Genomic DNA, 72,089 nt, shown 5'->3' on the forward strand with positions numbered 1-72,089 from the left:
AGACTGCAAGGTACCCATAGAAAAAGATTTATCAACCTTTTTATCAACCTTCTTTATGCGTTTAGAGCATGCTGATATAACATGAGCTGGATCTCCACAATAGAAGCACAACCCATTTTTGCGCCTGTAATTCTGTCGTTCGCCTCTAGACAATACACTATCGCATTGCATATGCTCTGGTGCCTTTTCAGAGGTCACCGCCAAATGATGCACAGGTTTTTGCTCAGAAGATACCGCCATATGGTGCACAGGTTTTTGCTCAGAAGATACCGCCATATGGTGCACAGGTTTTTGCTCAGAAGATACCGCCATATGGTGCACAGGTTTTTGCTCAGAAGACACTGCCATATGGTGCACAGCTTTGCGCTCCCGTAAACGCCGATCAATCTGGATAGCCAATTTCATGGCATCATTCAGACCTGTAGGCACAGGGAACCCAACCATGACATCCTTCACGGCATCAGAGAGACCTTCTCTGAAATTAGCTGCTAGTGCGCACTCATTCCATTTAGTAAGCACCGACCATTTACGAAATTTTTGGCAGTATATCTCAGCTTCATCTTGCCCTTGGGAAAGAGCTATCAAGGCTTTCTCAGCCAAAATCTCTAAATTAGGTTCTTCATAAAGCAACCCCAGAGCCAGAAAAAACGCATCTACATTTAATAACGCAGGATCCCCTGGCGACAATGCAAATGCCCAACTTTGTGGGTCACCCCGTAATAGAGAAATAACAATTTTAACCTGTTGTGCAGGATCACCAGCAGAGTGAGATCTCAGAGACAAAAACAATTTACAATTCTCTCTGAAATTCAAAAAACGGGATCTGTCTCCGGTAAAAAATTCAGGCATAGGGATCTTAGGTTCAGACATTGGAGCACATATAACAAAATCTTGTAAGTTCTGGACCTTTGTAGCCAGGTTATTCAAACCTGCAACCAAACTCTGTGGATCCATGATTCAAACAGGTGTAACCAAAGCCATTCAGAGATTAAGAGGAGAGGAAAAAAAAAAGGCTGAAGACAGCAGTTTAAGCAAGGAGTACAAATGAGCACATTCCAAACACAGAAGGAAAAAAAAACCCTTTTCACATCCTTTCCTGCTTTAGTGCATAGTTTTAACACATTGGGCCGGCCAAACTGTCATGATTTCCCCAATGGCAGGGAAATCAAAAATAACGAATGGACTAGCTCTCAGGTGATGGGAACTAAAGTGACCGTGACCTGAACCTGACACAACACTGGAAGTAGCCGGGGAGTGTTTCCTACGATGCCCTAGACACCACGCGCCAGCCGGAGATCTAACTACCCCTATCAGAGGAATATACAGGCCTGCCTTACCTCCAGAGATGAACCCCAAAAGGAGATAGCAGCCCCCCACAAATATTGACGGTGAGTCAAGAGGAAAAGACATACGTAGGATGAACAGCAGATTTAGCACAGTGAGGTCCGCTTTCTAGATAGCAGAAGTACAGGAAAGAGTTACTTCACGGTCAACTTCAAAACACTACTCAAAAACACCATCCTGAAATTACTTTAAAACTCCAGTGACAACTCATGCCACTGGAGTGGCAATTCCAGTCCACGAGAGCTTCCAGCTACAGAGAGTCACATTGCAGATAGCTGGACAAAAATAGCATAAACAAGAAACAGAATTCAACTTAGCTGAACAGGAGCTTGAGGCAGGAGAATGCAACAGAATGCTACTGATACATTGTTGGCCGGCATAGGACCAGCAGCCAAGCAGCCTTAAATAGGAAACTCCCCTAATGGGTGGCAACAGGTGATCAAGGATAGAAGAAGGCAAATAAGTGGCACTACCATAAAACACCACCGGGGTTGCCCACAAACAGAATTCACAACAAACACCTGGTCTTCTAATGGTTAGACAGAGACTTGGAGAGGCACACAAGCCAGTGTCTTGCACCCACTGAGAAATTTGGTGGAGGATCGGTGATCCTAAAAAATAATGTGGGGTTCTCCCATATTTAATATCCAGGTAAGGCTATACAGACAGGCTTATATTAATAGTCTAGGAAGGGGCCATCAATATTGGCCCCCGGCTAAAAACATCAGCACTCAGCCACCCCAGAAAAGGCACATCTGTAAGATGCGCCAATTCTGTCACTTTGCCTCGCTCTTACCACTTGCCCTGTAGTGGTGGCAAGTGGGGTAATAGTTGTGGGTTAATGTCACCTTTGCATTGAAAGGTGACATCATGCCCGACGTAGTAATGGAGAGGTGTCAATAAGACTCTTATACATTACTAATCCTATAGTTGATAAAGGGTTAAATAAAGACACAGCCAGAATAAAGTATTTTAATGAAATAAAACACCACACAGTTTGACCATTTTATTTTTTCTGCTAATCCATACAATATCCTCGATCTCCTGTAGCAAAAGTAAAATAATAAACCAACAATATACCCATACCTGTCCAATGATCAGCCCCATGCCGTAATCCGTATCTAGGGGATATACAGTTTATGACCGGGAGCGGTGCTAATGCGACCGCTCCGGCTGTAAACCACTGATGAATGAATGAGAAGCAGCAGTATCAGTCATTCACAGTGACGTAATTGCGCTTCCTCACAACTTGACCTATGGTGACCTCTTGTGCGTGGGAAAATGAACTGGCATTTTCCCATGCTTCAGCGTTCACCGCAGGTTAGCGCTAGTCACTGATGCTGCCACCGATAGCTTCTCATTCATTCATGTGCCTTTTCTGCGGTGGCTGGGGGCAGATGTTTTTAGCCAGGGGAAGGCCCATAACCGTGGTCACTTCCTAGGCTATTAATTTCTGCCCCAAGTCACCGGCTTTCCCTCTCTGGCGCAGAAAATTGCAGGGAGCCCACACCATTTTTTTCCCCGAAAATAATCTTTTATTAAATACATACTGTGTATATCTACTATATAATTGTCTAAGGGGTACTTCCGTCTTTCTGTCTGTCTGTCTGTCCTTTCTGTCTCGGTTATTCGTTTGCTGATTGGTCTCGGCAGCTGCCTGTCATGGCTGCCGCGACCAATCAGCGACGCGCACAGTCCGGAAGAAAATGGCCGCTCCTTACTCCCCGCACTCACTGCCCGGCGCCCGCATACACCCCTCCGCTCACCGCTCACACAGGGTTAATGCCGGCGGTAGTGGACCACATAATGCCGCGGGTTACACACTCCGTTACCGCTGCTATTAACCCTGTGTGACCACCTTTTTACTATTCATGCTGCCTATGCGGCATGAATAGTAAAACAATCTAATGTTAAAAATAATATTTAAAAAAAAAAATCGTTAGATACTCACAGTCCGTTGGCCCCCGGATCGACAACAGGCCTTACCTGCTCCTCCCGACGCTCCATGCTGCGATCTCGCGAGATGATGATGTAGCAGTCTCGCACAAACGCTACGTCATCATCTCACGAGACCGCAATGCACTCTGGGGACCGGAGCGGGCGAGGAGCATCGCTTGGATCCGGGTGCTCCGGAAGGTGAGTATATCACAATTTTTTATTTTATTTCTTTTTTTTAACAGGAATATGATGCCCACATTGCTATATACTGCGTGGACTGGGCAATATACTACATGGACTGTGCTATATATGTGGCTGGGCAATATACTACGTGGCTGGGCAATATACTAAATGGGCTGTGCTATATATGTGGCTGGGCAATATACTACATGGGCTGTGCTATATACTACGTGGCTGGGCAATATACTACATGGCCTGTGCTATATATGTGGCTGGGCAATATACTACATGGGCTGTGCTATATACTACGTGGCTGGGCAATATACTACATGGCCTGTGCTATATACGTGGCTGGGCAATATACTACATGGGCTGTGCTATATACTACGTGGCTGGGCAATATACTACATGGGCTGTGCTGTATAGGTGGCTGGGCAATATACTACATGGGCTGTGCTATATACTACGTGGCTGGGCAATATACTATGTGGCTGTGCTATATACAATGTGGCCTGCGCAATATACTACGTGGGCTGTGCGATATACTACGTGGGCTGTGCAATCGACAACGTGGGCTGAGCAATGTACTGCGTGGGCTGCGCAATATACAACATGGGCTGCGCAATATACAACGTGGGCTGCTGTTGTGGATTCTGTTTGTGGGCTCCCTCTGGTGGTTACTGCTGGTACTGGGTGACTTTGGTGGGTTGCGGCCTTTGGTTTCCACCTGTCCATCAGAGGCTGGGTGTTTCCTATTTTACCTGGCCTTTCTGTCATTTCCTTGCCGGCTATCAATGTATTCAGATGTGCTCTGTTTGGTTCCTGCCTACCTGCTCCCAGATCTTTCAGGATAAGCTAAGTGCTGATTTTCAGTTGTTTGGTTTTTTTGTCCAGCTTGCTTATTATGTCTCTATGCTAGCTGGTAGCTCTAGTGGACTGAGGTTCTCCCCATGTGCCATGAGTTGGCACATGGGTTCTTGTAATCTCAGGATGGTTTTTTTGATTAGGGTTTTTTGCTGACCGCTCAGCCCCCTTTTGTATCGTTCTGCTTTCTAGTTTACAGCGGGCCTCAATTTGCTAAATCTATATATATCATCTCTATGTGTGTGCCTTCCTCTCATTTCACCGTCAATACATGTGAGGGGGCAACTATATCTTTTGGGGTTCATTCCTCTGGAGGCAAGTGAGGTCTTTATTTTCTCTGCAGTACTAGTTAGCTCTTAGGCTGGTGTGTGGCGTCTAGAACCAATGTAGGCACGCTCCCTGGCTATCTCTAGTTGCGTTTGTCAGGCGTAGGGCAGCGGTCAGCCCAGGTTCCATCACCCTAGAGCTCGTCCGTTATTTATTTGTACTTTGCTTGTCCTGTGCTATCCCTAGCCATTGGGGATTCATGACAGTATAGCCGGCCCACAAAGTGTTAATTGTTTGGGCTGAAGCAGGAGAAAAAGAAGTGTTTAAGGGAATTTTTTTTTTTTTTTTTTTCCCTTCAGAGTTTTGCTGCCTAGCCCTTAATTGCTGTCTAGCTGCTTCTTATCTCCTCTTAACCCTTGAATGGCTCTGATCTTAGCTGTTTAACATGGATGTCCAGAGTTTGGCTTCCAGCCTGAGTAATCTCGCGGCAAAAGTTCAAAACATACAGGATTTTGTTGTTCACACTCCCATGTCTGAACCTAGAATTCCTATTCCAGAGTTCTTCTCTGGAGATAGATCTACCTTCCTGAATTTCAGGAACAATTGTAAATTGTTTCTTTCTTTAAAATCTCGCTCCTCTGGAGACCCTGCTCAACAGGTCAGGATTGTAATATCTTTCCTGCGGGGCGACCCTCAGAATTGGGCATTTGCATTGGCACCAGGGGATCCTGCATTGCTCAGTGTGGATGCGTTTTTTCTGGCATTGGGATTGCTCTATGAGGAACCCAACCTGGAGATTCAGGCTGAAAAGGCTTTATTAGCCCTCTCTCAGGGGCATGATGAAGCGGAAATATATTGTCAAAAATTTCGGAAATGGTCGGTGCTTACTCAGTGGAATGAGTGCGCCCTGGCTGCAAACTTTAGAAATGGTCTTTCTGGGGCCATTAAGAATATTATGGTGGGGTTCCCTACGCCTACAGGTCTGAATGAGTCTATGGCTATGGCCATTCAGATTGATCGGCATTTGCGGGAGCGCAAACCCGTGCACCAGTTGGCGGTGTCTTCTGAACAGGCACCTGAGACTATGCAATGTGATAGAATTCAGTCCAGAAGTGAACGGCAAAATTATAGGCGGAAAAATGGATTGTGTTTTTATTGTGGTGATTCAGCTCATGTTATATCAGCATGCTCTAAACGCACAAAAAGGGTTGATAAATCTTTTGCCATTGGTACTCTGCAGCCTAAGTTCATTTTGTCTGTGACTCTGATTTTTTCACTGTCTTCCATTTCCGTTGATGCCTATGTGGATTCGGGCGCTGCCCTGAGTCTTATGGATTGGTCATTTGCTAAACGCTGCGGTTTTAGTCTGGAGCCTCTGGAAGTCCCTATTCCTCTGAAGGGAATTGACTCTACACCATTGGCTATGAATAAACCGCAGTATTGGACACAAGTGACCATGCGCATGACTCCCGTTCATCAGGAGGTGATTCGCTTCCTTGTACTGTATAATTTACATGATGTACTAGTGCTGGGTCTGCCATGGTTATAAACTCATAATCCTGTCCTGGACTGGAAAACAATGTCTGTGTTAAGCTGGGGATGTCAGGGGGTTCATGATGATGCACCTCCGATTTCTATCGCTTCATCTACTCCTTCTGAGATCCCTGAGTTTTTGTCTGACTATAGGGATGTTTTTGAGGAGCCTAAGCTCAATTCGCTCCCTCCTCATAGAGATTGTGACTGTGCTATAGAATTGATTCCTGGCAGTAAGTTCCCTAAGGGTCGTTTATTTAATCTGTCACTGCCAGAGCATACTGCTATGCGGAATTATATTAAGGAGTCCTTGGAAAAGGGACATATTCGTCCATCTTCGTCCCCTCTGGGAGCAGGTTTTTTTTTTGTGGCAAAAAAAGATGGTTCCCTGAGGCCTTGTATAGATTATCGCCTTCTGAATAAGATTACAGTCAAATATCAGTATCCATTGCCATTATTGACTGACTTGTTTGCTCGCATTAAGGGGGCTAGGTGGTTCACTAAGATAGATCTTCACGGTGCGTATAATCTGGTGCGGATAAAACAAGGTGATGAGTGGAAAACCGCATTTAATACGCCTGAGGGCCATTTTGAGTATTTGGTAATGCCTTTTGGACTCTCCAATGCTCCGTCAGTTTTTCAGTCCTTTATGCACAATATTTTCCGTGAATATCTGGATAAGTTTATGATTGTGTATTTGGATGATATTTTGGTGTTTTCTGATGACTGGGAGTCTCATGTTCTACAGGTCAGGAAGGTGTTTCAGGTTCTGCGGGCCAATTCTCTGTTTGTGAAGGGCTCAAAGTGTCTCTTCGGAGTCCAGAAGATTTCTTTTTTGGGGTACATTTTTTCTCCTTCTACTATTGAGATGGATCCCGTTAAGGTTCAGGCAATTTGTGACTGGACACAACCTACATCTGTTAAGAGCCTACAGAAGTTCTTGGGGTTTGCTAATTTTTATCGTCGGTTCATTGCAAATTTTTCCAGTATTGTTAAACCTTTGACTGATTTAACTAAAAAGGGTGCTGATGTTGCTAATTGGTCTCCTGCGGCTATGGGGGCCTTTCAGGAACTTAAGCGCCGGTTTTCTTCTGCTCCTGTGTTGTGTCAACCAGATGTTTCGCTTCCTTTTCAGGTTGAGGTTGATGCTTCCGAGATTGGAGCGGGGGCGGTTTTGTCACAGAGAAGTTCTGATGGCTCGGTGATGAAGCCATGTGCATTCTTCTCTAGAAAATTCTCGCCCGCCGAGCGCAATTATGATGTGGGTAATCGGGAGCTTTTGGCCATGAAGTGGGCATTTGAGGAGTGGCGTCATTGGCTTGAGGGTGCTAAACATCGTGTGGTGGTCTTGACTGATCACAAGAATCTCATTTACCTTGAGTCTGCCAGGCGTTTGAATCCTAGACAGGCTCGTTGGTCGTTGTTTTTTTCTCGTTTCAATTTCGTGGTTTCATACCTGCCAGGTTCAAAGAATGTGAAGGCAGATGCTCTTTCCAGGAGTTTTGTGCCTGACTCTTCTGGAGACTCTGGGCCTACTGGTATCCTTAGGGATGGGGTAATATTGTCCGCCGTCTCCCCAGACTTGCGACGTGCATTGCAGGAGTTTCAGGTGGATAAACCGGATCGTTGTCCACCAGAAAGACTGTTTGTTCCAGATGATTGGACCAGTAGAGTCATCTCCGAGGTCCATTCTTCTGTGTTGGCTGGTCATCCTGGAATATTTGGTACAAGAGACTTGGTGGCCAGGTCTTTTTGGTGGCCTTCCTTGTCTAGGGATGTGCGTACCTTTGTGCAGTCTTGTGAAGTGTGTGCTCGAGCTAAGCCTTGCTGTTCTCGGGCCAGTGGGTTGTTGTTATCCTTGCCCATCCCGAAGAGGCCTTGGACGCACATTTCCATGGATTTTATTTCTGATCTCCCGGTTTCACAGAAAATGTCCGTTATCTGGGTTGTGTGTGACCGCTTTTCTAAGATGGTTCATTTGGTGCCCTTGCCTAAGTTGCCTTCCTCCTCTGAGTTGGTCCCTTTATTTTTTCAGAACGTGGTTCGTTTGCATGGGATTCCGGAGAATATCGTTTCTGACAGGGGATCCCAGTTTGTGTCTAGATTTTGGCGGACGTTTTGTGCCAAGATGGGCATTGATTTGTCTTTCTCGTCTGCATTCCATCCTCAGACGAATGGCCAGACGGAGCGAACTAATCAGACCTTGGAAACTTATTTGAGGTGTTTTGTTTCTGCTGACCAAGATGACTGGGTTGCTTTTTTGCCACTGGCCGAATTTGCTCTTAATAATCGGGCTAGTTCTGCCACGTTGGTCTCTCCTTTTTTTTGTAATTCGGGGTTTCATCCTCGTTTTTCCTCTGGTCAGGTGGAGTCTTCGGATTGTCCTGGAGTGGACATGGTGGTGGACAGGCTACATCAGATTTGGAATCAGGTGGTGGACAATTTGAAGTTATCTCAGGAGAAGACTCAGCAGTTTGCTAATCGCCGTCGCCGCGTGGGTCCCCGACTTCTTGTTGGGGATTTGGTGTGGTTGTCTTCTCGTTTTGTCCCTATGAAGGTCTCTTCTCCTAAGTTCAAGCCTCGGTTCATCGGTCCTTATAGGATCTCAGAGATTCTTAACCCTGTATCTTTTCGTTTGGATCTCCCAGCATCGTTTGCTATTCATAATGTGTTCCATCGGTCGTTGTTGCGGAGGTATGAGGTGCCCGTTGTTCCTTCGGTTGAGCCTCCTGCTCCGGTGCTGGTGGAGGGAGAATTGGAGTATGTTGTTGAGAAGATCTTGGATTCTCGTGTTTCCAGACGCAAACTCCAGTATTTGGTTAAGTGGAAGGGTTATGGTCAGGAGGATAATTCCTGGGTGATCGCCTCCGATGTTCATGCGACTGATTTGGTTCGCGCCTTCCATAGAGCTCACCCTGATCGCCCTGGGGGTTCTCGTGAGGGTTCGGTGACCCCTCCTCAAGGGGGGGGTACTGTTGTGGATTCTGTTTGTGGGCTCCCTCTGGTGGTTACTGCTGGTACTGGGTGACTTTGGTGGGTTGCGGCCTTTGGTTTCCACCTGTCCATCAGAGGCTGGGTGTTTCCTATTTTACCTGGCCTTTCTGTCATTTCCTTGCCGGCTATCAATGTATTCAGATGTGCTCTGTTTGGTTCCTGCCTACCTGCTCCCAGATCTTTCAGGATAAGCTAAGTGCTGATTTTCAGTTGTTTGGTTTTTTTGTCCAGCTTGCTTATTATGTCTCTATGCTAGCTGGTAGCTCTAGTGGACTGAGGTTCTCCCCATGTGCCATGAGTTGGCACATGGGTTCTTGTAATCTCAGGATGGTTTTTTTGATTAAGGTTTTTTGCTGACCGCTCAGCCTCCTTTTGTATCGTTCTGCTTTCTAGTTTACAGCGGGCCTCAATTTGCTAAATCTATATACAGTGGGGCAAAAAAGTATTTAGTCAGTCAGCAATAGTGCAAGTTCCACCACTTAAAAAGATGAGAGGCGTCTGTAATTTACATCATAGGTAGACCTCAACTATGGGAGACAAACTGAGAAAAAAAAATCCAGAAAATCACATTGTCTGTTTTTTTATCATTTTATTTGCATATTATGGTGGAAAATAAGTATTTGGTCAGAAACAAACAATCAAGATTTCTGGCTCACAGACCTGTAACTTCTTCTTTAAGAGTCTCCTCTTTCCTCCACTCATTACCTGTAGTAATGACACCTGTTTAAACTTGTTATCAGTATAAAAAGACACCTGTGCACACCCTCAAACAGTCTGACTCCAAACTCCACTATGGTGAAGACCAAAGAGCTCTCAAAGGACACCAGAAACAAAATTGTAGCCCTGCACCAGGCTGGTAAGACTGAATCTGCAATAGCCAACCAGCTTGGAGTGAAGAAATCAACAGTGGGAGCAATAATTAGAAAATGGAAGACATACAAGACCACTGATAATCTCCCTTGATCTGGGGCTCCACGCAAAATCCCACCCCGTGGGGTCAGAATGATCACAAGAACGGTGAGCAAAAATCCCAGAACCACGCGGGGGGACCTAGTGAATGAACTGCAGAGAGCTGGGACCAATGTAACAAGGCCTACCATAAGTAACACACTACGCCACCATGGACTCAGATCCTGCAGTGCCAGACGTGTCCCACTGCTTAAGCCAGTACATGTCCGGGCCCATCTGAAGTTTGCTAGAGAGCATTTGGATGATCCAGAGGAGTTTTGGGAGAATGTCCTATGGTCTGATGAAACCAAACTGGAACTGTTTGGTAGAAACACAACTTGTCGTGTTTGGAGGAAAAAGAATACTGAGTTGCATCCATCAAACACCATACCTACTGTAAAGCATGGTGGTGGAAACATCATGCTTTGGGGCTGTTTCTCTGCAAAGGGGCCAGGACGACTGATCCGGGTACATGAAAGAATGAATGGGGCCATGTATCATGAGATTTTGAGTGCAAACCTCCTTCCATCAGCAAGGGCATTGAAGTTGAAACGTGGCTGTGTCTTTCAACATGACAATGATCTAAAGCACACCGCCAGGGCAACAAAGGAGTGGCTTTGTAAGAAGCATTTCAAGGTCCTGGAGTGGCCTAGCCAGTCTCCAGATCTCAACCCTATAGAAAACCTTTGGAGGGAGTTGAAAGTCCATGTTGCCAAGCGAAAAGCCAAAAACATCACTGCTCTAGAGGAGATCTGCATGGAGGAATGGGCCAAAATACCAACAACAGTGTGTGGCAACCTTGTGAAGACTTACAGAAAACGTTTGACCTCTGTCATTGCCAACAAAGGATTTATTACAAAGTATTGAGATGAAATTTTGTTTCTGACCAAATACTTATTTTCCACCATAAAATGCAAATAAAATGATAAAAAAACAGACAATGTGATTTTCTGGATTTTTTTTTCTCAGTTTGTCTCCCATAGTTGAGGTCTACCTATGATGTAAATTACAGACGCCTCTCATCTTTTTAAGTGGTGGAACTTGCACTATTGCTGACTGACTAAATACTTTTTTGCCCCACTGTATATCATCTCTATGTGTGTGCCTTCCTCTCATTTCACCGTCAATACATGTGAGGGGGCAACTATATCTTTTGGGGTTCATTCCTCTGGAGGCAAGTGAGGTCTTTATTTTCTCTGCAGTACTAGTTAGCTCTTAGGCTGGTGCGTGGCGTCTAGAACCAACGTAGGCACGCTCCCTGGCTATCTCTAGTTGCGTTTGTCAGGCGTAGGGCAGCGGTCAGCCCAGGTTCCATCACCCTAGAGCTCGTCCGTTATTTATTTGTACTTTGCTTGTCCTGTGCTATCCCCAGCCATTGGGGATTCATGACAGGCTGCGCAATGTACTGCGTGGGCTGCGCAATGTACTCCATGGGCTGCGCAATGTACTGCGTGGACTGCGCAATGTACTGTGGGGGCTGCGCAATGTACTGCATGGGCTGCGCAATATACTACGCATACATATTCTAGAATACCCGATGCGTTAGAATTGGGCCACCATCTAGTATATATATATATATATATATATATATATATATATATATATATATATATTGAAGAATATTTGGTTTTAAAAGGATATGTACAGTTATGGATTACAATTCGATTTCAACATGAGCTTTTACATACAGAGAATTGCTGTATGTAAAAGCTCATGTTAAAATCGCATTGCAATCGGATAGCAATCGCAATGCACTCAGATGTAAATCAGATGCTAGATGTGAAAATCGCGTTGTACTTGCATGACACTCGCAAGGCACTCGCATAGCACTCGACCGTTTTTTCAGTCCGGAAATCTGACTTTTTTTCTTACATTTGGTTATGAGCCCTTTGCTAGGGCTGTCGGAAAGCACCAAGTAAATATAGAGATAATATTGGTGCGTTCGCAGCCTGGGGTCCACTGTGCAGGAGTGGAACCTGCTGCTAGTAAATGGTGGCACTATATGGTGGTAATACGCCTGAAGAGACACGGGTTCCATCACCCGGTCTGTATACTGTAGGAGCAAACTCTGTTGCTTCACAGAGTCGCCGGGATAAAAGATAATGCTGTGCCCTGTTAACCTCACAGAGGGTCACAGCTCTCTAATGGAGCAGGTAGCATATAGTGGTCACACGGTCAGCAACAGCACTCAAACCACTCCTCTCTGGAGATGCTGGAATTCTAGTGGCTATACGCCAGCCCTGAATTCATACACACAAACTACTCTTTGGAGGTGCTGGATTTCTAGAGGCTATATGCCAGCACTGAATTCATTCACACAAACTCCTCTCTGGAGGTGCTGGAATTCTAGTGGCTATACAGCTGACCCTGAGCACATGCTGACAGCGACCACAAAAGAAGCTAAGCTCATACACACATGCACTTAAGTTGATACTAGCGCATGGCCGTGTGGCTATGCGAACCTTTCATAGAGGAAGCTCTCCAGGATCTTCCTAGTGGTCCAATAGGAACTGCTTCAGGACCTGAGCATGTGACCCCCAGCCTCCAATGAGAGGTCATCCCTTGGGCATGCCCAGTAGAGATAAAGCAGGACTTAGAACCAGGAGCATTGGCTCGCCAGAGAACAGTGCTGGTTACAATGGCTGAATCTGGAAGATCAGCAGTTACCAAGCGCACAGTATCTGCCTGAGCCAGACGCTGGGACTGACGTCTCCGCTGAGCAGACTTCACTGCGGCTGGAGAAGAATGGGAGACTGCAGCGGAGGTGGTTCGAGATTCCCCCTGTGCAGCAGCGGGAACTCCACACCTAACATCCTTATGCCAAGAATTCAAGTCAGGATATTTAGTGCTTTGAAAAAGTATTCATACCCAGTGAGCTTTTCCATAGTTGTTCATGCTAAACCTTTTGTATTATATTGGTATTTTATGTGATAAACCAACACAAAGTAATAAAGAGACAAATGGTGGAACGGATGAAAAGCGCAAATAGGATCTTGTCTGTGTTAAACAGTAATAAAACGACAAGCACATTGGTGTTCACCTGGTGCGATAGTGTGCACACAACCACTGATAGAGTTAAAGTCTGTTGCAGACCCACGGTGAAAAAAGGAAGAAACAAAACTGGAAGTAAGAGGTTAATCTGCACTGCCGTGGAGAAAGGATCATGGTTCGCTCTGATGCAGAAGATGTAAAACTTTGAAACAGATTGACGATTAAATGGCCTAAACTTGGATCTGCATCCCTTAGGCTATGTGAACATGTTGAGTATTTGTTTGCCGAAATTTCTGCAAGGTTTCTGCATCTCTTGGCAGGAGAAATGCTGAAGCAAAAACTCATTTTGGTGCGTTTTTTCTGCACCTCCCTACAGTGCAGACATGGCTCCCCGCAATCAAGCAGTGTTCAAATTAATATACCTTTGAGATCACAATCACACAGCTATAGAGGACAAATTAGAGTAATGGCTGTCTCCACTGAACATGGAGCCAGGAAATGTTGTGTTTGATAACGGTGCAAACCTCGTGGCGGCCCTACATCGGGGCAACCTCACATATGGGCCTGGAATGGCTCGCATCCTCATCCTGGTGGTACAGCAATTTCTTCAACACTATCCCAGCTTGGATGTGCTGCTACAGAAAGCACAGTCGCTGTGTGCTCACTTCCGCTGATCGCACTCTGCAGGTCATCAACTTGCATCGCTACAGAGGTCTTTGGGCTAAACAGTAAAACCATTTGATTTGTGATGTTCCAACACACGGGAATTCCAATCTGCACATGTTGCAGTGACTGTGGCAGCAGCAACAAGCCTAGTGCAGTATGTCCTTTTGCATAGTCTGGGCCAATGCAGTACGGTGGTGGTGCAAATCACGCTTGTAGGGTGGGATCAGATAAAGGACCCTTCTGCAGGGTTTTGAAATGGCTGCTAAGATGTTAGAACTGACAATGTGACGATGAAATCATCAACATCACTATTCTAGTCTTTTACATGCTGGAGCATACTATGAATAGTCTGCATGAGGAAGTGTTGGTCCCAGAGGTAGACGTGGAAGCAGAGGAGGATGCGGAGAGAATAACAATATCTAAATTTCTGGACTATCACCACACAGGCGGGTGCCATGGAAAGGTGGCTTCCAGAAATCGAGTGGGGGCTCATGATACCAGACAATCTGGTAGTCAAGTTGGAGAAAGCCGATGAACAAATGGAGAAGGACGATGTGATGGATGCGCAACAGTCTGCAGATGAAGAGGATAATGATCCTTTGCTCTGTTGTCCATGGTTGGCGGAGGAGACGTAGGAAGCAATCTTGAGTGTTACCCCACCCGCAACACACCATTGGACCTCATGGAAGCGCCCGCCACAAGAGCACCTTCTTGCTGTACTATCTTAAACATGATGCCCATATTCTTAGGGTAAAAAGTAGTGCTGTCTACGTGGTTGCCACTCTGTTATATCCACAGTGCAAGAGTAAATTAAGCCAAATGCTTTTCCCCCTATAAAGGGATGTGCACATGCTGGAGTACAGAAACATACTTGTAGACAATCTTATGAGTGGTTTTCCCCAAGACAGCAGTGAGACACACAGTATGCATCCCAGTTCTAGACATCCAACCCCGGGAATGTCAAGGCATAATCGCAAAAACATTACCAGCAGCAGCAGCAGTGTAAGTGGCATAAGCAAATTCTGTGAGTGGTTTCCCACATTTTTTAGACCAGTCCGTGTACCAGCAGAACAGAGTACAAGTCTAGCACATTGTTAACAACTGGAGAGGATGGTGCAGGATTATTTAGAGCTCAATATCAATGCCATCAGTGGGGGTTTGGACCCTTTTGCATTTTTGTCTTTAAAAATGGAAGAGTGGCTGGAGCTTGCCTTTCATGCCTCAGAGGTTTTGTCTTGCCTGTCAGCCAGCGTACTCTCAGAACTTGTCTTCAGTGCTGTTGGTGGTGTCTGGAAGGGTAAGCACATTGGGCTGTTCCATGACAGGGTAGACCACCTAACTTTCATCAAAATGAACAAGTCAAGGATTTCCAATGACTTTTGCATCCCAGTCACAAATTGGGCATACTAGGTGATGGTGCAGTTTCTACTGTCATGCATTGATCTCACATTATTGCAGTCTGTGCCACCTATATGGTTTTTCTGTACCTGGTGTTGCTACTGCTGCTGATGTAACAAACAATTTTTGGAAATGTGGAGACTCCAAGTTGGGTCTCCATCTGGTGGGTTGCCTGTAGTAGAAGATGTGTCAGGGGTTTATTATACTGTTTCTACTCTGTGGAAATTGATGCCACTTTAGTGGTGTGTGACAATTATTTTTTGAAATGTGGAGACTGCATGTTGGGTGTCCATCTGGTAGGTTGCCTGTAGTAGACTGTCATGATTCTCAATGGCGAGAGAACATAGCCCAGCATATATGAGAACTAGCTCTTGGAAGATGGAAACTATACTGACCATGAACTAAACCTGCCGCACAACTAGAAGTGGCCGGGTAGCATGCCTACGTTTTTTTATCCCTAGATGCCCAGCGCCAGCCGGAGAACTACCTAATCCTAGCAGAGGAAAAGACAGTCCTGGCTCACCTCTAGAGAAATTTTCCCAAAAGGCAGACAGAGGCCCCCACATATATTGGCGGTGATTTTAGATGAAATGACAAACGTAGTATGAAAATAGGTTTAGCAAAAATCGAGGTCCGCTTACTAGATAGCAAGAAGACAGAAAGGGCACTTTCATGGTCAGCAGAAAACCCTATCAAAACACCATCCAGAAATTACTTTAAGACTCTAGCATTAACTCATAACACCAGAGTGGCAATTTCCGCTCACAAGAGCTTTCCAGACACAGTAACGAAACAGCAGCTGTGAACAGGAACAAAATGCAAAAACACACAAGGACAAAAGTCCAACTTAGCTGGGAGTTGTCTAGTAGCAGGAACATGCACAGAAAGGCTTCTGATTACATTGTTGACCGGCATGAAACTGACAGAGGAGCAAGGTTATATAGCGACTCCCACATCCTGATAGGAGCAGGTGAACAGAGGGGATGATGCACACAAGTACAATTCCACAAGTGGCCACCGGGGGAGCCCAGAATCCAATTTCACAACAGTAGACAGTGTGTTAGAGGCCTATTATACTGTTTCTACTCTGTGGAAATCGATGACCGTTTAGTGGTGTGTGACATTATTTTTTTTAAATGTGGAGACTCCATTTTTTTTTCCATGTCCACTAAAGGGGTTAATTACTGGGACAGTTTTATAGGTTGGGTCGATACGGACGCGGCAATAACAAATATGTGAACTTTTATTGTTTTTTGTTTTGTTTTTTTCATATAAATATTTATTTATGGGTTCAATATATTTTTTTATTATTATTTTGTGATTTTGAAAAAAAATGTGTACAACTTTTTTTCACTTTTTTTTTACTTAGGCTACTTTCTCACATCAGGTTTTTGCCGTCATGCCGATTCCGGCGTCGTGCCCCAGCGACAGATCCGACGTAAAATGTGGAAAACTGATTTAACGGATCTGGTTTTCCTCCGGATCCGACTAGTTTGAACCAGTGACAAACCGGATCTGTTTCATCAGTTTTCCATCCGTTTCTTCCTTTTTTTAATCCGGTTTTTAAAAATTCCCCTCAGAGGCTCCAAAATGTGACTGGCTACTGAAAACCTATTTATACAGTGTTCCTTCAGCCCATCTGTGACAGGTTGTAGAGGAGCATGTTGGAGAGCAAGATGGAAGGCGTTATTGTGAATATTGTGAAGATCAACGTGGATTTTATTGTGGAGGCAAATCGTTTGAAAGCTGCTGTTCTGGAGAAGGTGGCCAGATCCATCTTTTTTCGGATCCGGCGCATTCCGGTACCCATAGACTTGCATTGTAGCAAAAAGCCGGAAGCGCCGGATCCAGTGTTTTCCGGTTTTTCGCTGCAGTCAAAAAACATTTCTGCAGACGTTTTTTCCAGAGGCCGGAATGAAAATTTTCACTCGATCTGGAAAAAAATGGAAGGAATGGTGGGCCATGCGGCCTGTAATAATGCCCTCAGTCCTGATCCCCATCCTGTAATTATGTCCCTCATGCTGGCCCCTTCCTTTAATAATGGAAACAAGTGGAGAAGGGGAAAAGGAGAGTCAGCTCACCGTTGATGCAGCCACAATCCTGCTGAGAAGTGCACGGAAAAGCCTAGGATCCGGCTGAGGCAAATAAAGAGGTAAAATCCAGCATGGGAGCAGGTAAGAAAAATGTCCATTTTTATTGAAGAAATAAATCACATCCATAAAAACAAGGTAAGTGTGGTTCTGGTCACAGTGGATACAACTGATGTGTTTCAGCTCCGATGAGCCTTATTCATGGTTGTTTAGAATAAGGCCCATCGGAGCTTAAACGCGTCGGTTGTATCCATTGTGACCAGAACCACACTTACCATGGTTTTATGGATGTGATTTATTTCTTCAATAAAATCTGACATTTTATTTTCCTGCTTCCACGCTGGATTTTTCCTCTTCCTTTAATAATATCTCTTAACATACTCCTTTTCTTTATTAATGTTCCCTGGCCTGGCATTCTTCACCAACACATTTAAAAAAACAATATTAACAAAAATATTATTATTTTCGCTTGTCCCAGCTCCAAAGACAAGTAGCATCCTCTTCCTCCTCTATAGCTAGTGCAAGAGGGCAAAACTTCCAGTTTTTGTGTATGCAGATTGCATGGCTGTGTGCTTGACTTTTCGGTACGTGTTTACAATGGGTGTAGCTGTACATCAACTCAATAATTAAGAGGGGTGGTCAAATACTTAAGTCACATAATGTATAATACAATTTTTCAATCTCATATTGAAATATAAACTTATATAAAATTATCAAAATCTACAAAACAATTGCAGATTTGACAAATACGAAAATTTTGACTGAAAGCATCAATCAGCTTAATAATATTCATGCTGCTTTTGAATTCAGTAGAAAATATATGCAATGCGGTAACTGAAGCATCACACCAGGGCTTTCTTCTCATGTACATTTGTGATCACAGCAGGTTTAGTCCACTGAACACAAGCAAATTAGAATTATACACTGTGATATTAACAGTTTAGTCTTTTGGGAAGTTAGTTTCCAGTGGTACTTGGAACAAAATGTTTTGAAAATTCTGAATTTAAATATGCACTTGTTATATTAGCTGTGCTGTGGATAAAGAATTCTATTGTGGAAATAGGATTAAGATGCAGTGTTGCCAGATAAGATAACATTATTTAACATATTCTGTTCAGCAAGAAAAAGTATTTAAAATATTCATTTTGAACTGTTTTATTACTTCAGAGATGAAAGTTCTTATAATTACTTTTTATGACATTAATTTGGGTAATTATCAAACTTTAAATGAAGGGAGTAACAAAAAGAAACATCATTGGTGGCTTGAATTTCAAGTGGCTGAGAGACTTATTGACTATGGATGAGCAGATCGGTTTGAAGCAAATCGAAATCATCTTGAATATTACAAACAATTTGAATACTCCTGAACCCAAATTTTCTTGTGATTCATCATTTTGCTGAATTGCAGATGGTTGGGAAAGGAGTTTAAATTGGGAGTTAAGAAAAAATAAATCTAATTTTACCACTTGGTTACTTGATGTCAGAAATCCTGGTTTGGAGTAAAGTTGTCAAAAGAGGACTTTGCACCTCAAAGGGAAGAAGACGACAGACAGTAATTCACAAAGGACAAGACAAGAAGTGGTGACTAGGGTTGAGCGACCTTTAGTTTTTTAGGGTCGAGTCGGGTTTTGTGAAACCCGACTGTCTTAAACGTCGAGTCGAGTGAAATCGGTGGCCGACCACCGTGAAAAGTCGGGTTTCGGCCGAAACACGAAACCCAATGAAGGAATTTAATTTTTTTTCTCTCTCTCTCTCTCTCTCTCTCTCTCTCTCTCTCTCTCTCCTCCGTCCCAGCACAGAAAATTTCGTATTGCACATTCCAAATCCCTACTGCGCACAAGCGATAACATGACGATAGGCGTTCACTCCCCTAAGACCTATGTCATCACTCTGCCCACGCTCATTCATTGGCTGAAAAAATGTCGCTAAACGCGTCATACGAAACGTGACTTTGCCGCCAAGATCGCGTACCGCATGGCCGACCCCGCACAGGGATCGGGTCGGGTTTCATGAGACGCCGACTTTGCCAAAAGTCGGCGACTTATGAAAATGCACGACCCGTTTCGCTCAACCCTAGTGGTGACATCACTTTTGATTGGCATGATGCTGATTCTTTTTTAACACCCTAAATGCATTTTGTTTTTGGACCTGGATAAATCCAAGAGCTTAGTAAGGAACAATTAATTCAAAGCAAATATCTGTAATGCAAATTACATTTTTGAGCAAAATTTGATCAAACTGCCAAGTTTAAATTTCCGAAGATACAGCAGTGTCTAAAATAAGACAAGATCCTTCTGTACATTTTTGTAAAGTTGAGAATCCTTATGTGGGCCATTGTGATTGTACTTACCAAGTTGGTACAATATTTAATAAATATGCGCCAAGTGTACTCAAGTTATAATGTTAGTGTACCTATTGAAAAGGGGTGCACAACCAGCGGCTTGTGGGCCACATGATGCCCACTAACCCCTTCTGTGTGGCCCTCAACCATATGGTCATATAAATGCTTGGCCTATGCTTAGCCGTTTGCTAGCTCTGTGTCCAATACATTTTTGGAGAATGAGATAAACAATGGGAAACGGGGAAGGAAGAAACAGCTCACCACCTGCTGCAGCAAAGTCCTGCTATACACGGACAGAGGAGCCTGAATCTTGCTGGAGGAATACACAAGAAGAAATCCAGCATGTTCACAGGTAAGTAATAAAAGTCCAGTATTTATTGAAAAATCAATTCTTTAAAAACATGTTGACATGCGGCTTTGGCCATGGTGTGAAAATCTGACGCGTTTCAGCTCAATAGAGCCGTAATCATGGTTGTGGTTCAATGTGAATGAAGCTGTATACATACACAAATCCCACTTAACCACAATAACAGGCTGCTCACATGGGCTAATCTAATCATTCAAAGTGAAGTCACCTGTTGAAGTGTTAAGCCATGGATCGTCCTGCGTATATAAATGGGAATACAAAAAAACAAACAGTGTGTGAATAAAAAACAAGTATAATATGTGCAAAGGACAAAGAATAAACACACCCCAAAAAAAACACTGAAACATGGAAATGTAAATGCATTCAATGTTGAATGTATGTAAACTAATGTAGAGATTATGGAACCCCCCAAAAAAACTATACAGCTCCATTCACATTGAACCACAACCATGATTAAGGCTGTATTGAGATGAAATGTGTCGGTTGTTCATATCATTGTCAAAGCTGCAAGTCAACATATTTTTAAAGAATTTATTTTTCAATAAGTTCTGGACTTTCATTACTTACCTGTGAACACGCTGGATTTCTTCTTCTTTTGCATTTTAGGAGAATGGGGTCTCTGTACCCCTTATTTGCTACTCCAGAAACATGTATATGAGTTTTACAAGTGACGTTCTCTACATTGTAATTTATAGAATTTAATTGTAAAATTAAGAGAGCCACATTCATACATGGCTATCCCCTCTCCTAAGTGATAACTGAGGGTAAAGGGGAGTCATATTTTCCCCTCTGTGGAAGAAAAGCAGCAGAAACAAATGCAGCATTTATACACCATGTGAACACAGCCTAAATATCCAAGCAAAGTGAATGTGATTTAATGAAACCTTCCGCCATTGGTGCATCTGAAGACACTGCTTAAATGCTGCAGTTTTGGTTCAGTTTTTCTCCATGGGTTCTATGTGGAGATTGAAAAAACTGCATGGGAAAAAAAACTGATGCATTTTTTAGCATCAGTCAAACCTTTTCTGTACTATTAAAAACGCATTAAAAATGTTCCTTCTCCTCTGCACCAAAAACCCATCAGAAAAAAAGGAACATGCGTAAAAAAGCCAGCAAAAACAAAAATAATCAGAGATGATGATTATTGCATTGTGTGGTGTGGATACCGGCAGAAAACGTGCAGAAAAAAAGCAGTAAAAAAACCCCCGCAACAAGCGAAGTAAACGGCCTGTCAGACAGCCGCGGTTCACACGCTGTCAAATGACAGCGTAAACCTTCAGTTGGGACTGGAGGTAAAAAGTTTACCTCCGGTCACTGGCATCTGTTGATGGGACAACTGCTAATAACAGCGAGAGCAGGCGGCGGTTTATGGGAATGTTCATCAGCCGGCGCCTGTGCTCTAAATAATTAATACAAAACGGCGTGGGTTCACCTGAATTTTTGATAACCAGCCAGGGAAAACTGACAGCTTGGGGCCGCAACCCTCACCTGTCAGCTTTAGCAAAGTTGGTTATCAATAATAGAGCAGTCCCCACGCTGTTTTTTTTAAATTATTTAAGCAAATAATAAAACAACAACCAAGCTAAAGCAGACAACTGGGGGCTGGTATTCTCAGGCTGGTAAGGGGCCATGGATGTTGGGCCCCCAGCCTAAATGTAGCAGCCTGCTACCACCGAGAAAAGGCACATCTATTGGATTCACCAATTTTGGTGCTTTGCTCTGCTCTTCCCATGGTTTCATATCTGTGGTGATGATGTCACTCTTGATTTGTTTGGTGACATCAAGCCCACGGATTAGTAATGAAGAGGCATGTATAAGGCACCTATCCATTACTAATCCTATAGTTGTATGGTAAATAAACACAAAGCAAGTATAAAGTCTTACAGGGATTGTTAAGGACCCATCTCCAGGGACAGTTGAAGGCCGCTCTTCCTTACTGAAGACCGTCACAGTATGATGCCTGGGCATGCAGCCTCTGGGAAACAGGTTCAGAGTACAGAGACAGAAATAGGACAGGTAGTGAACACTAGTGAAAAATGATGCTCAGGCACCTCCCAACAGGTGGAGATGCTTTACGTTCTAAGTGCCTCCCAGCAATTGGCTGAACACACATTAGGAGAAAACACACTGTCTCTTTAAGAACCACGAAGTTCTCATGTGTGCGCCCTAAACATGCTGCCAGGAAACATATGCAGCAAGGAGAGGACAAGGGGCTTACAACACGGCCAGGAATGGTGAGTAAGTCAGTGTCCCTGCATGGTGGAGGGTTGGAAACCATGAAGGGATGCAGACAGTTGTGTTACACAGAGCTCAAAACCTGTTCTTTTGACTCCAAGGGGAGTTCACACTTTTTCAAGGTAATTAAAGTTTTTTTAATTATATACGTCACGCAACTTTATTTGCCACAAATCAGTTACTCTAAGAAATGTAAAGGTGCTTATTATTCCAGTGATCACTTTTGCAATACAGATGAGTGGTGCATAAATTCGTGATGAACTAAATGTTGCAGATTTCATGAATAATTCAAATTTGTAGAATCTGAACCTTTTTGTGATATAATTTGCCAAAATCCAGCAAAAATGGTAGCCAGACAGCCAGCATTTTGCTGGCTTTACTTGAAGGTTAAAAAATAAAATATTATACTTTGAATTTTATGACCTTTAGTCTTGGAATCTTCTGGCTTCCGGACCATTTCTTACGCCCCAGATCATTAATCTGTGGGGTCTAGTTAGTTACGTAAGGCCTAGTCTGCGTTAGAAAACCTGAACACTGAAGACTGGAAGATGCAAAGACCAGATAATCAGGGCAGGGAGTTGTTGCCGTGGAATAAGTGAATAATTTATTATTTTTTAACCCCTTGCATCCCTTCTGATTCATTTCCTATGCCTTATGGTCTGGAGAGACTTCACAGCATAATATTTTTTTTCCAGGGAGTTTGCATGGCAATTCGATTTAATTCAACCTAAGTTAGAAAATAAATTCTGTTTGACATAAAGAGAAAAGAAAACAAATGATTCAATATCTCCTGATAACTCCTGATTCAATATGGATATTCAAAAGCACTTAACCTACTGATGTCTCAATCAATTTTACTTTTATTGGTATCTATTTTTATTTTTGAAATTTGCCAGTAGCTGCTGCATTTCCCACCCTAGGCTTATACTCGAGTCAATAAGTTTTCCCAGTTTTTTGTGGCAAAATTAGGGGTCTTGGCTTATACTCGGGTCGGCTTATACTCGACTATATGCAGTAGATAGGAGAGATGTCAGTAATTTATCATAATTGTCATAGTGTCACTAATATTCCTGAAAGAAAAAAATAATAACTGTGACTTCTACATAAAGTGTGCATGTCACAAGCTACTGAGTTTTACATATCATTTTTTTTTATAATTTGTGGGGTGCAATTTTTAAAATGCAGATTTATTTGGGAATTTTTTGAGACCCCTCATAGTTACTTTAAAATGAAGTGTTCCCCTTAAAAACAGGTTCTGTAAATTTTTCCAAAAAACAGTGCTGTTAAAGTTTTAACTCTTCAAAAATCCTAACCAAAAAAAATAAATCAATAAAATGATGCTGATATAAAATAGACATACTGTATGGTAAATGTTATTTATGAACTATTTTGTGTGGCATGACCATGTTTTTTAAGGACATAAAAATGTATAATTCAAAAACTGCAGTTTTTTGTATATTTTTGCCTAATTTAAGAAATGTTTTTAAATGAATGCAAATCATATCAACCTAAAATTACCACTGTCGGAAGGTTTAATTTGTCGTGAAGAAAAAACTGTCTCACTATCACTGAAATATGTAGTTTTCCATAGTTATTATTACATACAGTGAAACACGTCAAAATTCTAAAATTTGGCCAAGCCAGTAAGGTGTAAGAAGGATTCGGCACGAAGGGGTAAATGTATCAATTCACTAGGAGAAATATTCTTATTCCGAAAATAATTTGCCGGTCTTTGAAAGAGTTACTGTATATGACAGGAACAATACTTAAGCGATAATGCATAAAAATGACACAGTTAACAAACTAAACTATATGGATTTCTGAATGTAGCTTTTGTTTCAGATCAGTTATTTTCATCTTATTTTTGTGACCGCTTTTATCATCCTACATTAGTGTGCAGTAAAATATGATGGGAAGCCAATAAACTCTACAGGCATTTATTGATTGAGCCTATAAAATTTTTTGTAGAGAGGCATAGAAATTTGTAAACCATTAGTGGCATAAACTCTGTAACTGTGACATTGTCATAAACTGAGTGAAACATAGTAACCGTTTCATGGCTGAAAATATGTATAATAGCTTTTCATACAGCTCTCTCAATTATTTGAATACATAATAAAAAGCATAGCAAACTTTACATTTCAAGTGGTTCATTATAAAAAAAATCCAATTTAAAATTAAAATAAGATAATTATTAACTCAAATAAATTAATTCTATACATGCTTTTCTGAAATTGATGCAATGCAAATCAATGAGCACTTTACATTAGGAAGCCATTTAATGTATGTTAATTGCTAAAAAGTGTATAACATCAAGTGTGCATCATATGTGGCTCAATGGTGAGTACAGTTGATTTGCAGTTTTGGGGTCCTGAGTTTAAATCCCATCAAGGACAACATCTGCAAGGAGTTTGTGTGTTCTCACCGCAATGGTTTTGTCTTCATGGCCAACCTCCACTCCTTTCCCTTATGGACACCTACTTTTGCTCCAACTCGGGTCTTAAACCAGCATTCCTCAGAGACATAATCTCCCTAAAAACTTTTAAATATACCGGGGACACACTGCTGTATCTGAGTATTGAGACTGTAATTTGCTCAGTTGGTGTTTGTTTGGAGACTGCCATCTTCCAGTTTATTAGGTTATAATATCCTCAGAATAATGTGATTTTTTCTAATTGCATTTTCTGCTTCTGTGACCTGCTGGTTAACCCAACATTTGTGGTAAGCATCACAAAATATTTAATTCTGCTCTATTAGTGCTGCTTCAAGCCTGTAATTTTCCCCCCTCATCTGCCTTTCTGGTTCTGTGGTTTCTGATGTGTCCTGACTAGCTTGCTTGCCATCCAGCATTGCCAAACAGCATTCAGATGCTTAAAGTTCAATGTACCTTGCAGCGTGCAATGTGCCCCTGTTCCTACCCTCCCCTATGGGTTTATCATTCCACCTCACCAGGGTAGCCTAAAAGAATACTTAGATCTTGGATTCCAAAGGTGCAGTGTACAAGGCAACTCTTAAGATTGGAGTACTACACACTCACTATTTCATAAATTGTTCCAAACTGAAGGTCATAGAGGGAAACTTTAAACCCTGGATCGAGAACGAGGGAAAACCTTAGCGGTAACTCTAACCTCCACTCAAGACAAACTGCTTCTGTCTATTGTAATGATCTGGTGGCCTAAGAGCAGCATGAGACGTACTCTGGAGAAGGTGGTACCTGTACTGACCGCAGACCCTGAACTTAACACCGCAACTAGAAGTAGCCGTGGAATGTACCTATCACTCCCTAGACATCTCGACACAGCCGGAGGACTAATTACCCCTAGAGATAGAGAAGGGAAAACTATCTTGCCTCAGAGTAAATCCCCAAAGGAAAGACAGCCCCCCACAAATATTGACTGTGAGAGGAGAGGGAAAAAACATACACAGACTGAAATCAGAATTTAGCAAAGGAGGCCACTTCTAGCTAAATAGAAAGGATAGGACAGAGTACTATGTGGTCAGTATTAAAACACTAGAAAAATCAAGGCCAGAACTTATCTTTGTTGAAATGAACAGCAAAGCAGGAGAGACCAGGCAGAGATGTGAATCCTCCAGGAACAATGGCCAACTGGCACTGACTAAAGGGTCAAGCAAGACTAAATAGCCCAGTCAAAATTGCAAAAAGTGAACACACCTGATAAATGCTGCGATTCAGAGACAGCAGCGCTACCACTTACAACCACCGGAGGGAGCCCAAGAGCAGAATTCACAACAGTACCCCCCCTTGAGGAGGGGTCACTGAACCCTCACCAGAGCCCCCAGGCCGATCCAGATGAGCCAAATGAAAGGCACGAACCAAATCCTCAGCATGAACATCGAAGGCAACAACCCAAGAATTATCCTCCTGGCCATAACCCTTCCATTTGACAAGATACTGAAGCTTCCACCTCGAAAAACGAGAATCCAAAATCTTCTCAACCACATACTCCAACTCCCCATCAATCAACACCGGGGCAGGAGGATCAACAGAGGGAACAACGGGCACCACATATTTCCGCAACAAAGATCTATGAAAAACATTATGGATGGAAAAAGAGGCTGGAAGGGCCAAATGAAAAGACACTGGATTGATAATCTCAGAAATCCTATAAGGGCCAATAAACCGAGGCTTAAACTTAGGGGAAGAAACCTTCATAGGAACATGACGGGAAGACAACCAGACCAAATCCCCAACCCGAAGCCGGCGACGACGACGACGACGGTTAGCAAAACGCTGAGCCCCCTCCTGAGACAACACCAAATTGTCAACAACATGAGCCCAAATTTGCTGCAACCTGTCAACCACAGAGTCCACCCCAAGACAATCAGAAGGATCAACCTGCCCCGAAGAAAAACGAGGATGAAAACCAGAGTTACAAAAGAAGGGTGAAACCAAGGTAGCAGAACTAGCCCGATTATTAAGGGCAAACTCGGCCAATGGCAAGAAAGCCACCCAATCATCCTGCTCAGCAGACACAAAGCATCTCAAATAAGGTTCCAAAGTCTGATTAGTTCGCTTGGTTGGGCAATTTGTCTGAGGATGAAATGCGGAAGAAAAAGACAAATCAATGCCCAGCCTAGCACAAAAGGCCCGCCAAAACCTGGAAACAAACTGGGAACCTCTATCGGACACAATATTCTCCGGAATGCCATGCAAACGAACCACATGCTGAAAAAACAACGGAACCAAATCAGAAGAGGAAGGCAACTTAAGCAAAGGTACCAAATTAACCATCTTAGAAAACCGGTCACAAACCACCCAGATAACTGACATCCTCTGGGAAACCGGAAGATCCGAAATAAAATCCATAGAAATATGCGTCCAAGGCCTCTCAGGGACCAGCAAAGGCAAAAGCAACCCACTAGCGCGTGAACAGCAAGGCTTGGCCCGCGCACAAGTCCCACAGGACTGCACAAAAGAACGCACATCCCGTGACAAAGAAGGCCACCAAAAGGACCTACCAACCAAATCTCTGGTACCAAAAATCCCAGGATGACCAGCCAACACAGAACAATGAACCTCCGAAATCACTTTACTAGTCCATCTGTCAGGAACAAACAGTTTCCCGACTGGACAGCGGTCAGGTTTATCAGCCTGAAATTCCTGAAGAACCCGTCGTAAATCAGGGGAGATGGCAGAAAGAATCACCCCTTCCTTCAGAATGCCGACCGGCTCAAGGACCCCAGGAGAATCAGGCAAAAAGCTCCTAGAGAGGGCATCAGCCTTAACATTCTTAGAACGCGGAAGATACGAGACCACAAAATCAAAATGGGAGAAAAACAGGGACCATCGGGCCTGTCTAGGATTCAGCCGTTCGGCAGACTCGTGATAAATCAGATTCTTATGATCGGTCAAGACCGCAATACGGTGCTTGGCCCCCTCAAGCCAATGTCGCCACTCCTCAAATGCCCACTTCATAGCCAACAACTCATGATTGCCGACATCATAATTGCGTTCCGCAGGCAAAAACTTTCGAGAAAAGAAGGCACACAGTTTCATCAAGGAACCATAAGAATTCCTCTGAGACAAAACAGCCCCTGCCCCAATCTCAGAAGCGTCAACCTCAACCTGAAAAGGAAGAGAAACATCCGGCTGACGCAACACAGGGGCAGAAGTAAATCGGCGTTTAAGCTCCTGAAAGGCAGAAACAGCCGCAGAGGACCAATTTGTCACATCAGCGCCTTTCTTCGTCAAATCGGTCAGGGGTTTAACCACACTGGAGAAGTTGGCAATGAAACGGCGATAAAAATTAGCAAAGCCCAAAAATTTCTGAAGGCTCTTCACGGATCTGGATCCAATCATGAATGGCCTGAACCTTAACCGGATCCATTTCTATAGATGAGGGAGAAAAAATAAAGCCCAAAAAAGAAATCTTCTGTACTCCAAAGAGGCATTTAGACCCCTTCACAAACAAGGCATTATCACGAAGGATCTGAAATACCATCCTGACTTGTTTCACATGAGACTCCCAATCATCTGAAAAAATCAAAATATCATCCAAATATACAATCATGAATTTATCAAGATAATTCCGAAATATATCATGCATGAAGGACTGAAACACAGATGGAGCATTAGAGAGTCCGAATGGCATCACAAGGTATTCAAAATGGCCTTTGGGCGTATTAAACGCAGTTTTCCATTCGTCACCCTGCTTAATACGAACAAGATTATATGCCCCTCGAAGGTCAATCTTAGTAAACCAACTAGCCCCCTTAATCCTAGCAAACAGATCAGAAAGCAAAGGCAAAGGGTATTGGAATTTGACCGTGATCTTATTCAAGAGGCGATAATCAATACAGGGTCTCAAGGAGCCATCTTTTTTGGCAACAAAAAAAACCTGCTCCCAATGGTGAAGAAGATGGCCGAATATGCCCCTTCTCCAAGGACTCCTTAACATAGCTCTGCATGGCGGTATGTTCTGGCACAGACAGGTTGAAAAGTCGGCCTTTAGGGAACTTACAGCCTGGAATCAAGTCAATAGCACAATCACAGTCCCTATGCGGTGGAAGGGAACTGGACTTGGGCTCATTGAATACATCCTGGAAATCTGACAAAAACTCTGGAATTTCAGAAGAGGGGGAGGAGGCAATTGACATCAAAGGAACATCACCATGAACCCCCTGAAAACACCAACTAGTCACAGACATAGATTTCCAATCTAATACCGGATTATGCACCTGTAATCATGGGAAACCCAGCACAATAGCATCATGCAAATTATGCAACACCAGAAAATGACAATTTTCCTGATGGGCTGGCGCCATGCACATGGTCAGCTGTGTCCAAAACTGAGGTTTATTTTTAGCCAACGGTGTAGCATCAATGCCCCTCAAAGGAATAGGACTCTGCAAAGGCTGCAAGGCGAAACCACAACGTCTAGCAAATTCTAAGTCCATTAAGTTTAGAGTGGCGCCTGAATCCACAAATACCATGACAGAAAATGACGATAATGAGCAGATCAGGCTCACAGATAACAGAAATTTAGGTTGTACAGTACTGATGGTAACATAACTAGCAATTCTCTTGGTACGCTTAGGGCAATCAGAAATAACATGAGCAGAATCGCCGCAGTAAAATACAACCTATTCTGACGTCGGAATCTTTGTCGTTCAGCTCTAGACACAATCCTATCACACTGCATAGGCTCAGGACTCCGCTCGGAAGACAATGCCATAGTGTGCACAACTCTGCGCTCGCGCAAGCGCCGATCAATCTGAATGGCCAGAGACATAGAATCACTCAGACCAGCAGGCGTGGGGAACCCCACCATAACATCTTTAACAGATTCAGAAAGACCCTTTCTGAAAATTGCCGCCAAGGCTGTTATGATGACCAGGTGGTTAGGAGCACTAGAAATGACCTGATGAGCAAACTAGTAATACAGGACAAGCTCTGGGAAGTGGGAGCTCTGCTGACCGCAACCCCTAATCCTATCACAACAACTAGAAATAGCCGTGGAGCGTACCTGACTCTGCCTAGACGCCTCTTCACAGCCTAAGAGCTAACTACCCCTAAAGATAGAAAATACAGCCTACCTTGCCTCAGAGAAATTCCCCAAAGAAAAAGGCAGCCCCCCACACATATTGACTGTGAGTTAAGATGGAAGTCACAAACACAGGACTGAAATAGGTTTCAGCAAAGGAGGCCAGACTTAACTAAACAGACTGAGGATAGAAAAGGTATCTTTGCGGTCAGCATAAAAAACTAACAAAAAACCCACGCAGAGTGTGCAAAAGAGACCCCCACACCGACTCACGGCACGGAGGTGCCACTCTGCATCCCAGAGCTTCCAGCTAGCAAGGCAAAATCATGATTGCAAGCTGGACAAGGAAACAGTGGTAAACAAATAAGCTAGCAGGGACTTAGCTTTTGCTGGAGTATACAGGTCATCTGAAAGATCCAAGAGAACTGAACCAGTACTAGGACATTAACAGCTGGCATCAAGTAACGATCTGAGTGGAGTTAAATAGAGCAGCCAGCCTAGGACTAAACGAGGTCAGCTGAGGAAGAAACCTCAGAACCAGCAGCTCCACTCACAGCCACCAGAGGGAGTCCATGGACAGAACTCGCCGAAGTACCATTCATAACCACAGGAGGGAGTTCGAGAACAGAATTCATAACACAAGGCATATTCATTCCATTTAGTCAGTACAGACCATTTTCTAAATTTCTGGCAATATGATTCTGCCGTTTCTTGACCCTGACACAGGGCCAACAAGGTCTTCTCAGCATGATCCACTGAATTAGGTTCATCATACAATAACACAAGCGCCTGGAAAAAGGTGTCTACATTAAGCAACGCCGGATTCCCAGGTTCCAGGGCAAATGCCCAATCCTGGGGGTCACTACGCAGCAGAGATATAACAATTTTAACCTGCTGGATGGGATCACCAGAGGAACGGGGTTTCAGAGTAAAAAACAGTTTACAGTTATTTTTAAAGCTCAGAAATTTGGACCTGTCCCCAAAAAACAAATCAGGAGTTGGAATTCTAGGCTCTAAAACCGGAGTCTGAACAATATAATCGGATATACCCTGTACTCTAGCAGCAAGTTGATCCACACGAGAAGCCAATCCCTTAACATCCATACCAGCGCCGAACTCTTGAGCCACCCAGAGGTAAAGAGGGAAGAAAAAAAAAAAACACAACAGACTACAGAAAAAAAATGGCTCAGCACTTTCCTTCCCTTCTTCTGAGATGCGGTTAACTCATTGGTGGCCAGTTGTACTGTTATGATCTGGTGGCCTAGGAGCAGCATGAGACGTACTCTGGAGAAGGTGGTACCTGTACTGACGGCAGACCCTGAACTTAACACCGCAACTAGAAGTAGCCGTGGAATGTACCTATCACTCCCTAGACATCTCAACACAGCCGGAGGACTAATTACCCCTAGAGATAGAAAAGGGAAAACTATCTTGCCTCAGAGAAAATCCCCAAAGGAAAGACAGCCCCCCACAAATATTGACTGTGAGAGGAGAGGGAAAAAACATACACAGACTGAAATCAGAATTTAGCAAAGGAGGCCACTTCTAGCTAAATAGAAAGGATAGGACAAAGTACTATGCGGTCAGTATTAAAACACTGGAAAATATCCACCACAGAAAATACAAAATCTCCACAGCTAACTAAAGATATGGAGGGTATATCTGCATCTCCAGAGATACCAGCTTGGCTAAACAAATCCTTATACAGACCAAGCTGGACAAGACAAAAACATGGAAAAGAACTGAACAATAAGGCCCACAGCATGTGGACAGCAAAAATCAAGGCCAGAACTTATCTTTGTTGAAATGAACAGCAAAGCAGGAGAGACCAGGCAGAGATGTGAATCCTCCAGGAACAATGGCCAACTGGCACTGACTAAAGGGTCAAGCAAGACTAAATAGCCCAGTCAAAATTGCAAAAAGTGAACACACCTGATAAATGCTGCGATTCAGAGACAGCAGCACTACCACTTACAACCACCGGAGGGAGCCAAAGAGCAGAATTCACAACAGTCTATGCCCTATGGATATGCATTCATTGATTTAGGAGCTGCAGAAGTTTTATTGACTTCTCTCCAGTTAAAAGGGTGAAAATGCATTTTGTTTGCACCTCTGAAGGTAGTCTCCTTGATTGTCTCTGCAATTCCAGGTGGTTGTATCCAATTCTAGATGGAGTACCAGTATTTTGGGAACTTCAGTGAGACTACATTCGACGGTCATTGTTAAATCAAGGGACATCATCTTATTTTCAAAAATTAAATTCAAAAACCTCAATCACCTGTTTTGAACCTTTGCTATTTCTCCTTTACCTCTAATATGTCTGCCTTTTAGTAGCACTTCCTTCTTATGAAGATCATCTAGAGAAATATTATCTTTAGGCTACACTATTCTTCTTCTGAATCATCTAGAGGAAGTTCATCCTTTATCTCTCCCAGAAACTGAGGCAATGTCCTCTTACCTTAAAAAGAATCTATAAAGAGGTTCATGAAAAATCTTAATGTTGCAGGCTTCGTCTTTGTATTAAAATAAAGATGGGTCTCTGAGACTGCCCATAACATGTTGGGGATTGAATAAAATCATGTTGAAAGATCATTATTTACTGCCCCTTATTTTTCAAATATCATTAAGATCTATTAATTTAAATGTACTTTGTTCATGGGACAGCCTCTTTAATGTACCAATCTTGTTAAAGCATTGTAATTTGAAGCACCCGCTTTCTTCTGGTACTGACCTTTCTGTGAGGTACCCTAAAATGGGGTACTGTTACATGCAGTTAGGTCCAGAAATATTTTAATAGTGGCAGAATCTTGTTTTGTATTTAAAATTAAACTGAGATGCAATTGAAGTGTAGACTTTCAGGTTTAATTAAAGGGGTTGAACGAAAATATCCTGTAAAACATTTAAGTATTGCAACCATTTTTCTACAAAGCCTCCTCATTTCAGGGGCTCAAGGTAATTGAGAGGATTGAATGCAATATGCTAATAACACTCATCTCAAACTCTGCTGCGAGCGTGAGCCGATAGTGTCATGCTACTGTGGTCCGATCCTCTCATATGAGAGAATCGCAGCACATTTGCAGAGGAGAGGGAGAAAGTAATTGAAAGAGTAATACACTAGAGATAAGCGAACCAGTCAAGGTTCTGTTCAGTTCAGATTAGTTGAACCGATCTCCATTTGCCAAATGGTTCGACGAACATACCCGAACTCCATTAGATTCAATGGGAGGCAAAACAAAATGCATAGACAATGCCTTAAAGGGAACCTGTCACCAGGTTCAGCCGATATAAGATGCAGCCACTGCCTTTTGGGGCTTATTTACAGCATTCTGTAATGCTGTAGATAAGCCCCGATCCGACCTGAAAGATAAGAAAAGCAAGTTTTATTATACTCACCTGGGGGGGGCGCTCCGGTCTGATGGGTGTCGCAGGTCCGGGTCCTGTGCCTCCCATCTTCTTGCAATGCCTATCCTACAGCATTGTATGATGCTGTAGATAAGTCCTGAAAGGCAGTGGCTGCATCTTTTATCGGCCAAAACAGCTGACAGGTTGGCTTTAAGGAGTGACAAAAAGCTTGCCAAACAGCTCAAATTAGGGGCAGATACCAGGAAAAGTGGCATCAGTTGACCCAAAATTTGCAAATGGCACAGCAGCAGTTAGCCATGGTCCATGCATGAGGTATCAGGGTCTGGCCCAGCATTTGCAGCTTGGAATTGAAGTTTCAATGAGGACCTGGTGATTAAGGGAGTGGTATAAGCCTTCTTAGCTGGGAGACCTCAGACATCATCATTTTTTTATTCTAGCCACACTCAGATAGCACAAACAACAGTTTTACAGGCTACTATTGTTAGAAAAATGTAAGAATAGTAACACAGGTAGTGGACTGATCAATTGAGTCACATTAAATCCTGCTATAATGGCACACAAGCGGTCAACCATGGGCGATGCATGAGGTATCAAGGTCTGGGACAGCATTTACAGCTTTGAATTGAATTTTCAATTAAGTCAAGTTGGGTGAGGGACAGATGTAAGCCAGCTGTGCTGGGAGCCCTCATACCTCATGCAATGTCTTAAACGTGATTTTTGATCAGCCACACTCAGGTGGCACAAATATCAGCTTGGTATACTACTAATGTTATAAAACTTTAAGGATAGTAACACAGCTAGTTGACTGAGAGTAATTGCAGGCCTGCTGGTCTGGGAACCCTACTGCTACTGGCAACATACATGAACAAGACCCAAATTGGAGTACAATCATTTCCCAAAATTATTGACGCACAACACTAAAGTGTCATCAATTTCACAAAGTAGAAATATTATATTTTTTCAGTTTTTTGAAAACTTCAGTTACTCTATGGTCTATTTGACTCCCTTTGGCAGCCGCACATCGGTATTATTATTATTATTATTTATTGTTATAGCGCCATTTATGTGAAAAGGGTATACAGAATAAAAATAAGTACAATAATCTTAAACAATACAAGTCACTGACTGCTACTGGAGGAGACAGGATCATAGTCTATAAAGGATGGGTGAGGATACAATAGGTGAGGGTAGCGCTGCTTGCGCAGCAATATGGTGAAGCAATGGTTAGTGTAGTTGTAAGTTTGTTGGTAGAGGTATTTCTTCAGGCTCCTTTTCAAGGTTCCAATGGTAGGCAAGAGTATGATATGTTGAGGGACACAGTTGTGATTGTGGAAAGTAGAGATTAAAGGGGAGTAGAGAAGGAGATCTTGTGATGATCGGAGGTTGCGTGCAGGTAAGTACCCTGAGACTAGGTCACAGATGTATGGAGGAGACTGGTTTTGGATCGCTTTGTATGCCAAACTTATGGTTCCAAACCAGTCTCTGGGCAATGGGGAGCCAGTGAAGAAATTTCTAGAGGGGAGAAGCCATGGAATAGCATGATGACAGGTGGATTAGTCGGGAAGCAGAGTCTAAGGGTACTGTCACACAGTGCAATTTTGATCGCTACGACGGCACGATTCGTGACGTTGCAGCATCGTATGATTATCGCTTCAGCGTCGTAGACTGCGGTCACACGTTGCAATCACGGCGCTTGAGCGATGCCGAAGTCCCCGGGTAACCAGGGTAAACATCGGGTTACTAAGCGCAGGGCCGCGCTTAGTAACCCGATGTTTACCGTGGTTACCAGCGTAAAAGTAAAAAAAAAAAACCGTACATACTCACCATCTGATGTCCGTCAGGTCCCTTGCCGTCCGCTTCCTGCTCTGACTGAGATCCGGCCGTACAGTGAGAGCAGATCACAGCGGTGACATCACCCCTGTGATCTGCTCTCACTTTCCGGCCGGCAGACAGTCAGAGCGGGAAGCAGACGGCAAGGGACCTGACGGACATCAGATGGTGAGTATGTACGTTTTTTTTTTTTTTTTACTTTTACGCTGGTAACCACGGTAAACATCGGGTTACTAAGCGCGGCCCTGCGCTTAGTAACCCGATGTTTACCCTGGTTACCAGCGAACGCATCGCTGGATCGCTGTCACACACAATGATCCAGCGATGACAGTGGGAGATCCAGCGACGAAAGAAAGTTTCAAACGATCTGCTACGACGTACGATTCTCAGCAGGGTCCCTGATCGCAGTAGCGTGTCAGACACTGCGAGATCGTAACGATATCGCTAGAACGTCACGAATCGGGCCGTCGTAGCGATCAAAATTGCACTGTGTGACAGTACCCTAAGATAGATTGGATGGGTGTGATAGTGTTAGAAGGGAGGCCACAGACCAGGAGGTTGAAGTAGCCGAGGCGGGAGATGATGAGTAGTGTTGAGCATTCCGATGCTGCAAGTATCGGGTATCGGCCGATACTTGCTGTATCGGAATTCCGATACCGGGATTCCGATACTCTTGTGGTATCGGGTATCGGGTATCGGAACAACATTAATGTTAAAATGTGTAAAATAGAGAATTAAAATAAAAAATATCGCTATACTCACCTGTCCGACGCAGCCGGGACCTCAGCGCAGGAACCGGCAGCGTTGTTTGTTTAAAATTCCCGCTTTTACTTGGTTACGCGAAGTCCCGGCTTGTGATTGGTCAGGGCGGCCATGTTGCCGGGCCGCGGACCAATCACAGCAAGCCGTGACGAAAATACGTCACGGCTTGCTGTGATTGGTCCGCGTCCCGGCAACATGGCCGCCATTAACCAATCACAAGCCGTGACGTCACGGGAGGCTGGAAACGCGCTCATTTTAAAAAGGGCGCGTGTCCAGCCTCCCGTGACGTCACGGCTTGTGATTGGTTGCGTCGCGGTCAACCAATCACAAGCCGGGAGGCTGGACACGCGCCCATTTCAAAATGAGCGCGTCCAGCCTCCCGGCTTGTGATTGGTTGATCGCGGCGCAACCAATCACAAGCCGTGACGTCACGGGAGGCTGGACACGCGCCCATTTCAAAATGAGCGCGTCCAGCCTCCCGGCTTGTGATTGGTTGATCGCGGCGCAACCAATCACAAGCCGTGACGTCACGGGAGGCTGGACACGCGCCCATTTCAAAATGAGCGCGTCCAGCCTCCCGGCTTGTGATTGGTTGATCGCGGCGCAACCAATCACAAGCCGTGACGTCACGGGAGGCTGGACACGCGCCCATTTTAAAATGAGCGCGTGTCCAGCCTCCCGTGACGTCCCGGCTTGTGATTGGTCAGGGCGGCCATATTGCCGGGACGCGGACCAATCACAGCAAGCCGTGACGTAATTTCGTCACGGCTTGCTGTGATTGGTCCGCGTCCCGGCAACATGGCCGACCTGACCAATCACAAGCCGGGAATTCACGTAACCAAGTAATAGCGCGATTTTTAAACAAACAACGCTGCCGGTTCCCTCGCTGAAGTCCCGGCTGCGTCGGACAGGTGAGTATAGCGATATTTTTTATTTTAATTCTTTCTTTTACACATTTATATGGTTCCCAGGGCCTGAAGGAGAGTTTCCTCTCCTTCAGACCCTGGGAACCATCAGGAATACCGTCCGATACATGAGTCCCATTGACTTGTATTGGTATCGGGTATCGGTATCGGATTGGATTCCGATACTGTGACGGTATCGGCCGATACTTTCCGATACCGATACTTTCAAGTATCGGACGGTATCGCTCAACACTAATGATGAGACATACACTAGTGTTATACCATTATACAATTTAATGCTATCCCATCTCTGCTGTCTGTCATCTACTGCGTTGTGATCCTGCAACAATTTAATGGTATAATGTCTCTGCTTTCTGTATCTCTGATAGAAGTTATGTGTCGCATTCTGTTCAATACTCACTGCTGTATGGCCAACCTACCTTCATTGTAGATGTTATGTGGTGAAAAGTCTTATATCATGTAGATGGAGTCAGTTTGATGTTAGGCCTGGCTCTTTCATCACTATCCACCCCTCTGCACAACAAAACGTGTCATAAATGCAAGAAATATTTTCTCTTTCTCTTTTTACTACTACTTATTTCAGGGGACATATCTGCCAACCCCATTCCACCCTCTGTCAACTTCAATCCTTCCCCTACCTCACATCAAAACCTTACTAACCTTATTAACATTAGTTGAGCTCCTTCATTTTTTTCTTTTAATTGTGCACTCTGGAAACCATGATTTATATGCAACATGCTTCCCTTACTGCACAACTATTTTCTGAACAACTCTATTAATCTGTTGGCCTTCATTGAAACCTGGATTCAGGATTCTGATGCTGTCTACTCTGGTGCTATTTCTCATAGCGGCTTACATTTTTCCCATTCCACGAGACCCACAAACAGACATGGTGGTGGAGTCGGCATACTCCTGTCACCACAATGCACTTTCCAGGTCATCCCCCAATTTCATCACTCTTAGTCTCTTCTTTTGAGGTCCCCACCGTCTGGCTCTTCCATCCCCTTTCCCTCAGAATAGCGGTTAAATACCATCCACCAGGCTCACCCACCCACTTTCTCAACCATTTTTCTGACTAGCTGCCGCACTTCATGTACTCAGAATTACTAACCCTTATCCCGGGAAACTTCAGAATCCCCATAAACAGCCCCACCTCCCCATTTGCATCCTGACTTCTACTGTATGTCTAACCACTTCTCTTGGCCTCTCACAGCTTTCAACCTCTGAGACACACAAAGAAGGTAAAACCCTTGATCTGGTCTTTGTCCTGCTCTGTTCAATCTCCTATCTACAGTACAGACCAAAAGTATGCACACACCTTCTCATTTAAAGATTTTTCTGTATTTTCATAACTATGAAAATTGTAAATTCACACTGAAGGTATCAAAACTATGAATTATCACATGCGGAATTATATACTTAACAAAAAAGTGTGAAACAACTGAAAATATGTCTTATATTCTAGGTTCTTCAAAGTAGCCACCTTTTGCTTTGATGACTGCTTTGCACACTCTTGGCATTCTCTTGATGAGCTTTAAGAAGTAGTCACCGGAAATGGTTTTCACTTCACAGGTGTGCCCTGTCAGGTTTAATAAGTGGGATTTCTTGCCTTATAAATGGGGTTGGGACCATCAGTTGTGTTGAGCAGAAGTCTGGTGGAGACACAGCTGATAGACCCACTGAATAGACTGTTAGAATTTGTATTATGGCAAGAAAAAAGCAACTAAGTGAAGAAAAACGAGTGGCCATCATTACTTTAAGAAATGAAGGTCAGTCAGTCTGAAAAATTGGGAAAACTTTGAAAGTGTCCTCAAGTGCAGTGGCAAAAACCATCAAGTGCTACAAAGAAATTGGCTCTCATGAGGACCGCCCCAGGAAAGGAAGACCAAGAGGCACCTCTGCTTCTGAGGATAAGTTTATTCAAGTCACCAGCCTCAGAAATCGCAGGTTAACAGCAGCTCAGATTAGAGACCAGGTCAATGCAACACAGAGTTCTAGCAGCAGACACATCTCTACAACAACTGTTAAAAGGAGACTTTGTGCAGCAGGCCTTCATGGTAAAATAGCTGCTAGGAAACCACTGCTAAGGACAGGCAACAAGCAGAAGAGACTTGTTTGGGCTAAAGAATACAAGGAATGGACATTAGACCAGTGGAAATCTGTGCTTTGGTCTGATGAGTCAAATTTGAGATCTTTGGTTCCAACCACCGTGTCTTTGTGCGACGCAGAAAAGGTGAACGGATGGACTTTACATGCCTGGTTCCCACTGTGAAGCATGGAGGAGGAGGTGTAATGGTGTGGGGGTGCTTTGCTGGTGACACTGTTGGGAATTTATTTAAAATTGAAAGCACAATGAACCAGCATGGCTACCACAGCATCTTGCAGCGGCATGCTATTCCATCCCTTTTGCGTTTAGTTGAACCATCATTTATTTTTCTACAGGACAATGACACCAAATACACCTCCAGGCTGTGTAAGGGCTATTTGACCAAGAAGGAGAGTGATGGGGTGCTACGCCAGATGTCCTGGCCTCCACAGTCACGAGACCTGAACCCAATCGAGATGGTTTAGGGTGAGCAGGACCGCAGAGTGAAGGCAAAAGGGCCAACAAGTGCTAAGCATCTCTGAGAACGCCTTCAAGATTGTTGGAAGACCATTTCCGGTGACTACCTCTTGAAGCTCATCAAGAGAATGCCAAGAGTGTGCAAAGCAGTCATCAAAGCAAAAGGTGGCTACTTTGAAGAACCTAGAATATAAGACATATTTTCAGTTGTTTTACACTTTTTTGTTAAGTGTATAATTCCACATGTGTTACTTCATAGTTTTGATGCCTTCAGTGTGAATTTATAATTTTCATAGTCATGAAAATACAGAACAATTTTTAAATGAGAAGTTGTGTCCAAACTTTTGGTCTGTACAGTAGATAACTCGCCTTTTCCCCTCTCTGAACAGAACATTCTCTCCTTCACATTCACAAATTTTCGCTCACACCAGCACACTCCTACTTATTATACATTAAGAAATCTACAAGCCATTAACCCTCATGCACTTACAGACCCCCTACACTCATCACTGTCCCCAATCTCCTTTTTCCCTGCCCTGTTCTCGCTGTAAATCACTACAATGACACTCTCAAAAGCACCCTGCCCCAAGTAGCGCAACTCACTCAGAACCTACAAACAATAAATTTATATTACAATTTGTTCATATTTGTATATAGTATGCCCATAAGTTGTGGGCTAAACTTTCTTAACAGACTATGAACACACGGTTTGTTCCCAAAACTAGTAGTGAGGAACAAAACAATAGAAGCGAATAATCAATAGAGATGAGCGCATTTCAATGTTCGGTTCTGCTCTTGATCACTGAATTTGCAATATTCGCAGATTTAATAGCCGAATATAGTCGAACATACACAGCACAAAAGCCTGTGTTCCCCGCTGTGTGACAGCATGGCAAACACTGGCATAGTGCTTCTAATCGGTGGTGAAATCATCCCCGCCAGTTAGAGAGCCGTGGTTCCCATGCTGTCAGAAGACAGCGTGAGCGCTCATCTGTGATCGGAGGTATAGAGTTTACCTCTGGACATTGGTGTCAGCTGATGGAACTATAGTTCCCATCATTCGGCACCTGCTGCCACTAATAAATTGAGAGCAGGAGCAGTGGATGGGAGTTTTCATCAGCCACTCCTGCACTGTAAATAAATAATTAAAGAAAAAAAAGGTGTGGGTTTCCCTGTATTTTTAAAAAACAGTTTAGGCAAAACTCACAGCTGGGGGGCTGCAACCGTCAGCTGTCAGCTTCAGCAAGGTTGGTTATCAAGAATAGAGGGGTCTCCACACAATATTTTTTAATTATTTAAATAAATAATTTAAAAAAAACGGCATGGTGTCCCCCCATTTTTGACAACCAGCCTTGCTAAAGCAGACAGCTAGGGGCTGGTATTCTCAGGCTAGTAAAAGGCCATGAATATTGCCCCCCAACCTAAAAATAGCAGCCCTTAGCTGCCCAGAAAATGCACATCTATTAGAGGCACCAATTCTGGTGCTTTGTCCAGCTCCTACCACTTGCTCTGTAGCAGTGGCAAGTGGGATTCATATATAGCATGCTGCAATTGTCACCGAGACTCGGCCGACACTTGCCAATGCAAGCCTATGGGTGCCATAAAAAAATCACACGGCACTCGGACCATGCAAGTGCTGTCAGATTTTTACACACCGGTGTCCTTTCAAAAGCTGGCAATTCATGTGCCGCATACAGTAAAATCACACTGACTGGTTAGAATAGAATAGATAGAATAGATATATAAACAGAATACATGGACGTATAGATGTCAGTGACACACACATGTATATATATGTTTATATATTACATATATAGATAGAAGAAAAGTTGGCAATTCATCTGCTGTGTACTGTAAAATCACAGCCAGAGCTGATGGTATAGAAGAGATGGATTGCATACAGTAAATACAAATAGAAAGGTGAGGAATATTGTTGTTTGTTTTTTTACCTCTTTTGCAGATGACGAGGGCATTGGGAAAATGGGCGAGGTCATAAGTATGGTTTAATTAAGATTTTTAAAGAAGTCTATGTCTTTCTTTCAATGAAAGGACTTTTTCTTATTGACGCCTCTCCATTACTAACCCTGGGGCTTGATATCATCTGGCAATAGAAAGGTGACATCAACCTGCCCAACAATCACCCCACTTGCCACCACTACAGGGCAAGTGGAAAGAGTGAGGCTAAGTGCCAGAATTGGCACATCTCGGAGATGCACCTTTTCTGGGGAATCAGTATCCATGGCCCCTTCCTAGGCTATTAATATCAGCGCACAGCTGTATGCATAGCCTTTGCTAGTTATTAATTATAGGGGGACCCCACATCATTTTTTTGAGGGGTCCCCCATTTTAAGAGCCAGTAAAAGCTAAGTATACAGCTGTGAGCAGATATTAGTAGCCTGGGAAGTTCCATGGGTATTACCACCTTCCCAGGCTATAAACACCAGCCTCCAGCCATCGGCTTTCCCTCTGCTGTTACGAAAATTGCACGGGAGACAGTGCCAGTTTTTTCCAAAAAATATTCTTTTATTAATTAAATACATGTACAGTAATTTTGACACACACTGCACTAATTGTATTTGTCACTGACATTTATACAGCTCTGGTAAAAATTAAGAGACCACTGCAAAATTTTTGTCTGATTTCTCTCTTTATAGGTACAGTATAATTTTTAGTAAAATGTAAATTGTTCATTTATTCTATAAACTTCTGACATGTCTCCGAGTTTCCAAGCAATACATTTTGCTTTTTTTTTCTGAAAAGGAGAAATGGTCAAAATTAAATAAACAGTGCATTCAGACCTCAAATAATGCAAAGAAAACAAGGTCATAATTAGTGTTGAACATTCCGATACCACAAGTATCGGGAATCGGCCGATATTTGCTGTATCGGAATTCCGATACCGAGTTCCGATATTTTTGTGATATCGGAAATCGGAATCGGAAGTTCCCAGTGTATGGTTCCCAGGGTCTGGAGGAGAGGAGACTCTCCTTCAGGCCCTGGAATCCATATTCATGTGTAAAATAAAGAATTAAAATAAAAAATATGGGTATACTCACCCCTCAGGCGGCCCCTGGACCTTACCGATGTAACCGGCAGCCTCCTTTCCTAAGAATGAGGAGTTTAGGACCTGCGATGACGTCGCGGCTTGTGATTGGTCGCGTGAGCGGTCACATGAGCGGTCACGCTCAAGCCGGTTACATCGGTAAGGTCCAGGGGCCGTCGGAGGGGTGAGTATATCCATACTTTTTATTTTAATTCTTTATTTTTTACATGAATATGGATCCCAGGGCCTGAAGGAGAGTTTCCTCTCCTTCAGACCCTGGGAACCATCCAGGATAGCTTCCGATACTTGTGTCCCATTGACTTGCATTGATATCGGGTATCGGTATCGGCGATATCCGATATTTTTTGGATATCGGCTGATCCCATCCGATACGATACCTTTGAGTATCGGAAGGTATCGCTCAACACTAGTCATAATCATTTAGAAACAACACTAATTCCAGAGGTTTTCAATTGGTGTTCAGGTCCGGAGATTGGGCTGCCCATGACAGGGTTTGATGTGGTGGTCTCTTAATTTTTGCCAGAGCTGTATATCTATCTATTCTATAAGTATTTACTGTATCTAATCCATCTCATCTATCCTGTCTGCTCCTGCTGTGATTTTACAGTATACGGCAGATGAATTGACATCTTTTCTTCTATCTATCTATCTATCTATCTATCTATCTATCTATCTATCTATCTTTCTTTCTTGTATATATATATATATATATATATATATATATATATATACATATGTATATGTGCGTGTCACTGACATCTATATATAAATATATATATATATATATATATATATATATATATATATATATATATATATATATATATATATATATATATATACACTCACCGGCCACTTTATTAGGTACACCTGTCCAACTTCTTGTTAACACTTAATTTCTAATCAGCCAATCACATGGCGGCAACTCAGTGCATTTAGGCATGTAGACATGGTCAAGACAATCTCCTGCAGTTCAAACCGAGCATCAGTATGGGGAAGAAAGGTGATTTGAGTGCCTTTGAACGTGGCATGGTTGTTGGTGCCAGAAGGGCTGGTCTGAGTATTTCAGAAACTGCTGATCTACTGGGATTTTCACGCACAACCATCTCTAGGGTTTACAGAGAATGGTCCGAAAAAGAAAAAAAATCCAGTGAGCGGCAGTTCTGTGGGCGGAAATGCCTTGTTGATGCCAGAGGTCAGAGGAGAATGGGCAGACTGGTTCGAGCTGATAGAAAGGCAACAGTGACTCAAATCGCCACCCGTTACAACCAAGGTAGGCCTAAGAGCATCTCTGAACGCACAGTGCGTCGAACTTTGAGGCAGATGGGCTACAGCAGCAGAAGACCACACTGGGTACCACTACTTTCAGCTAAGAACAGGAAACTGAGGCTACAATTTGTACAAGCTCATCGAAATTGGACAGTAGAAGATTGGAAAAACGTTGCTTGGTCTGATGAGTCTCGATTTCTGCTGCGACATTCGGATGGTAGGGTCAGAATTTGGCGTAAACAACATGAAAGCATGGATCCATCCTGCCTTGTATGAAGCATCTTTGGGATGTGCAGGCGACAAATCTGCGGCAACTGTGTGATGCCATCATGTCAATATGGACCAAAATCTCTGAGGAATGCTTCCAGCACCTTGTTGAATCTATGCCACGAAGAATTGAGGCAGTTCTGAAGGCAAAAGGGGGTCCAACCCGTTACTAGCATGGTGTACCTAATAAAGTGGCCGGTGAGTGTATATATATACTAGCTGTTTCCAGCCAGCTAACGCTCGGCATGCTCATTGCTATCTAATTAACGCTGCTAGTGATTAAACTAAAGTAAATAATGACAACATTCAATAGCGCTTACGCAGGTGGTAAATTAACTTAAAATGAAGTTAATAACAATAATAATAATTCAAAATCAGAATAATACTAATACATTTTATTCACAGTGTAAAATCAAAAGCAAACTGGATTCGTGTGGTAATGTGTGGGGACAGAGCCTTGTGTGGTAATGTGTGAGGATGGAGCCTCGTGTGGTAATGTGGGGGGACAGAGCCTCGCTTTTTAATGCGTGGGGACAAAGCCTCGTGTGGTAATGTCGGGGGGCAGGATTATGTGTGGTAATAGGGTGGGGGGTGGGATTATGTGTGGTAATAGGGTGGGGGGTGGGATTATGTGTGGTAATAGGGTGGGGGGTGGGATTATGTGTGGTATTGTGGTGGGGGGCGCGATTATGTGTGGTGGGGGCGGGATTATGTGTGGTAATGTGGTGGGGGGTTGGAATTATGTGTAGTAATGTGGTGGGGGCGGGATTATGTGTGGTAATGTGGTGGGGGTGGGATTATGTGTGGTAATGTGGTGGGGGGGTGGGATTATGTGTGGTAATATTGTGGGGGTGGGATTATGAGTGGTAATGTGGTGGGGGGTGGGATTATGTGTGGTAATGTGGTGGGGGGTGGGATTATGTGTGGTAATGTGGTGGGGGCGGGATTACGTGTGGTAATGTGGTGGGGGGCGGGATTATGTGTGGTAATGTGGTAGGGGGCGGGATTGTGTGTGGTAATGTGGTGTGGGGGCAGGATTGTGTGTGGTAATGTGGTGGGGGGGCAGGATTATGTGTGGTAATGTGGTGGGGAGGCGGGATTATGTGTGGTAATGAGGTGGGGGGCAGGATTATGTGTGGTAATGTGGTGGGGGGCGGGATTATGTTTGGTAATGTGGTGGGGGGCGGGATTGTGTGTGGTAATGTGGTGGGGGGACGGATTGTGTGTGGTAATGTGGTGTGGGGGCAGGATTGTGTGTGGTAATGTGGTGGGGGTTAGGATTATGTGTGGTAATGTGGTGGGGAGGTGGGATTATGTGTGGTAATGTGGTGGGGGGGTGGGATTGTGTGTGGTAATGTGGTGGGGGCGGGATATGTGTGGTAATGTGGTGGGGGTGGTATTATATGTGGTGGGGGCAGGATTATGTGTGGTAATGTGGTGGGGGGTGGGATTATGTGTGGTAATGTGGTGGGGGGCTGGATTATGTGTGGTAATGTGGAGGGGGCAGGATTATGTGTGGTAATGTGTGGGGTGGAATTATGTGTGGTAATGTGGTGGGGGGGTGGGATTGTGTGTGGTAATGTGGTGGGGGAGGGATTATGTGTGGTAATGTGGTGGGGGGCGGTATTATATGTGGTGGGGGGCAGGATTATGTGTGGTAATGTGGTGGGGGGCGGGATTATGTGTGGTAATGTGGTGGGGGGCTGGATTATGTGTGGTAATGTGGAGGGGGCGGGATTGTGTGTGGTAATGTGTTGGGGGGGTGGGATTGTGTGTGGTAATGTGGTGGGGGGCGGGATTATGTGTGGTAATGTGGTGGGGGGCGGGATTGTGTGTGGTAATGTGGTGGGAGGGCGGGATTGTGTGTGGTAATGTGGTGGGGGCAGGATTGTGTGTGGTAATGTGGTGGGGGTGGGACTGTGTGTGGTAATGTGGTGGGGGGCAGGATTGTGTGTAATAATGGGGTGGGGGGCGGGATTATGTGTGGTGATGTGTGGGGGGTGGAGCTACTGTGCAGGGGTGGGATTAGCGAGTAATCACGATGCCTCTTATATATATAGATATATGTGTGCATTCTACTGTATGTGTATATATCTATTCTATTTTAGCCTTTCACACTGTGATTATATTGTATGGAGCACATGAATTGGTGTCTTTTCTTCTATCTGTCTGTGCAATATAAATACAAATACATATATATATATATATATATATATATATATACACATATATATAATATGAAAAGCTGAATGTGTGTGTGTGTGTGTGTGTGTGTGTGTGTGTGTGTGTGTGTGTGTGTATGTATGTGTGTATGTCCGGGATTGGCATCTGCACCGTCGCAGCTACAGCCACAAAATTTTGCACAGTCACACGTCTGGACCCCGAGAGCGTCATAGGCTATGTTGTGGGGCGAAATTTTAACCCCGTGCGTTCCAATTCCCCAAACAATTTTGTCCCTATCTACATAATGGGGAAAAAGTGAAAGGAAAAGTGTTGGAGGCAAATTGACAGCTGCCAGATGTGAACAAGGGGGGACTTAAAGAGTGAGAGTGATGGCGCCAAAGAGTATTTACCGTACAGTTGCTAAGGTGAGGCCCCAACATGGGATACTCACCACACATGGGGATATGAACACACCCACAAAATGCGCCACACACTACCACGTGCTTGAACACATGTACCACCCTCAGCACACATTTCACCACACATACACCAACCTCGCCACATAAAAGTCAAAACACAAAAGTCGTCACTCAAAACTCATCACGCGCAAAATTCGCCACATGCAAAACTCGCCACATGCAAAACTAGGCTCACGCAAAACTCGCCACAAGTGCATAACTCACTTAGGTGCATACTATATACAGGAGCAGATGACATACAGGTACATACTATATACAGGAGCAGATGACATAAAGGTGCATACTATATACAGGAGCAGATGACATACAGGTACATACTATATACAGAAGCAGATGACATACAGGTACATACTATATACAGGGGAGATGACATACAGGTATATACTATATAAAGGAGGAGATGACATACAGGTACATACTAAATACAGGAGCACATGACATAAAGGTACATAGTATATACAGTACAGGAGCAGATGACATACAGTTATATACTATATACAGGGGAGATGACATACAGGTACATACTATAAACAGGAGGAGATGACATACAGTTATATATTATATACAGGGGAGATGACATACAGGTACATACTATATACAGGAGGAGATGACATACAGGCATATACTATATACAGGAGGAGATGGCAGATGGCATACAGGTACATACTATATGTAGGAGGAGATGACATACAGGTATATACTATATACAGGAGCAGATGACATACAGTTATATACTATATACAGGGGAGATGACATACAGGTACATACTATATACAGGAGGAGATGACACATAGGTATATACTATATACAGGAGGATATGACATACAGGTACATACTATATAGAGGAGGAGATGACATACAGGTACATACTATATACAGGAGCAGATGACATAAAGGTACATACTGTATACAAGAGCAGAAGACATACAGGAACATACTATATACAGGAGCAGATGACATACAGGTACATACTGTATACAGGAGCAGATGACATACAGTTATATACTATATACAGGGGAGATGACATACAGGTATATACTATGTACAGGAGGAGATGACATACAGGAACATACTATATACAGGAGTAGATGACATACAGGTACATACTATATACAGGAGCAGATGACATACAGTTATATACTGTATACAGGGGAGATAACATACAGGTATATACTATGTACAGGAGGAGATGACATACAGGAACATACTATATACAGGAGCAGATGACAAACAGGTACATACTATATACAGGAACAGATGACATACAGTTATATACTATATGCAGGGGAGATGACATACAGGTATATACTATGTACAGGAGGAGATGACACATACTGTAGGTATATACTATATACAGGAGGAGATGACATACAGGTACATACTGTATACAGGAGGAGATGACACATAGGTATATATTATATACAGGAAGAGATGACACACAGGCACATGGTATATACAGGGGAGATGACACACAGGTATATACTATATAAAGGGGAGATGACATACAGGTATATACCATATACAGGGGAGATGATATATAGGTATATACTATATACAGGAGGAGATGACACATAGGTATTTACTATACACAGGAGGAGATGACACACAGGTACATACTATATACAGGGAAGATGACACACAGGTATATACTATATACAGGGGTGATGACATACAGGTATATACTATATACAGGAGGAGATCATATACAGGTATATACTATATTCAGGGGAGATGACATACAGGTATATAATATATACAGGGGAGATGACATACAGGTATATACTATATACAGGAGGAGATGACACATGGGTATATACTATATACAGGAGGAGATAACACACAGGTACATACTATATACTGGTATAATGACACACAGGTATATACTATATACAGGGGAGATAACACACGGGTATATACAGGTTGCCAAAATGTACGTGAGTAAGCCAAAATCCTTCTGGGAAAGCTCTTGTGGACAGATAAGACCAAGAAAGAGCTTTTTGGTAAAGCACATCAGTCTAATGTTTAACAAAAAGGTCATGAGGCCTACAAAGAAAAGAACACAGTACATACAGTCAAATATGGTGGAGGTTCAAAGAAGTTTTGCAATTGCTTTGCTGCCACTCGCACTGGGTGCCTTGACTATTTATATAACAAAGGGTCTGGATTTAGTATATACCACTTGGTTTTAATTAATTGGATTCTATCAGAGTTTTATATGTGTATTTATGGCAGCATTTGTAACTTTATATTCTAGTCCTACATATATGATTTTTATCTGTATGTCTATCTTTATCTCTGCCACACATCATGGATTTAACTTTTGTGAAAACCTTTTACCTTTACTTGTATATGATTAAAACATCTCCACATGCATCACTAGTTCAACGAGAGGCACAGCTACGCGTTTCTAATGCTCTCAGCACCCTTTCTCATGATACAATGATGCCATAAATAAGGGTGCTAAGTTCACCAGAAATGCGTAAATGTACCTATCTATGGAATAATGATGACTGAAGAGATTTTTTTAGCAAAATATTTTATACTGTTGAGCTGGACAATCTTCTACCACGTACAGATCTTCACCGTTGGTTCTTTCCATGCTGCGGAGGGATTTGGCAACTCAGGTTAGCTGGCATTTTTCCTTCTTCCAATCATGGTATAACACATTCTAAAAATGGCTGCCTTGAACACCAAGAAAGCTGGTCTATCCCTCACTTCTGTATTTTAAGAAATTTAAATTTTATTAATGGATGAGATGTTAAATAAATACGGTGTGTGCTAGATGCAAAACTGCTAGTATTATGTTGAACACAAAAGATGACATATTGTCAATGATGTTTTTTTTACCAGCATGACCTATCGTGTGTCTTTCTTTATGAGCTAGTAATCCTGTCCTAGATTTCTGTAACCTTTGCTTTCTTGGATGACATGCACATCCACCTTTTCATTTTCTAGCTTCATAATATAACGGATTGTGATATTTTTCTGACAGGAAGAATTTGTAGAAGAAAAGTTCTCGACAGCTAAAAATTGAAGATATATACCCGATGCAGCTCTAAATGTTAACTTAGGGGAAAGAAGCCTATTCACAAGACTTTTCTTCTTAATGGGCTTTCAGAACATGTTCCCAGAATTCTGGAGATATTTCAGGTGATTATGTGTCATGCACAAGAGTTGTTAAAGCTGTATAGCAGAGATACATGAAGAAGGTTATCAGCAAGGTCAAAAAAGGTCACGTCCATTTTTTAAGGATTGAAAGTTGAGTAATGCCATTGTATTTTACAGGTATGCTTCAAAGAGATAAATGGAGCAGAGCAAAGAAATTGCAGGAACGATGTGACCTGTGAATTACAGATTAAACATGGTGAGTCAATGATAAAAGATTTACAAAGGCACCAAAAAAAACTGCTATTCTGTTAATCTAATTCAAATACATACAAAATGAAATGCCAGTTATTTTATCCAAGCTTTTCCTTGGTAGCTTACTTTAAAGAATATTTTTTTGTAGCCATAGCAAAATGGTAATATTAAACACTTGCTTCTCTCTTATGTGAAAATAAATTTTAGCTTTATAAAACTAAAGCTTGCTTGGATGATTTCATAACTTCCAAGCAGAATGGAAAAAAGCCTTGCATAAGCATGGCCACCTTCTCCTGACATCCACCATATGGGTGAAGCAGTAGTCCAGAGGATTTGTGTGGAGTAGATGTTAGGCTTGCTCCATCTGTTGCTTGGTAAGAGTAGGTGCAAGCGATTTTAGGTTTGGTCTGAGTGTGATCCGTCAAAACATTGGATTGCACTTGGACCAATGTTATTCAATGAGACAGTCAACATAGCAGAACTCGAACCAAGTAGTCAGAGGGAAAAAATGCAACATGCACGATTTGCCTCCCATAATTGAATCACACTCTGCTATTCATGTCTATGGGTTGGTGGAAAACATTGGACTACATTTTGATGATGTCTGAGTGTGGTCTGATTTTCATGGACATATTGAGTGGACAAGATGGACATAGGAATAAAACGGATCCCACTCTGCTCAAACTCCGATCACACTCTGATTAGTGAGGATCAAAGTGCGATATGCATAATTAGACCATTTTTCTCGGTTAGAGAACATATGGTGGTCTGCACCGACCCTAACTTTGTTACATAACAAATTTTGCATTTAGCATTATTTCTGATTATAGTAGTTTATCCCCTTAGGATGGCATCTTTGGTGTTAAATGAGGAGGTGTCACCCCAGTTGGCCACCAAGTAACACGTGGAAGGGAAATTGATGAATTGTTTAATGGTAACTGGGGACTCACGGAGGAAGAGGGGGAAGCAAATAAGGTTTTATGTACAACCCGGGGCACTTCCATTTCACTCTCTACGGAAATTCAATGTGTGATTGATATCTATCAAGGGGGTTTAGGTGCATTGTTTTAAATATGATTGTGAATTAAAAAAGAATATTCACATTTTGGCGCCAAAGTGCACCTGCAAATAGAAGGCTTAGATTTCAATATCTGATATTCTGAAAGTACCAAATCTAGCCAAATTTATAACACTGTACAAGCAGTCTGATTCCAGCAGTATTGTAAAGAACAGGTGGGGCATATATAAGTTTGTGGACAAAGATTCATTATAAACTGTATTTTACCTACTGAAATCTTTACTCATTTTAGTAAGTTGATCTACTTGGTGATAGACAGCCATCTCTATAGGCCCACGCATACAGGGAAGGATGGCAATCCCGACTTGAATTGCCCATGTGATGGCAAAGCCTAGAAGAAGTTGGGATTTCAATGCATAAAATATGTTAAATTATTTTTATTTTCAAACAAACCTGAATAACAATCTGTTTAGCTTCACCTACTCTATGATATGCTGCTTATAGATTGCTTAGTATTTCAGATGATAGTTTAATCACTTCCCGACTTTCACTATGCACTGCAAATGTCATAAGAAGTCACCGGCTATCATAACCCTCTTTAGATTGATTATTGAATCACTGTCTGATTTCCTTGCTTCATATGAAAAGTCACACAGTAAGCTCATAATGAAGCTAAAAAGGATGGTGCTAGGCAGTGAAACAACTTGAGGAGGTAGTGACTTATGATAAGTGCTCCACCATGCCCAGATCACTTAGCGGTTCATTTGCATATAAAGGAAAATGCTAAATATTCTGCATGAAGCAACAGTAAGAGGATATAAAAGTATCAAAGACCTGTATGCACACATATGTATATATGCAGTTTGGGGAGACTTACTGACAGTTTTCCTTTGAAAGTAATGGGAAAACTAATATTTTTGTGTCCATTTTCCAATCCAAATCATTTTTTCAGTGAAAAGTAATATGATATAAAAAGTTGTATATACAACAAAATGGTACCAAAAAATTCACAAAAAAATGCCCTCACACATTTTCAGTTACAGAAAATTAAAAAAATGGATTTCAAAATATATTGGCACAAACTAGTTTTACTTCTATAAAACATTGAAATTTTGCCATAATTATATTCACTCCTAAAAAATAGATAACATATAATTTGTACCACAAAGTGAATACTGTAAAAATGAGACCCAAATACGAAGGCAGTAGAGCTGCTTTTTTCTATTTCTTCCCAAAATACTGTATGTCTTTTAGGTTTTTGTTGATAATTATATGGTAAAGGAAATGGTGTAGTTGCAAATACAATTCATCTAAAAAAACAAGCCCTCATAAAGCGACAATGACAGAAAATGTAAAAAGTTCTAGTTATAAGGGTTCAACACACATTGACACACACTGTATCATGGATTAAGACAAAATTTAAATTGTAGCAACAGAAATCCCATATGCATATTTGAGAAACAGGGGTAGCAACACAAATTGTCCGCAGCCCCTGTTCAAACAAACTCAGCTCCAACAGACATCAGACGAAAATAGGAGAAAGAGTAGCAAACTGATAACATCCGGTAAAAATAGTCATATAATTTTATTAATTCGTAGAAAAGATAAAACATTTCAACAGTACATGAAGAGCCATAAACAATGCAGATTGCTATATACCCCACCCCCACCTATCACCACCTCACATTGCACATGAGTCCCTAAAGAAATAACATAAAGGTCCAAAGACCATAACCCTGGGGGAGCAGTGCATCCCAAAGTGGACACCTGGAGGTCAGCATGCATCCATAAAGTGACTGAAAATAAAGCAACACCTGTCTATCTTTCATATAAAGTGTGGAAGTAACTAGCAAAGGTGCAATGCTTACCAGCAGATGAGTGGGAGCAAGGGGGGTTGGATGGAGGGTCCCGACGCACGTTTCACGGCTACTTGGGGCCGCTTTCTCAAGTAAGTATACCTCAGGCCCTTACAGGACTTTCAAAAAGCCCAGTGAACTTGGTCACATGACCAAATGTGGCCAATCAGGATGGCTTTCGTCGGCGCATGCGCACTGCGGCCGCCAGGTCCTGGAGTGCGGGTAAGGCGTCATGGAAAGTGCACACCCGCTGGGGAAAGATCCACGGAGTGATGCGCACACCATAAAAACGCCCTCCCGCAGACAGGAAGCGGCAGGTCATAACGCGATGCGCACAACCATCTAAATATATAAGTGGGCAATAGTCAGAATGGTAAATAGAGAAATCACTATGTATAATGTAGCATCACAGATAACATTAACAGATTGCAAATATTCAGTTCATCCGCAACCTCTATGGTGGCTGTGCTTTTCCCATATAGGGTAATGAAAGTCCGGGATCATTTTCTGGTCCAGAGGAAAGGCCCAATAAAGAAGTATAAGAAAGCGCTATAGATCAGCAGAGTCACAACCACTAAATAAACAAAAAGAAAATCATATTAAAATAAAATGAAATTAAAAACACGAAAACACATCCGTGGGGTTAATAGACATAGGGGCATGTGGGAACAGGAGGCTAAAGGGCCAAAAGACATGTATAGGGAACACTGTAAAAAGGGGACAAAACACAAAGATTCATTGAGTCCTTTCGGTGTCATGGTATCTAGTTGGACGATCCACCTTGTCTCGATTTGTGCGAGGAGCTTTTTATTATCACCTCCTCTTATGCTCAAATGAAGGGCATCGATCGCCCTCACCTTCAAAATTCTTGCGTCACTATTGTTATACAACTTATAGTGACGAGGGATTGTTTTCAACTCCGAAATATCGGACACTGTCTTGGCCGCGCCAATGTCCCGCTCATGCTCACGCACCTGTATTCTTAGTTCTCTTGTGGTAAGACCCACGTATATCTTAGGGAACGAACAAGTGGCGTAGTATACAACATTAGAAGTACCACAAGAAATACGTTGTCTGATTTTAAATTCCTTCGACCCATCTGACAAAGGAAAAGCAGCGTAGAACATTGGCACAGGCAAGACAGTGCCCACATGAAAAAGATCCAACCTGAGGACCACTAGTGCCAAAGGGATTGCACGGAGCCGGAACATAATGGCTCCTAACCAGTAAGTCACCAAGATTTTTAGATTTTTTGGGAGTCATCATGGGAGGGTTACCCAGGGAGGCCCTCAAGGTGGAATCAGCCCCCAACACGGGCCAGTGTTTATTGAGAATAGCACGCATACTGTGCAATTCATAGTTGTATGTGGAGATGAACCGGATTGATCCATTGCCACCCACATCCTTACACCTGTTCACTGGATGTAACAGACTATTACATGAGGTCTTCCTTGCACGATCATACCCAGTTTTGACACATCTGTGACTATAGCCACGGGCCAAAAACCGTTGTATAAGGTCAGAGGCCTGTACCTCAAATTTGGAGTCAGTGGAACATATTCGTCGCATCCTAAGGAATTGTCCGACTGGGACGGCTCTCACTGTGGACGGATGATGAGCTGAAGAAGCATGTAGCAAGGAGTTAACAGAGGTAGACTTTCTGAATACATCCGTCTGGATGCGCCTTTCACCATCGACCTCAAGACGGACGTCCAGAAAGTCAACCCTCCTCCATTGTTTATGGCTCTTCATGTACTGTTGAAATGTTTTATCTTTTCTACGAATTAATAAAATTATATGACTAAATTTACCGGATGTTATCAGTTTGCTCCTCTTTCTCCTATTTCCATCAAAATTTAAATTGTGTAGAGCTGCATGGCTATGGGCCACATACATACATAAAAAAGATTGGTGGCAAGCATAGTATATACATGGGAAGAATGAATTGTACCTAATAATAGACCTGACATAGTATTATGTACCATCCATAGTATATATCAAGACTATATCTGAACAAACTGCACACATAAATGCTAAGACCAAAGGAACACAGTCATGAAGTCCAACCAAAAGTAAATGACTATGAAGGAGTCCACACCGAAACGTGCGTCAGGGACCCTGCTTCTGCACTTAGCCAGGTATTTATCTGTTTTCTCATGGCCTATATTAGATGTTGAACAATTTATTTTGAGCCCTACTGTAACATAGGCCAGTGCAATTAATATTATTCTAAGTACAGCACGATGATTTTGCAGGGTCTTTCTAGCCCAATTTAAATATCCTGGTTACAGGTGTGTGTATATATTCCCTCCCACGCCTTTGTACTTGCTCTGTTTATATCTTGTTAATAAAATTTACATAGTCATTTACTTTTGGTTGGACCTCATGACTGTGTTCCTTTGGTTTTGGCACATAAATACATGTTTATACATAATGTCAAAACTTTTGCACAAGATTGTATACATATATACATACAGTGGCATGTAAAAGTTGGGGCACCGCTGGCCAAATTACTGTTATTGTGAACAGTTAAGCAAGTTGAGGATGATACAATCTTTAAAAGGTCTATCTCGACACCTAACGATTCTCTTTTCAGCTTCAGCTTTTTTACAGATGGTGTTTAATTCAAGAATTTTTTGAAATTTCAATGAAAACATTTTTCCTTTACCCATGAAATGTAACCAGTGCCATTGACTGCAACACAACCACAAAGCATGATTGATCTACCTCTGTTAGGTGTCAAGTTCCCGCCGCTGCACAGGGGGAAACTCAAGCCACCTCCGCTGTGGTCTCCCCTTCTTCTTCAGCTGCAATGCAGCCTGCTCAGCAGAGACATTGGTCCCAGCATCTGGATTTGGCAGATACTGTGCGCTTGGTTACTGTTGATCTTCCAGGCTCAGCCATTGTAACCAGTACTGTTCTGCGGCAAGCAGATGCTCCTGGGACGAAGTCCTGCTTTTCCGCTACTGAGCATGCCCAAGGGACGACCTCTCATTGGAGGTCGGGGGTCACATGCTCAGGTCCTGAAGCAGTTCTTATTGGACCACTAGGAAGGTCCTGGAGTGCTTTCTCTATAAAAGGTTTGCATGGCCGCACGGCCATGCGCTAGTATCAACTTATGTTTATGAGCTTAGCTACCTTGTGGTCTGTGTCTGCATGTGCTCAGGGTCGGCTGTATAGCCACTAGAATTCCGGCACCTCCGGAGAGGAATTGTTTGTGTGCTTATCCTGACTGTATGATCATTGTATGCTACCTGCTCTGTTAGTGAGCTGTGATCCTCTGTGAGGTTAACAGGGCACAACATTATCCTAATCCCAGCGACTCTGTGAAGCAACAGAGTTCGCTCCAACACAGACCGGGTGACTGGACCAGTGTCTATTCAGGCGTTGTACCGCCATATAGTGCTGCCATTTACTAGCAGCAAGTTCTACTCCTGCACGGTGGACCCCGGGCTGTGAATGCTCCTATATAATCTCAATATTTACTCAGTGCGTTCCACCAGCCCTAACAGTATGCAAGCGCCAGGGTCTGGCTAGTAATGGCGGGCGAACAGCGACTGCAGCGGTACATCCAGCAGCTGGAGGGCAGGATGGCGGCTCTCGAGCGCAAAACCTTAGCTGTGGATGTTACCGAAGTAGCAGTTCAGGCTGCTAGCGTGGCTGCAGCTAGTTTGTCCACTGCCACCTCTATTCTGACCTTATCTCGCCTCCAGCTGCCAGATAGGTACTCTGGCGATAGCAAGTCTTGCAGGCAATACACCTTGAGCTTCTGGCTGCACGTTTCCCCTCAGAGCGAGCTAAAGTGGGATTCATTATATCCCTCTTTGTCAGACAAGGTGTTGAAGTGGGCTGCGCCGCTGTGAGAGCGCGACGATCATGTGGTGCAGAGTGCTGTGCAGTTCTTGAGCACTCTGAAACAGGTCTTTTTGGGACCTCAAGTCACCCATGATATGGCGCTCCAACTGCTGGCACTGACACAGGGCTCAGCCTTTTTTCCGTCCCCTTCCGGACTTTGAGCTGGAGTGGCCTGATAAAGCCCTCATCCCTGTATTTTGGAGGGGGCTGGCTGACCATGTGAAGGACGCTTTGGCCACTAGGGAGATTCCTGCCACACTGGAGGAGCTAATAGCTGTGTCAATTTGCATCAACCTTCATTTTAACTAGAGAAGGTTGGAGCGAGCCCAGTGTAGGCAGATGTTTCAGCTGGCTCCCACCTTCGCCATACCTCTGGAATCTCCATTCCAGGCGTCCGAGCCACATGAGGCCATGGAGATGTCACAAGGGGGATCTAACTCTCAGATCACTCGTGCACTCAAGGTCTGTCATGTCTGCCAGTGGTCAGGACATCTTGCCTCTAGGTATCCCCAGCGATTGGGAAAACTTCAGCATCTAGTGGATGTAGGAGGAGGTACACTAGACATGGTGACATTTTCCTCCAAACTGTCCTTTAAGGGGACAATCACCTTAGGCCCTTCCCCTCTTAAAGTCAAGCTTTGTGTGGATTCTGGGGCGGAGGGGAATTTTATGTCCTCAGCCTTCGCCCAACACCTCGCAATACCTCTGGTGATGCTCGCCAAGCAGGTGACTGTACGAGTGGTGAATGGGTCGACACTGCCCTCACAAATAACACACTAGACCATCCCATTTACATTTTCTATGCCTCCATCCCATCAGGAGATTATTTCCCTCCTTGTCATCTCCAAGGGAATAGTCGAGATCCTACTAGGGATACCCTGGTTACATTATCACTCCCCTCATATAGAGTGGTCCTCAGGGAAAATTTTGGGATGGAGTGAATCTTGTGAGGGCAGATGTCTGAGGGAGTGCGTTCAGGTTGGTACTACTGAAGTACCTGCAGATAGTGTTGAGCATTCCAATACTGCAAATATCGGGTATCGGCCGATATTCGCTGTATCGGAATTCCGATACCGAGTTCCGATATTTTTGTGATATCAGAAATCGGAATCGGGAGTTCCTATAAGCTCCCAGGCGTGTGCGGTGCGTATGGTTCCCAGGGTCTGGAGGAGAGGAGACTCTCCTTCAGGCCCTGGGATCCATATTCATGTAAAAAATAAAGAATAAAAATAAAAAATATGGATATACTCACCCTCGGACGGCCCCTGGACCTCAGCGGTGCAACCGGCAGCCTCCGTTCCTAAAAATGCAGTGAGTGTAGGACCTGTGATGACGTCGCAGCTTGTGATTGGTCGTGTGAGCGGTCACATGAGCGGTCACGTGACCAATCACAAGCCGCGACGTCATCGAAGGTCCTTCACTCTGCATTCTTAGGAATGGAGGCAGACGCTTGCAGCGGTGACAGCCAGGGCTCGTCTGAGGGTGAGTATATCCATATTATTTATTTTTATTCTTTATTTTTACATGAATATGGATCCCAGGGCCTGAAGGAGAGTTTCCTCTCCTTCAGACCCTGGGATCCATCCAGGATCACTTCTGATATTTGTGTCCCATTGACTTGTATTGGTATCGGGTATCGGTATCGGCGATATCCGATATTTTTTGGATATCGGCCGATCCAATCCGATACCGATACTTTCAAATATCGGAAGGTATCACTCAACACTACCTGCAGATCTTTCCTCTCTCCCCAAGCACTATCGGTCCTATGCGGAAGTATTCTCCAACAGGGCTGCAGAGACTCTTCTGCCCCACTGCACCTATGACTGTCCTATTGACCTCTTGCCTGGTGCAGAACCTCCCCAGGATCGAGTCTATCCCCTGTCTCTCCCGGAGATGGAGGCAATGTCCCAATACATCCAGGAGAATCTGGCAAGAGGATTCATTAGGAAGTTAGTGTTACCTGCAGGGGCAGGGTTCTTCTTTGTGCAGAAGAAGAACGGAGAATTAAGTCCATGCATTGATTACAGGGGTCTTAACGCCATCACCATTAAGAATAAATACCCTCTGCCTCTGATATCAGAGCTATTCGACAGGTTGCGGGGAGCGAGAGTATTTACTAAACTAGATCTGCAGGGTGCTTACAACCTGATTCGCATCAGTGAGGGGGACGAATAGAAGACGGCATTTAACACCAGGAATGGGCACTATGAATACCTGGTGATGCCCTTCGGGCTCTGTAATGCTCCTGCCGTTTTCCAAGACATTGTGAATGATATCTTCCAGGATATGCTCTCCACCTCGGTCGTAGTCTATCTGGATGATATTCTCATCTACTGTCCAGATATAGACTCCCACCGGAGAGATGTTTGCAAAGTCTTTGACCTCCTACGGGCAAACTTCCTCTACGCCAAGTTGGAAAAGTGTGTGTTTGAGCAGGAGTCCTTGCCTTTTCTTGGCTATATCATCTCCGCCCAGGGATTGGCTATGGATCCTGCCTAGCTACAGGCTGTGATGGACTGGCATGAACCCCATTCTCTCAAAGCGGTGCAGCGCTTTATGGGTTTCATTAATTACTATCACCAGTTTATTCACCACTTCTCAACTTTGGTAGCTCCCTTTGTTGCCCTCACCAAAAAGGGAGAAAATCCCAAATTGTGGTCGGAGGAGGTTTCCAGAGCCTTTCTCTCAATTAAGTCACATTTCGCTAGTGCTTTTACATCGCCCCGATGTTGATAAACCTTTTATTATGGAGGTGGATGCCTCTTCCGTTGGTACTGGAGCAGTCCTCTTCCAGAAGGATGCTCAAGGTCGGAAGTATCCTTGCTTCCTCTTCTCCAAGACCTTCACACCAGCCGAGAGGAATTATTCCATCGGGGACAGGGAGTTGATAGCCATTAAGTTGGCTTTCTTGGAGTGGAGATACTTCCTGGAGGGGGCTCGCTTTCCATTCCAAGTTTACAGAGACCACAAGAATTTGGTCTATATACAGATTGCCCAGCGGCTAAATTCTCGATAGGCCAGATGGTCCATGTTCTTCTCCTGGTTCCATTTCACCCTCCATTTTCTCTCCAGGGAGAAGAACCTTCGTGCCGACACTCTCTCCCACTCCATAGTGTCATCAGTGGAGGAGGAGGAACCTCAGCTTATTGCCCCTTCTGAGAGCCTGAGGACCGTGGCTCCGGTTTCGCTAGTGTCTGTGCTCCCGGACAAGACTTTTGTGCCATCAAATTTTCAACCAGAGGTTCTCTCTTGGGCTCACTCGTCCAGGGTGGGTGGACACTTTGGGACCAAAAGGACATCTGAGCTTCTGGCGAGGACGTACTGGTGGCCGTACATGGCCCATGACAATGGAGAATATATTTGGGCTTGTGTCTCCTGCGCCAAGAATAAGTCTCCTCGACAATGGCCAGCTGGGTTACTTTACCCCCTGCAGGTGGCAGAAAGGTCCTGGGAGATGGTCAGGATGGACTTTGTGGTGGGCTTACCCAAGTCCCATGGCTGCACCATCATCTGGGTAATCACCCACCATTTTTCTAAAATGGTGCACTTGGTACTTCTTCCACGGCTACCATCTGCACGGGCCTTGACAGCATTGTTTATAAAGCACATTTTCTGCCTACATGGTATGCCGGACAAAATTGTCAGTGACCGGGGTGCCCAGTTTGCGTCTCGTTCCAGAGAGAGCTTTGTCGTCTGCTCAGCATCGAGCAGAATATCTCTTCAGCATATCACCCCGAGATGAATGGGTTGGTAGAGAGGGCCAACCAGACCTTGGTCACATATCTGCTACATTTTGTTTCTGTTAGGCAGGATGACTGGGCATCCTTGCTACTGTGGGCAGAGTTTGCACTAAACAACACCGTAGCCGACTCCATTGGACAGACCCCATTCCTCCTTAATTACGGCCAGCATCCGCGGGTTCCTGTGTCTATGCCCGTGTCTTCTGCCAATTCCAGGGTGGCAGACTGGGCTGTGGAGGCACGTGACATTTGGGACCACACTCTGGATGCCATCCGGGCTTCCAAGGAGAGAATGAGGTCCTCCGCCGATGGACACTGGCACCCCGCTCCAACCTTTGCTCCTGGCAACTTAGTGTGGCTCTCCGCCCGTAACATCAGGCTGCGAGTTGAGTCCACTAAGTTTGCACCTCGCTACTTGGGTCCCTTCAAGGTCCTGGAACAGGTTAACCCAGTGGTCTACCGTCTGGCCCTTCCTCCATGCCTAGGTATCACCGACACTTTTCATGTGTCTCTTCTAAAGCCCGTTCACATGTCCCGGTTTTCTGAGTCATCTGCCGGGACATCGGGTTCATCTATGGATGATTATAAAATGAACGCTATCTTGGGGTGTAAGGTGGTTTGTGGCAAAAAATTTGGTGGATTGGAAGGACTATGGCCCAGAGGCCAGGTCCTGGGAGCCTGCTGAGCACATTCGGGCTCCGCAATTAATTGCTGCCTTTGAGCATAGCAAGATCCAAGGAGGTGGGCCCTAGGTGGGGGGGTAATGTTAGGTGTCGAGTTCCCACCACTGCACAAGGGGAATCTCGAGCCCACTCCGCTGCGGTCTCCCATTCTTCTTCAGCTGCAGTGGAGCCTGCTCAGAGGAGACGTCGGTCTAAGCGTCTGGCTCAGGCAGATATTGTGCGCTTGGTTACAGTTGATCTTCCAGGCTCAGCCATTGTAACCAGCGCTGTTCTGCGGCGAGCAGATGCTCCTGGGACTAAGTCCTGCTTTTCCACTACTGAGCATGCCCAAGGGACGACCTCTCATTGGAGGTTAGGGGTCACATGCTCAGGTCCTGAAGCAGTTTCTATTGGACCACTAGGAAGGTCCTGGAGTGCTTTCTCTATAAAAGGTTTGCATGGCCGCACGGCCATGCGCTAGTATCAACTTATGTTTATGAGCTTAGCTACCTTGTGGTCTGTGTCTGCATGTGCTCAGGGTCGGCTGTATAGCCACTAGAATTCCAGCACCTCCGGAGAGGAGTTTGTGTGTGTGAATTTAGGGCTGGCGTATAGCCACTAGAATTCCAGCACCTCCGGAGATAAGTTGTTTGTGTGCTTATGCTGACTGTATGATCACTGTATGCTACCTGCTCTGTTAGTGAGCTGTGATCCTCTGTGAGGTTAACAGGGCACAACGTTATCCTAATCCCGGCAACTCTGTGAAGCAACAGAGTTTGCTCCAATACAGACCGGGTGACTGGACCTGTGTCTATTCAGTTGTTGTACCACCATATAGTGCTGCCATTTACTAGCAGCAGGTTCCACTCCTGCACGGTGGACCCTGGGCTGCAAACACACCTATATTATCTCAATATTTACTCAGTGCATTCCGCCAGCCCATACAACCTCAATGCTTAATGGTTGGCTGAATGTTCTTTTCCTCAAGTTTTGTGCCCTTTTTTCTCCACACATACTGTAGCTTTAATCATTGTGGCCAAAGAGTTCTATTTTAACCTCATCAATCCACAAGATTTGTTTCCAAAATGCATCAGAGTTGTTCTTTTGCATACTTCTGACAGTGAATTTTATGACGAGGTTTTCTTCTGATGGCTCTTCCATGAACGCCATATTTGTGCAGGTGTCTCTGAACAGTAGAACAATGTACCACAACTCCAGAGTCTGCAAAATCTTTCTGGAGGACTTTTGCAGACAAGTGGGGGTTCTGATTTTCCTCTCTAGCAAACCTATGAGCAGCTCTCACTGAAATTTTGCTTGATCTCCCAGACCTTATCTTGACCTCCACTGTTAACTATGATTTTTTAATTACATTTCAAACTGTGGAAAAAGCAACTTGAAAATGCTTTAGAAGAAAAAAAGGGGAAAAAAGGTCAGCTTACCAAATCCAGTCCTTAGACCTCCTGTTTGCATACCAATGCCTTGCACGGATAACGATGAGACAACCCCATCGAAATTCAAGCAAAAGGAAACATTTCCAGCAAATGGAAAGGTAATTAAAAATTAACTTTTATTCCTTTTAGGTAAAAGGTGAAATTTTCATCTTATTCATGATCATGAATAAGACGAAAAGTCAAAACTTGTTGATTGCTGATTTTGTCTGCTAGTGTGTCAAAGTCCTGGATTTCATATGCTGGTTCACCTTTTAAGGAATAAAAGTTAATTTTTAATAACGTTCGCCATTTGCTGGATATTTTTTCTTTTGTTTGAAAATGCTTTGGTATCTTCTTATAGCCTTCTCTTGCTTTGTGGACCTCCACCATTTTTATTTTCAGAGTGCTAAGCAGCTGCTTAGAAGGACTCATGGCTGCTGTTTTTGGCACAAGGTTAGAGGATTTGGGTTTTTATAAAGCTGGGAAATTTACATTACCTGGCCTTTCCTAATGATGATATTGAAGAAGCCAAAAGCCTATCAGGCTAATTAAGGTCCGAAACCTTGGTCAAAGTTTTCTGAGCACACAAATCTCCAAGGGTGCCAAAACGTTTGCATCATTCCCATTTTCCTTTTTGTAAATTTTCAAATGTCAAAGATAATAATACAGTTGTGTCAGAAAGTGTTTTCCCATTTCTCGATTTCCTATTGTTTTGTATGTTTGTCACACTTAAATAATTCATATCACTAAACAAATTTAAATATTAGACAAAGATAACACAAAATGCAGTTTCTCAATGAAGGTATTTATTATTAAAGGAAAAAGAAAGCCATACCTACAGGGCCCTGTGTGTAAAAATGATACCCCCCCCCCCTTTAAAACATAAATTAACTGTGGATTATCACTTCTTTGGGAAGCTGAGTTCAAATTCTTCAAAGCCTTATTACTGCCACACCTGTTCTCAATGAAGAAATCACTTAAATCGGACCTGCCTGACAAAGTGAAATAGACCAAAAAATCCTCAAAAGCTATACATCATGCCATGATACAAAGAAATTCTGGAACAAATGAGAAACAAAGATCTATCAGTCTGGAAAAGGTTATAAAGCCATTTCTATAGCTTTGGGACTCCAATGACATAGGGATTTGCCAATACCCTTTTGTGAGGTCAAGGGTAAGAATGTACCGAGTCCTAGCCTCTCAATCAGTTCATCAACCCGGGGCATTGGGTAAGCATCACACTTTTAGACTTCGTTCAGCCTCCTATAGTAGTTGCAAAACCACCATTCTCCATTTGGCTCTGGCACCAAGACTACTGGACTGGACCAGCATCTTTGGACTCTTCGATGACTCCCAGGCTCAGCATCTGCTTTACCTCCTTCGAGATTACCTCTCGACGAGCTTCAGGAATCTGATATGGTTTCACGTTGACCCAAACATGAGGCTCCGTCAGGACCTCATGCTCCATAATCTTCATACAGTCTGGGAGTTCTGAGAACAGGTCTTTGTTCTGCTGCAGTAACTCCTGGCACTGTTGCTTCTGCAAGGGGAAAAAGATGATAATACAGTTGTGTCAAAAAGTGTTTTACCATTTCTTGATTTCCTATTGTTTTGCATGTTTGTCACACTTAAATATTTCAGATCACCAAACAAATTTAAATAGTAGACAAAGATAACACAAGTAAACACAAAATGCAGTTTCTCAATGAAGGTATTTATTATTAAGGGAAAAAGAAAGCCAAACGAACAGGGCACTGGGTGAAAAAGTTACCCCCCCTTTAAAACATAAATTAACTGTGGATTATCACTTCTTTGGGAATCTAAGTTAAAATTTCTCAAGTCCTTATTACTGCAATACCTGTTCTCAATGAAGAAATCACTGAAATAGGACCTGCCTGACAAAGTGAAGTAGACCAAAAAATCCTCAAGAGCTATACATCATGCCGTGAAACAAATAAATTCTGGAACAAATGAGAAATAAAGACCTATCAGTCTTTGGGCCTCCAATGAACCACAGTGAGAGCCATTTTCCACAAATGGCGAAAAAATGGAACAGTGGTGACCTTCTCAGGTGTGGCCGACGCACCAAAATTACCCAAAGAGCTCAGCATCAACTCATCCAAGAGGTCATAAATGACCCCACAACAATATCCAAAGAACTGAAGTCCTCACTTCCCTCAGCTATGGTCAGTGTTCATGACTCCACCATAAGAAAGAGATGGGGAAAAATAGCCTGCATGGCAGTCTTCCAAGGCAAAAACTTCTACTGAGCAATAAGAACATAAAGGTTCCAATTATGTCTGGCGTTGAAGTAATACAGAATTTCAGAAATAGAACACTACACCAACACTAAAATATAGTGCTGGTAGTGTGATGGTTTGGGGATGTTTTGCTGCTTAAGGACCTAGAAGACTTGCTGTGATAAATTGAACTATGAATTCTGCTGTCTAGAAAAAAAGCCGTGAAGGATAATGTCAGGCAATTTGTTTGTGACCTCAAGATGAAGTGCAGGGCCACACTTAGTAACCCGATATTTACCCTGGTTACCATTGTAAAAGTTAAAAAAAACACTACATACTCACATTCTGATGTCTGTCACGTCCCCCGGCGTCCACAGGGTTGACTGTTGCGGTGACGTCACCGCTGTTACTGCCGGCACTGACACATTCAGTGCAGGGAAGCTCTCGGCAGCAGCGCGTGCATTACCAGTGCTCCTGCTGAAAGCAGTTTTAACCCTGTGGACGCCGGGGGACGTGACAGACATCAGAATGTGAGTATGTAGTGTTTTTTTTTTACTTTTACAATGGTAACCAGGGTATATATCGGGTTACTAAGCGCGGCCCTGCACTTAGTAACCCGATGTTTACCCTGGTTACCCGGGTGCTGCAGGGGGACTTCGGCATCGTTGAAGACAGTTTCAACGATGCCGAAGTCGTTCCCTTGATCGTTGGTCGCTGGAGAGAGCTGTCTGTGTGACAGCTCCCCAGCGACCACACAACGACTTACCAATGATCACGGCCAGGTCGTATCGCTGGTCGTGATCGTTGGTAAGTCGTTTAGTGTAACGGTACCTTTAGTCTGTAATAGTGACTGTACATTGAGTGTGTTAAGCTTTGTTTATTGATGTGTGCTTATATGCTAATAGTGCTACTTAATCCCATCACCATTGTTTACCTTATCTTGATGTTGGACTGAAGGGCCCTGGGTAGTTCTAAAAATAGCTTACATGCCTTGGGTATAAAAAGACTCAGAGATCACATCCTGGGAGACTGAAGTAACACAGAGCTATCAGCCAGACATTCTGCCAACCACCCAACAGACAAGAGAAAGGACTGCAGCCAATTTATCATGGCACCATCACGAGGGACACTGATCTATGATTCTATAGGAAACAACCCAGGGGTTTTCAGCTCCGGTTGGAAGGGCACAGATCTGATCCAGTGACCATCTCTGAAACATGGATCTGTTTGGAGAAAGCCAGGGTTGGGACTCGCTCGTCGCCTGGTTCCATGGAGATGGTCAGATAAGCCAGGTGGTGACTCTCGTGTCAACTGGCTTTGTACCTTGTATGGACTCTATGGACAGTTCTTGGTCATCTCCCTATGCTTGTCATTACCCCTTCTCTGTACGTTCATCCACAGATGGAGTAGCGACCCTGGGAACTCTGACATAGTGTCAACTGGCTTTGGACCTTGTATGGACTCTATGGACAGTTCTTGGTCATCTCCCTATGCTTGTCATTACCCCTTCTCCGTGCATTCATCCACAGATGGAGTAGCAACCCTGGGAGCTCTGACATAGTGTCAACTGGCTTTGGACCTTGTATGGACTCTATGGACAGTTCTTGTCATCTCCCTATGCTTGTCGTTACCCCTTCTCTGTGCGTTCACCCACAGATGGAGTAGCGACCCTGGGAGCTCTGACAGAACATCTACCATTATCTCGACGAGTCAGCGGAAGGGTGAGGCCCTGTAATGTGCACCATCTTGGGGTAATTGGTGGGAGTGTTCTGTTTGCTATTGTGTGCTGTGGTTCAATAAAGTATTGCCACACTGTTTTACCTTAACCCTGTGTTGTCTGTGTAGTGTATTGCCCACTGGGAGATAGAGCGGGCGTTCAGTGGTATGAGCCGTGGTCCATGCAGTCTTGCTAAAGACAGCCGGGCCAGCGGACAAGAGCACCCACTGACCCCATTTCTCCACAGCAAGTAAATAGTCCATATAGCCCTGCGGGTCCACCCCCTCAAGTCAGTGTCTTTAACAATATATACTGGAGGTCTCCTCACTTCCAGCCACAGACACTGAATGAGAGACTCGGCCTCCGTATTATCTGCCAAACCACACCCCTGGAGTTGGGATATGTGTCATTCCCACCCATGTTAGAGGCTTGCTATAGGGACACAATTGTTAAAGCTCTTCTCTGTCATTCCATATTCTTATACCATCTTTTATTGAGGTTTTTAAAAATAGGCTGAGTTTGGGTCAGGAGGACTTATTTGTTATTGGTGCCACGGCTACCTTCTCATAGGTTTATATGTATGCAATCTTTGATTTTTTGATATTGATACTCACACTTCATTTATGCTCTCGTATGTCCTATTGTACCCCCAATTGTCTACATTTTGTCTTGCTTATACATCATTCAGGGGTGTTGGCTGTTAATCATATACTATACAATTGCATATTTTAGATGGTTTTAATGTTTTTTTGTATGTCCTTGTCACTCAATGAAGTTGTGATATATTTTTGCTTTTAATCTGGTGTTCACACTATTTTTTGTTTTGGTCTCTTCCTCCTTTGCATATTCCCATAAGGTAAATATTCAGAAAGAAAAAATGGAGTAAACTATTCCCACCAAAAAGGACATAAAAAGAAATGTGTAAAAGCAGAATACTTTACTATCACATAAAAAATAACAGGGATATTATACCATGAGGTCAATCAAAATGTAATACAAGAAAAACACTAGAGCAAGATAATCCCCGCATAAATTTGGGAGAAAGATCGCAGTATTGCGCATATAATGGACATCCAAAGCCAGTATAGATCATGTAACAAGATAACTTAAACAGAGAAATATACCTCAAGTATGCATATCTAAAAAAGTGCATATGCAAAGAAGCCTTTTCATAAGGCACAAAGTTCAGCCCATTTGATATGTGGGCATGTACAGATCTATCTAAAATTAATGGTAGAGAAAATGACAAGTGCGATAAGGTTATAAAGTCAAGAAGTATGTATATCTATGAGGAACTTCAATAATTTAATGATCCAAGAATTAGGTAGATGGATGTAATTGATGCTAATAGCTCCAAATGAAGTAAACTGGAAAGTGAAGATTTGGAATGCATCAGTAAAAAGTAATAACAAAGCACCAATATATAGAGAGTTTTCCCAGAAAATACCTACAGGGTTCAGATATTAACAGCTTCAGAAATGTGAACAGCATTGTCTCACCATGTAGGTGGGAGAAGGGAGAATTGCCTGCCCATACCTCGATGCGCATTTCACCTGCTACTTTTACGAGGGGTGCTATAGAGAGATAGACGTCTGCATGGTAAATGCCACTAGTCTAGAAAACATAGGAGCTAATCTATACAGAGCATAAAGACACACCATCAAGAAAATTAAACTCAGTGTTTTAAGATGTCCTAGGGCAGTCTCTCATGCCTCGAAGCATTTCCCCAAGAAAGTGAATAATCAGGATTTCCCTTATTACATCTTGATGCAAAAAGTTTCATTTTATTTATGGTGTGCCTTTATACCCTGTATAGAATAGTGAATATGTTGTCTAGACTAGTAATATATCTGTATTTGTATGTTTAGCAGGGACAACTAAGACAAACTAGAGCGAACCACCGTGGAGCGGGGCGCCAGATCCCGTATTGCTAGGGTGCCAACTTCCGCTGCTAAGCAGGTACAACCTAGTATCTATCCAAGGGAAAATTAGGCCTTACACATTTTGTGATATGACCTTGGATTATTTCCACTAATCTGCAGCAGTGGTATTACGAACTATCTTTTACCTGCTGCTTGCAATGGTAGAGGATGTGGGTTCTATTCCTGAGAAGACCAGATCTCTAGAAGAGAAAATGACTAGTGATGAGCGAGTGTACTTGTTGCTCGGGTTTTCCCAAGCACGCTCGGGTGATCTCCGAGTATTTGTTAGTGTTCGGAGATTAAGTTTTCATCCCCACAGGTGAATGATTTATAGCTACTAGACCGCTTGATTACATGTGAGGATTCCCTAGCAACCAGGCAACCCCCACATGTACTCAGGCTGGGTAGTAGCTGTAAATCATTCAGCTGCGGCGATGAAAACTAAATCTCCGAGCACTAACAAATACTCGGAGATCACCCGAGCGTGCTCGGGAAAACCCGAGCAACGAGTACACTCGCTCATCACTAAAAATGACATTTTTGTAATTGTTTTGTTATTTTTTGCAATCTTATAGGAAGAAATAAAGATCTTACTTCTATTCTCCCTCTATAATACTGGTACCCCAAAATACACTGCTATATATAGATGTATCTCAATGTACCAGTATAATCTTACTGTGATGTCAGAGCCTGTAATGCAGCTTCAAGTATACAAAATCCTCCAAGCGATGTCATTGTTGGCTTATGGCTCATAGCTTTAGCTGCTCTCTGCAATTGTACATATTGGAGACCAGATCCCAAGAAAATAGGAGAATTTATTTTTTTAATTTTATGTTTGAGAGATGCAAGCCCTGCCTCTAAGGGGCTACCAAATTATGAAGATGGGAGAGAAGACATCTCCTGGAAAGAAGTGAGTATTGGAATTCAGGTCAAAGCCCTGATGTGGCAGGGCAGCAGGACTGCTCCCTCAAAGCCTGAGGCTGCAAGGAGGAATAAAGTTAATTCCCTCCCAGGAGTACTGAGCAGCTTCAATCTGCAGATTAATCCCATCTCTTTAGGTTTTTTTTACATGACACGTTCCCATTCAGAGTATGACATGCCTCAATGGGCCATTTTTAACACTGATATATACAGAGAATACCCCTGTTTTTTAACTATATTTTTTACTTTACCGCATTGTGATATCACTGATTGTCTCATATTCCTAGATATTACCACAATGTTGTGATATCACTACATTAGCTTAAAGAGGACCTGTCACTACCCAGAATATGCATTGTTTTAACTCAGTGTGAATGCTCCTGAATCATGTATTATTTTTCTTTTGCTCCTGCTCTCCTTCATTCCTGAAATATAGTGTCCCCTTCCCTATATATAAATCTAGTATTACTAGCCAAGTAGGTGTGGTCCTCAATTCTTCTCAGTGAGCATCTTCTTAAGGATCCTATTGCTTTGGCTAAATAAACTGCCATTACGGTATATACATGGAAGAGGGGGACATACTGTATATCAGCAACAGGGAGGATACTGAATAAGATATGTGCAGCCACATGCAACTACTATGTTTGTGCCTGTAATTCTCTGTGTAATACTGCTATCAAGATCTTTTGTAAAATCAAGCTTAATTTTATAACATATTCTGAATCCTTCCTTGTCCACACTATAAGACCAGGGTTCATGCACCTTCTTGAAGGGTGCGGCCAGAGGGGAAAATATCTGTAAAGGTTTGCAGTATACACACCTTTAGAAACCTGTTTCACTGTTGTCTGGAGTTGCAGTAAGACATATTGACCTGTATGACCATCAAACTAGCACACATATCCTCACAGGCTCACCAGCATTTCTGTCCATAAAATAACTGCTGATGAAGGAACATATGAGCACTAGTGTTGAGCATTCCGATACCGCAAGTATCGGGTATCGGCCGATACTTAGCGGTATCGGAATTCCGATACCGAGATCCGACACTTGCCGCGTATCGGATACCGGAATCGGAAGTTCCCAGATTCAAACTGCACAAATTCAGCCAATGAGAATGATTCCAAGTGTGGGCACATCCTGTTCAGCATGGAGGGCATGAAACTACTGGCATGGCTGTGATTGGCTGCTGAAATGATGTCATGATGCAGTTTAAAAGTCGCTGGCGCCATTTTGCACTCACTCTGCTGTGAATTCAGTTAGTGACAGGACGCTGTTTGCTGACTGAGGGCCAGTTTAGAGATAGCGATTTGCTTCTTTGTGCTTTTCAAAGGCTAATTTAGCAACCGCTGTGTTCACCTACTATTCACCTTGCTTTTGCCTTGTAGCGCTGTTTTCACAGCGATCTGCAAGGTCTGTGTGTGTGTGTGTGTGTGTGTGTGTGTGTGTGTGTGAGTGCAGCCCACTCTCTAGTCTGAGTGCAGCCACATAGGCCATCCATAGCTGGTTGTATTCAGTTCAGGGAGGGTGGTTCATTGCCTCATACTGTTTTTTGTTTTTTTTTCAAGTAGTGTAGTCTGCTGCTCATTTTTTCAAAAAAATCCTATTAGTGTCTTTCCACCCGTCTCCAGCTAACTTGTGGAAAAACACTACATAGGATAAAGTAGAGGAGGGTTTTTGGGCCTTGCAGCGCTGTTTACGGCTGTCTGCACGGTCTCCGTGTGACTGCAGCTCGCCCTGTAGTCTGTGAGCAGCCATAGCCTGGTTGTCTCCAGCTCAGGGTTCTTCACTGCGTCATACCGTAAAATCAATTTTCCTTTTGTTTTAAGTAGTGCAGGCTGCTGCACATTTTTTTAAAAAATTCCTATTAGTGTCTTTCCACCCGTCTCCAGCTAACTTGTGGAAAAACACTACATAGGATAACGTAGAGGAGGGTTTTTGGGCCTTGCAGCGCCGTTTACGGCTGTCTGCACGGTCTCCGTGTGACTGCAGCTCGCCCTGTAGTCTGTGAGCAGCCATAGCCTGGTTGTCTCCAGCTCAGGGTTCTTCACTGCGTCATACCGTAAAATCAATTTTCCTTTTGTTTTAAGTAGTGCAGGCTGCTGCACATTTTTTCAAAAAATTCCTATTAGTGTCTTTCCACCCGTCTCCAGCTAACTTGTGGAAAAACACTACATAGGATAACGTAGAGGAGGGTTTTTGGGCCTTGCAGCGCCGTTTACGGCTGTCTGCACGGTCTCCGTGTGACTGCAGCTCACCCTGTAGTCTGTGAGCAGCCATAGCCTGGTTGTCTCCAGCTCAGGGTTCTTCACTGCGTCATACCGTAAAATCAATTTTCCTTTTGTTTTAAGTAGTGCAGGCTGCTGCACATTTTTTCAAAAAATTCCTATTAGTGTCTTTCCACCCGTCTCCAGCTAACTTGTGGAAAAACACTACATAGGATAACGTAGAGGAGGGTTTTTGGGCCTTGCAGCGCCGTTTACGGCTGTCTGCATGGTCTCCGTGTGACTGCAGCTCTCTCTGTTGTCAGTTCAGTCCCCAAAAAATAAATAAATAATAAAGTTCACCAAACACACCAGTGACACCACTTAACATTTGTGTAGGCCACATTATCTCATATTAAAGTCTAGTCCACACTTTATAAAATTAGTGTTTCTTATACCTGTTAGGAGTTGTTCAGGAATAAGCACACAAAGCCGTTAGTACTTTTCTGCTTATCTTTATCAGTCAACCAAGATGAAGAAGGCAGTGAGTAAGGCACGTGGGCGTGGGCGCGGAGCAGGGAGAGGACGTGGGGATTCTGTGCCTGCTGCGGGCACCGGTGACTCATCAGCACCCACTTTCACCAGGGAACAGTCCTTCATGCGCAGCTTTGTCGCAGAGCGCCGTACACCGCTGCTGCGTGAAGAACAAATTGAAGCCGTTGTCGGATGGATGGCAGCTAATGCATCAACTTCAATTAGTGCCACATCCTCTCAGACACAGAGCACTGGAGAGCAGCCATCTGTCTCTTCACCACCT

Source organism: Ranitomeya variabilis, chromosome 5, assembly GCF_051348905.1.
Source record: "Ranitomeya variabilis isolate aRanVar5 chromosome 5, aRanVar5.hap1, whole genome shotgun sequence".
In the NCBI taxonomy this organism is placed as follows: domain Eukaryota; kingdom Metazoa; phylum Chordata; class Amphibia; order Anura; family Dendrobatidae; genus Ranitomeya; species Ranitomeya variabilis.